General features: G+C 38.8%; 4 protein-coding genes across 9 annotated transcripts in view; 2 read left to right on the forward strand and 2 right to left on the reverse strand.

Moving 5' to 3' along the window:
- Positions 1-10,397, reverse strand: part of LOC117337425 (cyclin-dependent kinase 10-like) — an 18,101-nt gene extending 7,704 nt beyond the window's left edge. Inside the window, exons 1-15 of the mRNA XM_033898407.1 lie at positions 10,361-10,397; positions 8,997-9,227; positions 8,549-8,621; positions 8,106-8,177; positions 7,507-7,609; positions 6,181-6,262; positions 5,891-5,958; positions 5,370-5,422; positions 4,169-4,238; positions 3,196-3,255; positions 2,898-3,021; positions 2,700-2,749; positions 2,292-2,381; positions 1,685-1,737; positions 1,331-1,412 (exon numbers count right to left, since the gene is read on the reverse strand). Coding sequence (XP_033754298.1) covers positions 1,331-1,412; positions 1,685-1,737; positions 2,292-2,381; positions 2,700-2,749; positions 2,898-3,021; positions 3,196-3,255; positions 4,169-4,238; positions 5,370-5,422; positions 5,891-5,958; positions 6,181-6,262; positions 7,507-7,609; positions 8,106-8,177; positions 8,549-8,621; positions 8,997-9,089 — 1,073 coding nt within the window. The 5' untranslated portion in view covers positions 9,090-9,227; positions 10,361-10,397. The remainder of the gene's footprint in view (positions 1-1,330; positions 1,413-1,684; positions 1,738-2,291; positions 2,382-2,699; positions 2,750-2,897; positions 3,022-3,195; positions 3,256-4,168; positions 4,239-5,369; positions 5,423-5,890; positions 5,959-6,180; positions 6,263-7,506; positions 7,610-8,105; positions 8,178-8,548; positions 8,622-8,996; positions 9,228-10,360) is intronic.
- A 192-nt stretch (positions 10,398-10,589) lies between these two features.
- On the forward strand, positions 10,590-16,738 carry LOC117337426 (NADH dehydrogenase [ubiquinone] iron-sulfur protein 3, mitochondrial-like). Its single transcript, XM_033898408.1, has 6 exons — positions 10,590-10,679; positions 14,042-14,113; positions 14,790-15,040; positions 15,467-15,592; positions 16,095-16,214; positions 16,431-16,738. Exons 1-6 carry the CDS (start codon positions 10,616-10,618, stop codon positions 16,596-16,598), a joined length of 801 nt encoding a protein of 266 aa, XP_033754299.1. The 5' UTR covers positions 10,590-10,615; the 3' UTR covers positions 16,599-16,738.
- Positions 16,739-36,636: 19,898 nt separating this feature from the next.
- LOC117337639 (orexin receptor type 2-like) lies at positions 36,637-56,649 on the reverse strand. Of its 6 annotated transcripts, none has more exons than XM_033898721.1 (2): positions 56,301-56,649; positions 36,637-39,675 (listed from the first exon to the last, which is right to left on the reverse strand). In XM_033898721.1, the coding sequence occupies exon 2, from the start codon at positions 39,595-39,597 to the stop codon at positions 38,383-38,385; it is 1,215 nt and encodes a 404-aa protein (XP_033754612.1). In that variant the 5' UTR covers positions 39,598-39,675; positions 56,301-56,649; the 3' UTR covers positions 36,637-38,382. The 6 variants fall into 6 exon arrangements, with proteins under 6 accessions (XP_033754612.1, XP_033754611.1, XP_033754610.1 ...); XM_033898720.1 differs by lacking the exon at positions 56,301-56,649 and adding an exon at positions 55,428-55,595; XM_033898719.1 differs by lacking the exon at positions 56,301-56,649 and adding an exon at positions 53,786-54,349.
- Positions 56,650-61,842: 5,193 nt separating this feature from the next.
- Positions 61,843-62,850, forward strand: LOC117338493 (mucin-2-like). Its single transcript, XM_033899848.1, has one exon. It carries the CDS (start codon positions 61,843-61,845, stop codon positions 62,848-62,850), a length of 1,008 nt encoding a protein of 335 aa, XP_033755739.1.
- Positions 62,851-72,089: the final 9,239 nt, after the last annotated feature.

Genomic DNA, 72,089 nt, shown 5'->3' on the forward strand with positions numbered 1-72,089 from the left:
TTTACTCATTAAAATTCTTCCCCGCTAATCAGTGGTACTCCATGATAATCAGTTGTACCCCGTTTCATCCCTAACTAATCAGCTTTATATCCCTTACTTATCAGCATTACCTCTAACTAATCAGCTTTATATCCCTTACTTATCAGCATTACCCCATACTAATCAGCTTTACCCCTCACTAATCAGTTTTACCTCTCACTTATCAGTTTTACCTTTGACTAATTATCTTTACCTCTCACTAATCAGGTTTACCTTCACTAATCAGTTTTACCTCTCACTAATCAGCTTTACCTCTCACTAATCAGTTTTACCTCTCACTAATCAGCTTTACCTTCACTAATCAGCTTTACCTTCACTAATCAGCTTTACCTCTCACTAATCAGTTTTACCCCTCACTAATTATCTTTACCTCTCACTAATCAGCAGTAACCCTCACTAATCAGCAGTAACCTCACTAATCAGCTTTACCTCTCACTAATCAGTTTTACCTTTGACTAATTATCTTTACCTCTCACTAATCAGCTTTACCTCTCACTAATTATCTTTACCTCTCACTAATTATCTTTACCTCTCACTAATCAGCAGTAACCCTCACTAATCAGCAGTAACCCTCACTTATCAGCATTACCTCTCACTAATCAGCTTTACCTCTCACTAATCAGCATTACCTCTCTCTCTAATCAGCATTACCTCTCACTAATCAGCTTTACCTCCACTTATCAGCATTACCTCTCACTAATCAGCATTACCTCTCACTAATCAGCTTTGTCCACTAATCAGCAGTAACCCTCACTAATCAGCTTTACCTCTCACTAATTAGCTTTACCTCCACTAATCAGCATTACCTCCACTAATCAGCATTACCTCTCACTAATCAGCATTACCTCTCACTAATCAGCTTTACCTCTCACTAATCAGCATTACCTCTCTCTCTAATCAGCATTACCTCTCACTAATCAGCTTTACCTCCACTTATCAGCATTACCTCTCACTAATAAGCATTACCTCTCACTAATCAGCTTTGTCCACTAATCAGCAGTAACCCTCACTAATCAGCATTACCTCTCACTAATTAGCTTTACCTCTCACTAATTAGCTTTACCTCTCACTAATCAGCATTACCTCTCACTAATCAGCATTACTTTCACTAATCAGCAGTAACTTTCACTAATCAGTATTATCTCTCACTAATCAGCTTCCGCATTACCTCTCACTAAACAGCTGTACCCATTAGTGGTCAGCTTTACCTCTCACTAATCAGCTGTACCCCTCAGTGGTCAGCTTTACCCAGACTTCTTGAACAAACAGATGTCTGTAGAACAAATCTCACCTTTCCTCAGACTTTTCTTCTGGTGGGGCCTTCCTCTTCAGTCTGTGTTGTGGGAAGGTTGGCATCAGCTCAGGATCACAGGCTATAGGTCAAGTAGTGACAAACAATTAATTCACTAATGTAACAGGAGGAAAACATGAGGGGAAGGGGGCATAGAATATGGGGACAAAACAGTGAGTGCTAGAAGAAATGGGATTCTTGAAGGATAAGTTAAGGTATTTTTACCTTTAATATTCCTCCGCTTTGACCTTTGACCACAACAAATAATTTGTGATGACAATTCCTGACCTTATAGACTGTTTATATTGTAAACAAACGGCCCGGGTAACATAGTTCAGCTGACGTAACACTTACGATATGGTTGCTCCTTGAAGTACGAGCTGTCTAAGCTGTCTTCAGCCGAGGCTCTGTGAAATAAGATTTTATCATCAAATAAATTTTATGTTACACGATTAACGTGAATATATTTTTTTTTTATGTTATGGAGATAAAACACAAAAAAATTAAACAAGTATACTATCATCATGAACTGCTAATAGCTCCATAATATAATTATTTTTTTTTAAATTCATCCATTTGAGTCAATCTACTATACACAAACCCAATAGAAAATCTACTTTTATTGTCAAACTCTTTTCTCTTATAAATTATCCTGCTGCTGTATACCCACAGTCAGTTAAAAGTGATGTAACACAAATCACAATATAACTGCTGTGAATATTTCAGCGCAGAGGTGGAACCAATTAAGTAGGTGAATTCACAACAACTAGCTACATGTAGTATGCTAAGTTAACACAAAATTATTTTGTTCAACTCTTAACTTAGCCTTAATCTTTCTCCATTATTTATATGAAAATGAAATGAAAATAAAATAGTAAGTGATCAGAGAGACCAATGGACATCCAATCCATAACCATTAATATGTATACGAATATGTGTGACAGGCATTAAAATGTGATACCTTTTCATTGGGTCATACATGAAGAGGAAGTTGAGAAGTCTTATCCCAGCATCAGTAAGCCAGGAAAACATGTGCTTTAGATTGTTATATCTGTAACAGATATGGTCATTAGTTAAGACAAATTGGATAAAGACATAGTATGTATAGTATACTTACATTTCTCTGTTTTGTATACTGACATGTTTTCTATGTGTTCTAACTGGTACAACCATTATTACCAATCATCAGTACAATGACACATGACTTTTCCTTTACACAGTATCAGGACATGTACTTATAGTGCACTAAATCCACTGTTAACTTCAGTTAAGGAACATGGACAGTGTTGTATCAGATTTAGTGTCACTAACTTCAAATTCTATGTTTTGCTTTCATGCATGAATAAGGAAAACATATATCATTACTTACGGCTGTTTCTTCAAGTTGATACTTTCTAGCATGGGCAGTTGATTGAAACCCTGTAGAAAAACAAAACAGCAATCCATTATTCATTTTTTGAAAGTTAAATGAGTTAAACGTCCACTACAATGTTGAATCTCATTTAAAACAACAGCTTTAAGAAACATCATGCTACTTTATTTTTATTTTTTTTTCTATAATATTTACCGGCCAGATAGCTTCGCTGGGTGTTCCAAACATCTCAATGATGAGTTCTATCTGATGAACGTCCGATCGCCCTGGTAACAGAGGACGATGTGCCAGCAGTTCTCCGAAGATACACCCTACAGACCTGCAAATCATCAAAAATTCATCAGATCTACACTACAGACATTCATATCTATCACATTGTGTTCAGGTATTTTCTGACTTCAATATACTTTTTTTTGGAATATACACAATATTAAGTTGATTGGGTATAATGACAATGTTATTGTCTATTTGAATGTTGATGTTCTGTACTTACCACATATCTATGGCAACTGTCTGCTCCTTGGAGCCTAGTAGCAGTTCTGGTGCCCGGTACCTGATGATCACGAATATAAAGTTAACATACATATACTTGAAAGTATTGTAAATTTACTGTTTGAATGGGAGGAGTGTCGTGGTTTCATTTTTTTTAATAAAATCAACAATGCTTACTTGTTTGCTGGATTTTATCACCCCGTCAACAGTCAGGCTCATTTTGAAGATGGGTTGCCTTATAATGTAGTAGCTGATGGCTACTTTTATGAACAATTTAAAGAAGGCCTGTGGCAGGCTATTGATATCAGCTGGGGTAAAGTATTTTACCAAAGGACATAACCTAAACAGGACAGGATGGTCAATGATCTCAGCTTCCTTGCAAACACAAACTGCCCTGTGTGGGATTCGAGTCACACACCCCAGACCTTCACCCAAGGTAGAATTAGTTCCACTGACTGAGCTACAGGTAGCAACAATTATGGATGTCATTCAAACTATAAATAGCAGTCCCAAATGAAGCAATGCAAAATCTTATACAGTCAAATTTTGTTATCTCAAACTCTGAAACCTTGAAGACCTTTTAGCTTGCTTAACAGGAAGTGCAAATTCTGACAGTTAAAAGTTCTACATAAAATGTACTCTCAGACTATCTCAAAGGGTTTTCATAATCCCACTGACATTGAGGTGTTTAACTGTATCTGAATCTAGATGAAATTTTTTTTACATAACAGCATAAATGACTTAAATGAGAATTTATGAGAATTAAATGAAGTTGTTTAGTCAAGTTTTCCTCCACAGTGAGAACAGACAGATAGTTGGTAACACTGAACTCCTTTAACCATTTCATGTGTGATATAGAAGAAGGACAAACTAGGTCAATCAAATTTCCATTAAAAAATGTTTCTAGAACATTAAGAACTAATATAAAATATAACATATTAAATTAGTTCCGCTTCCCATCATGTGAGACTTACCACAAAGTAACAACTTTTGGTGTCATTGGCTTCAGAGGCAGACCATACTTCCTTGCAAGGCCAAAGTCAGCTTAACCAGAAAAAAAACACAGTTAATCATTTCAAAATTTCAAGTTATCCTCTCTATACAAAATCTCAATGTATCACAAAAACTCTATTGTCATATAATTCCTCAGATAAGCTGTTGTCCCACACTTTATATTTATATACCATAAACAATTATACTATACTCAGTCTAAACCAGATCAGGTGTTGTTCTACTATATTTATATCATACACAATTATAATCTGTCTAAACCAGATAAGATGTTGTCCTTAACTTTATATTTATTTACCATACACAATTATAATATACTCAGTCTAAAGTATACTCTGAACTAGATATGACTTGGACCAAAATAGCCAGTTTCTTCTAGTCAGAGATGTGACTACCAACATGTATAATGTCTATGCATTTTTTTTTAAAGTTTACTTTGAAATGAAGCACCAATTTAAGAAAACCATTAAGATTTAATACATGATTGTATAAAATATCACAAGTATGTTTGCATACAGTGGTAGTTTTTAAATGAGATAACTCATATTTACACATATAGTCAAACATTTATAAACCACAGTGAAGAGTACCTATTTCAATAAAATTTTAATTTGTAACCTGATTCTGTCCGCTGTACCCTCTAGAACTTGTTAACCACTATTTTAATACTCTCCAGAAAGTCTTTAGAGGGCTATTTCAGTAAAATATCTACTCAACAGGAGGACTCTAAAAGAGTAGATGCACTATGGCTCAAATTTCGCCCCAAAAATATTTTATTTTTAATTGTTAAAAATATGTTTACCAAGTAGCCATTAATGTTATTTGACAACTAGTCAGTTGAAAATCAAGAAAAAAGTATGTTTGAAATGCTCGCAATGACATCATAAATTTTGCAGGGAAAATATCATAAAAATGCAGATTTTTTACTAAACATGTATGTTTTGTAACTTTGACCTCCCCAAAGGTGTACCAATTTCATATCTAAGAATAAGAACAACAACAATCATAAAATACAGTAACTGGAAATATAGGCAATACCATATAATAAGGCATTTTGTTCATGTAGTCATGATGCATAGAATTTCATTATTTCTGAAGTTTTCCCATGAAACATACATACTTTACTGGTATAGCCCTAAATATGGGTCAATCAAGATAACTTACCTATTTTGACACTGCCTTTATCAGTCATCAGCAGATTGGACACTTTTAGATCTCTGAAAAAGCAATGTGTCCTTTTATTTATTTTTTGCTAGAAAACTATAAGTTATATCAAAACCAATGGATTCCACTGAACATACGAACCAATGAATTTCTTTAAACCACTATGTTACATTTTCAAGTCAATGCCAGAATATCAACTGTTTAGATGTTTTATTTAAAAGATCATAAATGACACCCACAATGGGCCTGTAATGATATCTCAACTGTAGCCATGGAGAGGGGACATTCTGTTGTCAAACTGGCTGTTCCCTCCAAATGTCCAAAAAAAACATGCAGTGTAGGAGATAGAGACTAGACAATATAGCAAATGGATGAACAAAGCAAAACTATGGTCCCAGTGGGGGACTAAATCTGCATACATTAGACAAAAACAAATGTGAAGGGAATGCAAAAACTATATTGAAAGCCATCAACTTCACACGACTTATAAATGACTTTACACCAACATATGTAGCACTTACCTATGAACAATGAAGTTTTCATGCATGTAGCGCAGACCTTTTAGTACCTGTATCATAATACACTTCACCTGAAAAAATATAGAATCATTTTGAAAAATTTCTCGCAATTACCTGTTATCTCCAAAACAATTTCAGTAGCCATTGCAAATTAATTTCAAGGAGGATTGAAAAGATCAGATTAAACCCTAATGTATATACAATACATATATCTTAAATAATGCTTGTTCAGATCAAGGAGATCCTTTAATGTTTCAAAAATTCAAACCATTATTATAAACATAATTAAATACCTGAGCTTCAGAAAAAGGTGCTGACATATTGTCAAGCAATGATGCTAAGTCCTGCTCACAATAGTCCATTACCAGGAAAATACTGTAAAATAAAAATGAGGTCAATGTGCTTAATTACACACTTCAATTAGTATACAATGATGTACATGTCTAATTACATATCTAAAATATATATCTAAACAATCACATCATTTTGTAATGAAAGTAGATAACACATACCGATCAGGCATGGTTGTGTATATTATTTACATGTGTTCATCCGGGTCATTAGCTATTCTCGTGCATTCTCCAGCATGCTTGATTATGTAATTCTACCCTTACATGTAAAATACTTGAATGACTCAGATGGTCTATATCGGAGGGTATAAAAGCCGGCTCTGACAGACGACAACACTCTGATTTCGGCACCCAAACTGTGCAGACAGAAGCGGAGAGACCCTAAGAAAGGCAGTTAGTTGTGGAAAGATAGATGTGACCACGGTCTTCTCCTTGATCCATCAACTAGTCATTTTAACACAGAGTGTTTGGCAGAGGCTGATAAGTTAGCGAATTCAAAGTAGTTGGCGACTACAAGCAGGTAGTCGACGGTCAAGTCAGCGACTACAAGGTAGTCGGCGGGCATGTCAGCGACCATACTATAAGTAGTGTTGGTGGTCAGCAGTAAACACCAGGGGTTAGGTGGCCGATGATAATAAATAGGAACAGTCAGAGCGTCATGTCATGTTTCGATTATACATATTGCTAGGTCACTGACTCCCCGTATAGTCAGCGGTCACATACAGACCGGCGACCAGTAACTAGCTGTTGTGAGTGGTGCGGGACGAGTCAGTCAAGTACTAGTTTTAGATGTAAGCAAACAGTGCTAATATAGTATTAAGATTATAGGAGTCAGCGGTCAGACAGTCCACTGTATATATAAAACTTATATTTTATGCGTTGTATGTTCTCGTTAAATGTTAAAGGCTACCAAATAGTAGTAATATTTGTATATATTTGCATCTGTAGACTAGTCACTAACCAGGATCTATTAGAGGTAGTGACAAACCCATTTGTAAACGTCACAATTTATATATATATAACTTCCATGCATCTGATTATACATGAATATCTAACTTCAATGATATCTTTGAATACATTATCTTTTTCATCTTTGTGTCTAGTTACATATACAAACTTATGCATGCCTATGCTTGGCAGACATGTATCACTATACCAGAGTGGGACGAAGGGAAGTAACTCTATGTGGTAGATCAGAATGATATCTGTCTACTTAGTAAACCTCTATGACCAGGTGTGTCAGTTCTTCATTTCACCATTTCTACTTACCTATCTAAACTTTTCCCCACCGCTACTTCTTGTAACTCCACAATATTGTCATGGCGAAGGTTTAACAATATATCTATCTCCCTCAAGCCGCTGATTGGAATACCTACAAAACAAACATGCAGGTCCAAATAAAACGCTTTCAAAGTTACAATGTGTGTCTGTGAGTGTTTCCTGATAACACAGAACAGTTGTAATGGAGAAAGCCAGATTATATCTACAGCTGTGCATGTCCAGATAGATAATTAAAATGTGTAGGAAGTTACTGAAATATGACTCTTCATATTCTTATCATAAGAATGATTTTTTTTCTATGTGTCACTAGAATAATATACCCTGGAGTGTTTTCGTTGAATCAGTAAGAAATTTGTTGTGATGTCACAATATAGACAATGCAAAATGTAAATTATGTCAATAACTGAAATTATAAGCCTGGCTTCATAAAATCTCTTAGGGAACATCAGTCTCTAAATAACCAATTAGAAATTATTTTTCAAAAACCTTTTTCTCTGACAGACAATGAATTAATTTGAATGAGAGATAAAATGACAATGGAGATATTAATATCTGATTGTGTGTTCGTGCTACCCATTCATTTTTACCATCTTTTTCTCTTTCCATCCTCATCTTCTTCAAAGCAACAATAGCATCAGACCTGATGTCTCTGGCTCTGTCTGTAAACAATCATCACATTCTCATGGGTGAAAGTGTCAGACTCAGAAAATACTGAAATAGCTGTGTTGATCAAAAGTGACCATGCACAGACAGGTATAGGACCTATAATAGGGTTCTTTTTTCAATACTGAATTTTGCTGCATTCTCTTGTAAATTAGAATGACAGGATGTTGCTATAGAGAAAGTACAGATATAAAATAACATAAAATTGCTGTTCTCTATACTTTATGATAAGTGAACCTGTAGTTACATACTGGCACTCCCATATAAGCAAACAATTTTAGCTGGAACATTTTTCATTGATACCTCAGAAAAAAATATTAAATTAAAAACTAAATAAGAGACCCAGGAAAAGATAAGTCTATCTTACAGACAATTCCGTAAGTTCCTTCTCCCACTCTGCTTAGCTTCTCAAAGTCGGTCACACTTCTGCATTTTCCTAACTGTGATGAAAAGAAATAGAAATGGAATGACCAGATACAGAAGACATGATCAATGTAATAATTGACTACTGCTGAGAAATTCTTGTACAAAGATAAAAGAATCATAAATAATGACAGATAACCTATTTTGACTTTTGAAATTGAATATTTGAATTCACAGAGATTTTGTTTGTACACCAGCTATATGGCAAAATTCTGAAGCTTATTAAGTTAAAGTCCAGTAAATTGTAGTTACTAGATTTCCTAAACTGACAGAACTGTCCAGACATTGATAATAAACATATAATCCACAGACAACTGCTAGTCATACCCTGATATGAATAGAAGAACCAACACATTTCTGTTATTTTACTGGGGTACAAAGGTTTATCTTACCCTGGCATGTTCAGGAACTTCCTGATATTCTCCAGACAGCATGGACACGAAGGCCAGCTTCTCTGTACTGCTCTGACGCTCCAACCCTGCCATGGCAGTACTGGTAGACCAATTTGATTTCTCAAAATGTTACTCTAACTCCAAATGATTGTCATATTTCTTCTTAGGTAGAGTTTATCTCAGTATAAAGCTCAACTACAATCAGTCATAAGGAGAAATGCAAATCTGAAATTGGAGGAAGACAATATTTTATTTAAACCAGAATGGGAACTACAAGATACATCATGTATCAGATACAGAATATCATAATATATTACATTAAATACATGTGTAACAGGAAAGGGAGTAGTGTGCCTCCACCAGGAATCAAACCCGCGACCCTCGGCTTACTGGTCCAGTACCGCTCTACCAACTGAGCTAAAGGGAAATTCCCCCTAGCGCGAAGCTAGAAGGCGACCTAGCACTATGTACAATTAAAACCTGCCACACTACTCCCCACTGTCAACTGTGTTTGCTCCTGAACACACAACCCAGGTTCTATCTCCAACGAAGCCTCTCATTGTCGAGCTCCTATACCTTACAATTGGAGTGGTCAACAGTACCAAATGTAACAGGAAAGAAAGTAGTGTGCCTCCACTGGGAATCGTACCTGCAACCCTCGGCTTACATGGTCTGCCACTCTTCGGACTGAGCTAAAGGGAAATTCCCCCAAGTAAGAAGCTAAAAGGCGACCATATCACCATACATTATGTATGTACAATTAAAACAGGCCACACATGTTAATGCAATCATGATTAACACACATCTTTACAAAGACTTAATTTAGACAGAATACTGGTTATAACTTATAATTATTACTGACATATCCAGATCTTCCTTCATTAACAATAACAGCCTCTTTCCTTTTACAGATAAATTTAAGCTAAAATGTATATGATATCATTGGACATGACATCATGTAGTTACAGTCTCAACACTGACAAGTGACAACAGGCTTGTTATCAGTGTTTTTCTTGTCTATGGGGAAAAGTCATTAAACAATAAAACAATCGTTAAAAAATAAAACAGAGATAGAACTACCAAATTACTGGATTTTTAAAAACTTTTTCAACGTTATCTTTTCTTTAAAAAATCACAAGGTGATCGAGTATATTAATCAAATAATCAGGTCAGCTGCTAAAAACAAAATATCCAGAATAAAAAAAAACATTTTGATTAGATTTCTAGTGATGAACTTATCCTATGACCTATCTGCTTGTATTATTGTGAATCTTTACTTACTGAAGAATGCATTGTTATAAATTTTGAAGCAATAGCAGTAGACTATGTTGCTTGAAATTAGTGAAATAATCAAGTAGACTTACAGAGTGAAGCACATGCACCTGTATTGAAACTCTTCTGTCACAGGAAGTAGAATTATGGGAGCCTTCATTGATTACGTTTGATATTCGATAATTTAATTTGCATTATATTACAAATACTGCATAAATTATAAATATAAATATTAAAAATATTTTTATACTCAAACTTTTGTATATGACAGATAATTCACATATAGTATAACGGTGTCCCCTTTTACATATTACCAATGACGGATCTCTGCGAAGGTCACCGGCAAGATGGCGTCAAGACTTTGCAGGTTAATTCGGCCTGCAGTTACAGGACTGTCACGATGCAGTCAATGTAAGATTTTCTAGATATGACTCCCTTTAATATGTATTATTGATTCATTGGCTGTAAAATGATTTAGTTGTCTTGGAAATTCCCCTCAATAATGCTGAGCATCCCTGCCCACAGTAACGTTACTCAACATGCAGTGTTCGGAGTCTACTGTCACGGAGGGTAACTTGTATATCAATGGAAGTACTCTGAACGCACCCTAGTGTCAGTACAGTTATTTGTTTTTAAAAGATTGGTATATTGTATCTTGTATGCATTATATTATTACTGAAGACCAGATTAACTTGTTTTAAAATATATATCATTCTTACTGTATCACATGTACAGTCTAACCAGTACAATACGCATTTGGACATTCCCAAGTGTGTATGTAACAGAGCGCATGATTAGGCCCTATTAAATTTTAAATCACTGCCTCCGTTAGGGATCGAACACGGGACCCCTGGCTTACTAGTCTTACGCTCAACTGATCAAGCTAAAGAGAAGATCTCTGTAGCCGAGCTGTATATTGCGGCTAGTATTTACCAGGGTTACATACTCCCCCTCCAGGAAAGAACTCGTCCTCGAGTCTCCAGGGGTAACAGCGATACTTTTGGAGCAATCCTGAGTATTTCCCCCGGGTCCCTATACATGGGCGCCAATGTAACATGTACAGAGCGCATAATTAATTAAATTTAAATCACTGCCTCCGCTAGGGATCGAACCCGGGACCTCTGGCTTACTAGTCTTACACTCAACCGATCGAGCTAAAGAGAAGATCTCTCTAGCTGAGCGGTATATTTTGGCTAGTATTTACCAGGGTTACATTTTAAGACGTTTAAGGAGGTTAGATTTTTATGCATTTGGTAAAAATGACACCCTCCATGTTCAATATTAATATTCATTTTACCATGCAATGCTGATGAAGCCCGCCCCCTGTCACACTTTTTCATATGGCGATCAAGTCCTTATGTGTAATACTACTAATACTAAAGGAGTAATGAAAAATACTCTACCTGGCCATGGGCAGGAGCTCGAACTAGCAACCTCTCGCTCTCAATACAAACATCTTACTGCTAGGCTAATGAGAAATTCCTGCTAGCCTGAGTTTGTAAGGTGATCATATACCCTCTACTTTTACATAACGCCGGTATTTGTTTCTGATTATCAAAAAAAAATCCAATAGTGACACATTTAAAGAGTCAAAATTTTGAAAATTTTCGATTACTTTCAATTATGTATGACGCACATACCAGAAACGCATACAAGAAAGTCAGCTATCCATTGCATATGAGATGCATTTTGTTTGTGCGTCCAGTGGCTGTGCATCAGAAGACTTATTTTTCTTCCTGCAAATACAATATATAGCTGTGTATTCCGGACTCATCCAAATTGCTGCCTGACTCATTTCTAACAAATTCTGATCGCAGGGCAAACTGAAATAATTTGTGCAATATGTCAGTTTTCAGCATCCGTTATATCTGTGATACACTGTGTATTTATAACTTATAATCTGTGTAACAGCATACACAGCATAGTTATATTTTTTTTATATGCATGCCAAAAACTATGATGTGGACTGGGCTTTACTGTGCAGATGCCAATTAACATACATAAAATTCATACCAAATGATTAAGATGCATATGAGCTATGAATTGTCTGTACAACTGCATGTGAAAAAGATGTCTTTGCTAAACTCATAAGGAATTGGAATAGAAGTGTGACAGTCACATAACCCCAAGAGTTTCAGTTCATAGCCCAGTGATGTTTGAAAGAAGAATGTTGTCACTATACATACCCATTAGAGTTATCCATCTGTTCAATGGCACATGTACAATGCCTTTGTTGGTGAACTTTCCCCCACCACCAAGAGATCCCCAGGGCATCCAGTAGACCATTGAGACTGTTTGTTGAATTGAAAGTAAATGGGCAGGTCTTTTGCTCCCTTTCCATTTTGCTCAAATTAATTAACATTTGGAGATTGATCTAAAATCACATTTATTGTGGTAAAAGTGGTCTTACTTGTTACAGCTCCAGCCTCAAGCCTAGCTTTCTTTTTAAAAATACCCAAACTCACTATGGTATCAGGGAATCCAGTAGGATTAAAATCTCAAGAGTCAGTGACCCTCAGCTTTGAAATCCTGAGAGTCAAATCAAAATCCTGAGAGTCAAAATATGAAATTCTCAAACTTGACGGTTAATCGTTTCCGAATGTAAGCTGATAAAAGTGTCTTTTTTTTAACATTATATTTAATTAAAAATTCAAAAGAACTTAGTTCATCTTAATTTATTATCCAATTGTTGTTTATATTAAATAAATAAAAGTGATTTAAAAAATTGAACTTTTCTTTTAATTATCTATTTTTGTTTGAATAAAGCAGAATTAAAACACAATTTTTTTTTTTTATTTAATTTAATCACTGAAATAAATTTCTTGTAAAGCTTTTAACAAATAAACTTGTATCACAGTTTTCTTGCTGAAATTATGTTTAAATGTGTTACAATGGTTAAGCATAATTTATAAAACCATCTTTTTTCTTTTTTTTTTTTAATCTGCTCAGCCTCTAGAGGTTATTTTTGTATGCAAATCATGTTTTCATATTTGCCGCCAAAATATAACAGGAATGATTTACGCTTCCCACCCTGTCAAATGCACTGCAGAGGTCATGTATATGTAAGGTTATTCAGGTTAACAACAAAATGGCTGCCGCCTGTGTTGGCATGATGCAAACTAGGCCTGCTTACGATCTCATTCTTGTTTTGATTGAAAGTTATCACAAACATATGTTACATTAATTTGTTGGGATGGAAATCTACTATAGCTTACTTATTTCAATTATTAAAATGTGATTGCTTAGAATAAAGTACAGATCGGCCTCTACAGGTAGGTACAGTGGATACTTCACCTGTGCAATCGGCAGCGACTGTTGGATTAGTCACAGTTGAGTGGCTCTTTTAATTGACTCCTAGGGGTATTCTACTAATTAGTGTCACTGACCATAGCAAATATACCCTTTGTTGAGCCTGGGTATTGGACAACACAGACTAATGACAGTGGTGGTCAAAATGTGAAGCGTCAGATTGACGCACGGCATGCAAAAGTCGTGCGTCAAATTAAATTTTGCTGCGTCATTGACCCGAGGTCTCGGGTTAATGGATGCCCTGGGTATATACTATCAAGTTTGATTACGTTGATACATTGGTTTGAAACATTGATCAATGACAGTAGTACACTATAAACAAATATTAATGATACTAAGTCAATAAAGGAGGCAAATATAAAAAGAAAATTAATACAAAAATTAAAAATTAAGTTGATACTGGTAGGTATATATTGTTGAGACAGCTAATGCTATATTTGTATTATAATATATGTTTATTACAGTGCCAAGACAAGCACCTGCTGCTTTACAACATGTGAGGTTTGACAGTACCACCACTCAAGAGTCACTGAAGCGTAAGATTGTTTTATCATTTATCAATCTGAGTGATATCAGATGATGGACTAGAACTATATCCAATCACCCTTTATCTTTACTGTATATCCAATTACCCTTTATCTTTACTGGTAATACTGATAAAACGGAAGGCACTTACCATTTGGGACACTCATCTTTTTGCAATTTTTTGGAGATTTAACTCTTTCAAGGGCCTGCAAATTCCTTTGTTTATTACTTGCATATAATCATTATGAGGGGACGCGGTGGCCTAGTGGTTAAGGTGTCCAGACACTTTGACACTAGCCCTCCACCTCTGGGTTGGGAGTTCGAAACCTATGTGGGGCAGTTGCCAGGTACTGACCGTAGGCCGGTGGTTTTTCTCTGCGTACTCCGGCTTTCCTCCTCCAAAACCTGGCACGTCCTTAAATGACCCTGGCTGACTGTTGATAGGACGTTAAACAAAAACAAACAAAAAGCATATATTCAAAGCTCATGTTTTGACTGTACATGTGTTTGTAAATTTTTCATATTGTAAAACAATGTAACAGTTTTTCTTGCACATTTATCAATGGAAGAAAACGAAAATACTTTGACAAGTCAAGACTATAAAGTTAAAGAAAATCCTCAAAAAAATCCATGTTGCTTTTATTTATTAAATTACAAAATAAAATTTTCACTGTCGCTTTTTTTCAGCCACAATAAAGAAAGTTGCAAATAAGGTGGAGACAAATCAGCTGAAGGAATTTGGACAATATGTGGCAGAAAATATTCCTAAATATGTACAGGAAGTCCGAATTTCTGCTGGAGATGAACTTGACATTCTTGTCCACCCTGAAGGAATCCTACCAGTGATTTCCTTCCTTAAAAATCATCACACAGCCCAATTCCTCAACATCATAGATGTGACTGCCCTGGATGTGCCGACACGCAAGTACAGGTTTGAGGTGTGTATTAGTTACAAATTATTTGTAATAATGGGTTGCTCTTTATGTAAAAATGCAGCTTTTACTCTCAGTTGAGTTTGCTGCTATTCAATATTGTTTGGTAAATAATATGATTTGCTATGGTTTCTGATTACTAGTGAGGAATGTCAAGAAAGTATGCTGATTTGTCAGACTGCTAAACCCTAAAAATTACCTGTGTTTCTGCTAAGCTATTTTGCTTTTTTCAAGGACAATCAAGATTTGTTGTCTAGATATTACCTTAGTAAATATGTATGTATTGTCCTACTTTGTACTTACCCAATGTTTTTTTCTGGCATGTTAACAGAAACAAATTTATTATTTTGTTAGGCCGGGGGCTAATAACACTGCCACATAATCCATTGAATCTGTAATAACTCTGATAAAATTGGTATGTTTATGTTACAGATGGTATACATGCTTATGTCTCTGCACTTCAACTCCCGAGTCAAAGTGAGATCCTACACAGATGAACTCTCACCTGTTAATTCCATTACCTCTGAGTTTCATGGAGCCAACTGGATGGAACGTGAAGTAAGATTTCCTTTCCTAGTGTCCTCCTCATGTCATGATTTGTCATATTAATGATATAACTTGTTTTTCTTTGTCCTTGTAATAATACATTTAACATAAAGAGTAAAGATAAGGTAAAAATGCTGTTGGACACAGAAAAGTAAATCAAGAAAGGACACTGAATGTTCTAAGTTACTTGCATTATAAGATAATAATTTAGAAAATAAATAACAATGTGTTATCGATACTGAGACCTGCTAGAAGTCTATAGAACAATAGTAAAATAAAGTTTCTCTTGGGTGTTAACGACATGAATGGAAATTTACTGTGGTATGGGGTCTGCAACTATAACTAAATTGAGATCATTAAACACAAATATGCATTCTGTACATTATAAAGGGAGACTTTGTATGCACGCAATGTGCAACTGCAAGGCTGAATTTACCTTTAACAGACTACTATAAAAGGACCAATTCTTTTCAATATTTAGATAATGAAGAATTAAATGTATGTTGTGTTACAGGTTTGGGATATGTATGGTGTGTTCTTTGCCAACCATCCTGATTTGAGAAGGATCCTTACAGATTATGGATTTGAAGGTCACCCATTCAGGAAAGACTTCCCACTGTCAGGTTATGTTGAGGTATGTTATTGGTCCTGTTGACTGCCACCATTGACAACATATGTCGTACATTTGTCTGTATGGAAGTGCTCTTTATTTTTGAAATAATTTACTCTTGTATATTTTTAAGCAAGAGTTATCTCCCCTAGTGCAATATTTTTGTCAGAAATTGGCTGGTTCATGTTCCAATGTGATCTTGAGGTCCTTATGGCTTTGTTATTACTGTTACTATTACAGGTTCGCTATGATGAGGAGGAACAACGTGTGGTGGTAGAGCCATTGGAGTTATCACAGGAGTTTAGGAAGTTTGAATATAGCAGTCCTTGGGAAACATTCCCCAAGTTCCGACTAACAGAGGGAGATCAAGCATCAGAAACCCCAAAGGAACCAGAAGCCAAGTCATGAGTTATAGGACCTTTGTTTATTATAGGAATACTGAAATATCAATTTAAACTGTTGACAGTGACGTACTGATAGTCAATTAACTTTATACATGAGGTGTGTGTTTGTTACTTCACCATGTAAATAAATTTGTGATGACAACACATTTTGTTAGTTTTCTTTGTATTGAACGATAACCTATAAAGGATAGAAGAACAAACAAATAGCTGTAATGTTCCTGGACTGATACCTTACGGTATCCAACAAAGATCTATACAAATAGCTCTAATGTTCCTGGACTGATAACTTACAGTCAACACATACCTATAAAAATAGCTCTAATGTTCCTGGACTGATACCTTACAGTATTCAACAAAGATCTATACAAATAGCTCTAATGTTCCTGGACTGATAACTTACAGTATTCAACACAGATCTATACAAATAGCTCTAATGTTCCTGGATTGATACCTTACAGTATTCAACAAAGATCTATACAAATAGCTGTAATGTTCCTGGTCTGAAACCTTACAGTATCTTACACAGATCTATACTAATTTGGTGAACGTAATCTTCCAAAATAAAAGCTCCTCGGTATCCAAAAACAGTCATCTTCCTTATTATGATCTAGATTTTCTTCTGCAATAGTTTTTTTGGGTAAGTTTTTTTAAACAGTTTATTAGTCCATAGATATACACACCACACCCTTTCAATTTAGTATATATAAATTCATTTGAGGTCCGAAAGTGATGTTACCGCAAAATAATGTGGAAATATTGTGTAATGTTATCAAATTTTACAAAGCTTTGGACTTAATTTTTTCGCATAAAAATTCAATTTACATCTACTTAAACGTTTTTCCAAAGTCCATAAGTAGGCATCCCAAACCCCTGCCATTTGGTACAATTGTATATAACATTATAGGTCTAGATATTATAAAATGACAATTTGGTGTTGGAAATATTTGGATTTGTTTAATTTTCACATACTTTGGATTAAATAGGTGGTATTGAGAATTTATATCCTAATAAGTTGATGAAATTGTACTTCATGTACAGGTATAAGCATTTTGTGATGGCTGCTGCCGGTGAGCTTCGCACTCATTACTATTCTTGTGAAGATAACATTTACATAACATTAAGCAGTCGCCATGGTGGAAATTGGAATTATAAAACACTTGAGTGATTCTGGGGGTATGACATTGATTCCGAACGAGACAGGAAACAATACACAATGCACATTAATATTGTGTACCTTTCAGAAGATAAAAGATGACCTTTGACATTTACACTTTAATCTTTGACCACTAGATTATGATCGGGTGTAGAACTTTGTTGGGATAGCATGTTGTAAATATCAACCAAATCTGGTTTCAAGATAGTTTGCCCCTTTATCCTTGACCGATGGTCACATGAATGCGATCAGATGTAGGACCTGGTGTTATGACTACATTTCAGGAGTTCTGGAGTAAGACAAGTTGATTCAGAACGGGACGGGGCGGACGGATATCGGTAATACTGTAAAATTACCACTAAAAACACGAACATTGTAGTTGTAAAGGCAGCTACTCGCCTGAAACGAAAACACATTAGCTCGATGCTTAATGCTCATTCAGTAACTCCCCTGAGCAAAACTACTTCCGCGGCAACTTCTCTGAGCTATCGCTCAAATCATATCTTAACTCAACACTAATAAGTCCTCAAAAACTTATCCTACCTTGAGCCAAAGGCTCACTCAATAACCTCGCCGAGCTTAAGACTCGTTCAACATTTTCCGTGAACTAAACTCAGAGCTTAAGGTCTACCAGACCAAAAGACTCATTAAAATCATTCCCGAGCTTAAGACTCACATAACAATATCTGCTAGCTAAAGACTCACTCAACTACTTCTCTGAGCGAAATGCTCGCATAACAATCTTAACGAGCAAATGACTCGCTTAACAGCCTCAGCGAGCAAATGACTCGCTTAACAACCTCAGCGAGCTAAGAATTCACTGAACAACCTCAACGAGCAAATGACTCTCTTAAAAACCCAACGAGCAAATGACTCACTTAACAGCCTCAGCGAGCTAAGAAGTCACTGAACAACCTCAACGAGCTTATGACTCGCTTAAAAACCCCAACGAGCTAATGACTCGCTTAAAAACCTCAACGAGCTAATGACTCGCTTAAAAACCTCAACGAGCTAATGACTCGCTTAATAGCCTCAACGAGCTAATGACTCGCTTAACAGCCTCAGCGAGCTAAGAAGTCACTGAACAACCTCAATGAGCTAATGACTCGCTTAACAGCCTCAACGAGCTAATGACTCGCTTAAAAACCCCAACGAGCTAATGACTCGCTTAAAAACCTCAACGAGCTAATGACCCGCTTAAAAACCTCAACGAGCTTATGGCTCGCTTAAAAACCTCAACGAACTAGTGACTCGCTTAAAAACCTCAACGAGCTAATGACTCGCTTAAAAACCTCAACGAGCTAATGACTTACTCAGCAACTTCCCCGAGCTAATGACCCGCTTAAAAACCTCAACGAGCTAATGACTCGCTTAAAAGCCTCAACGAGCTAATGAGTCGCTTAAAAACCTCAACGAGCTAATGACACACTGAACAACCTCGCCGAGCTAATGACTCGCTTAAAAACCTCAACGAGCTAATGACTCGCTTAAAAATCTCAACGAGCTAATGACTCGCTTAAAAACCTCAACGAGCTAATGACTCGCTTAAAAACCTCAACGAGCTAATGACTCGCTTAAAAACCGCAACGAGCTAATGACTCGCTTAAAAGCCTCGACGAGCTTATGACTCGCTTAAAAACCTCAACGAGCTAATGACTCGCTTAAAAACCTCAATGAGCTAATGGCTCGCTTAAAAACCTCAGCGAGCTGAAGACTCGCTTAAAAACCTCAACGAGCTAATGACTCGCTTAAAAACCTCAACGAGCTTATGACTCGCTTAAAAACCTCAATGAGCTTATGGCTCGCTTAAAAACATCAACGAGCTGAAGACTCGCTTAAAAACCTCAACGAGCTAATGACTCGCTTAAAAACCTCAACGAGCTAATGACTCGCTTAAAAACCTCAACGAGCTTATGAATCGCTTAAAAACCTCAACGAGCTGAAGACTCTTAAAAACCTCAACGAGCTAATGACTCGCTTTAAAACCTCAACGAGCTAATGACTCGCTTAATAGCCTCAACGAGCTTATGACTCGCTTAAAAATCTCAACGAGCTAAGGGCTCACTTAAAAACCTCAACGAGCTGAAGACTCTCTTAAAAACCTCAACGAGCTAATGACTCGCTTAAAAACCTCAATGAGCTTATGGCTCGCTTAAAAACCTCAACGAGCTGAAGACTCGCTTAAAAACCTCAACGAGCTAATGACTCGCTTAAAAACCTCAACGAGCTAATGACTCGCTTAAAAGCCTCAACGAGCTAATGACTCGCTTAAAAACCTCAACGAGCTAATGACTCGCTTAAAAACCTCAACGAGCTTATGAATCGCTTAAAAACCTCAACGAGCTAATGACTCGCTTAATAGCCTCAACGAGCTTATGGCTCGCTTAAAAATCTCAACGAGCTAAGGGCTCACTTAAAAACCTCAACGAGCTGAAGACTCTCTTAAAAACCTCAACGAGCTAATGACTCGCTTAAAAACCTCAACGAGCTGAAGACTCGCTTAAAAACCTCAACGAGCTAATGACTCACATAAAAATCTCAACGAGCTGAAGACTCTCTTAAAAACCTCAACGAGCTAATGACTCGCTTAAAAACCTCAACGAGCTGAAGACTCTCTTAAAAACCTCAACGAGCTAATGACTCGCTTAAAAACCGCAACGAGCTAATGACTCGCTTAAAAGCCTCGACGAGCTAATGACTCGCTTAAAAACCTCAACGAGCTAATGACTCGCTTAAAAACCTCAATGAGCTTATGGCTCGCTTAAAAACCTCAACGAGCTGAAGACTCGCTTAAAAACCTCAACGAGCTAATGACTCGCTTAAAAACCTCAACGAGCTAATGACTCGCTTAAAAACCTCAACGAGCTTATGAATCGCTTAAAAACCTCAACGAGCTGAAGACTCTTAAAAACCTCAACGAGCTAATGACTCGCTTTAAAACCTCAACGAGCTAATGACTCGCTTAATAGCCTCAACGAGCTTATGACTCGCTTAAAAATCTCAACGAGCTAAGGGCTCACTTAAAAACCTCAACGAGCTGAAGACTCTCTTAAAAACCTCAACGAGCTAATGACTCGCTTAAAAACCTCAATGAGCTTATGGCTCGCTTAAAAACCTCAACGAGCTGAAGACTCGCTTAAAAACCTCAACGAGCTAATGACTCGCTTAAAAACCTCAACGAGCTAATGACTCGCTTAAAAGCCTCAACGAGCTAATGACTCGCTTAAAAACCTCAACGAGCTAATGACTCGCTTAAAAACCTCAACGAGCTTATGAATCGCTTAAAAACCTCAACGAGCTAATGACTCGCTTAATAGCCTCAACGAGCTTATGACTCGCTTAAAAATCTCAACGAGCTAAGGGCTCACTTAAAAACCTCAACGAGCTGAAGACTCTCTTAAAAACCTCAACGAGCTAATGACTCGCTTAAAAACCTCAACGAGCTGAAGACTCGCTTAAAAACCTCAACGAGCTAATGACTCACACAAAAATCTCAACGAGCTGAAGACTCTCTTAAAAACCTCAACGAGCTAATGACTCGCTTAAAAACCTTAACGAGCTGAAGACTCTCTTAAAAACCTCAACGAGCTAATGACTCGCTTAAAAACCTCAACGAGCTGAAGACTCACTTAAAAACCTCAACGAGCTAATGACTCGCTTAAAAACCTCAACGAGCTGAAGACTCGCTTAAAAACCTCAACGAGCTAATGACTCACTTAAAAATCTCAACGAGCTGAAGACTCGCTTAAAAACCTCAACGAGCTAATGACTCGCTTAAAAACCTCAACGAGCTAATGACTCGCTTAAAAACCTCAACGAGCTGAAGACTCTCTTAAAAACCTCAACGAGCTAATGACTCGCTTAAAAACCTCAACGAGCTGAAGACTTTCTTAAAAACCTCAACGAGCTAATGACTCGCTTAAAAACCTCAACGAGCTGAAAACTCGCTTAAAAACCTCAACGAGCTAATGACTCGCTTAAAAACCTCAACGAGCTAATGACTCACTTAAAAACCTCAACGAGCTAAGGGCTCATTTAAAAACCTCAACGAGCTGAAGACTCGCTTAAAACCCTCAACGAGCTAATGACTCGCTTAAAAACCTCAACGAGCTAATGACTCGCTTTAAAACCTCAACGAGCTTATGACTCGCTTAAAAACCTCAACGAGCTAATGACTCGCTTAAAAACCTCAACGAGCTAATGACTCGCTTAAAAACCTCAACGAGCTAATGACTCACTTAAAAACCTCAACGAGCTAATGAATCACTTAAAAACCTCAACGAGCTAAGGGCTCACTTAAAAACCTCAACGAGCTGAAGACTCGCTTAAAACCCTCAACGAGCTAATGACTCGCTTAAAAACCTCAACGAGCTAATGACTCGCTTAAAAACCTCAACAAGCTAATGACTCGCTTAAAAACCTCAACGAGCTAATGACTCGCTTAACAACCTCATCGAGCTGATTGCTTACTCAACAACTTTCCCAAACTAAAGTATATATAGGTTTCTCCCAGAGCCAAAAGCTCACCCAATCGTTTCTCTTAGCTTAAGACTCACTTAACAATTTTCCCGAGCTAAAGTCTAAGGTTCTGCCAGAGCTAAAGGTCTACCAGTACTTAAGACTCACTTACTACCTCACCTTGAGAGTCGTTTTCCTGAAAAATGGCCATGTATTTTTCACACGAATATGGAGGAGCCTATGACTTGAATGTTTCTCTTAACAATGGGACATGATTCCTTACCTATAAATATGCCCGCGTGGGAACGTTCCGACACGACACTCACGATTTATGTTCATATTCATGATCGAGGAATTACTAGTGTTGATGTAATAAAGGGCGATAAGCCGCGCCTCTGTGTTGTATCTTATTGCTCATCATTATCCTTAATGTTTAATAAGATAGAAAAAAAAAGTCAATAAAGATCCAGTTTTTGAAGTTTCAAGTTGTAGATTTTTTGTCGTTTTATGTTTGTGAAGCTTTAAATCATTAACCAATAAGATTAACTTCCTGTAAGGAGACACGTCAGCTTAATTTCAAGTTTACTCGAATTTATTCCGGGTGTTTGTCAAAGATGCACATTTTTTTATACGGAAACGACATTAAGATGTAAATATAAAGATATGCTTATTATTCTAAATATTTTAGTGTGGTAAAGTTAGAGCAAAAGGAAGCTTTTTAACACACAATAAACTGAACAAATGCATTTGTTTCTGAAGACCTGATATTGTTAACAGATTTCAATGCACGCGGAGTACATGTCTTGCTTATGTAGATTTTTCAGAAGATATAAGTAAACTTGATTCGGTGCTGTGACTATGTACCCGACTGATGAATGAGAACTATATAAACTTCGTAGATATTGAGATAAGGCCCCATCCATTGATCTGTAAAAAGCTATGATTCAACTTTTTGTATCCACCTAATATTATTACTACAATATCGGGAAATCCACGCCCTGTAAACGTATTTCATCAATAAGTGATGCCCATGGACCGTAACATGATTACAGATTATCGCGTGACGTCACGTGTACAAACATCTGCATGAAGCATCAGAGGATGACGTTAACGGGTCGCGCACTATTGACGTCCTCTTCATCAAGATTACAATTCATTTGTCCAAAACAGGTAATTTTACATGCAGCATAATTTCGTACAAAAAATATAACAACTCTGAATTACGAGTGAATCTTTCCTTCCAAAGATTGTACTAAGCGTACTGGTAGTAAACAGAATTTAAGTCTGTTTCAAAACAAAACTCAATAAATACATATTAAGCCTACCTAAGGTCATGGTATCCAGTTACGAATTGGAGAAAGGGGAGCAGGGTGTGTTTGATCTATCAATAACTTCAGACTTGCAGTACAAAAAGATAGATTTATGTACATGTAACTTAAATTTTGTGAAAACGCTTAGTCACTGTAACGATACTTCCTCTTTTGAAAAATGTCTTTTTATTTTTTACTCAAGTTACTGATCCAGGAAGTCAATATTCCACGTTTCATTTTCCTCCTTTATAAGTTTGTAATTATTAACATAACACAATATCTATTTCCAGTTTGATAACACTGTAAAGTTGGGTGATTATGCATGACGAGGCTGTTTCTTAATAACTGTTGACTCGGAGTTTGATATAACCTAATTGAGCGTAATTCACCGTACCTTAACTTACCTCAGTAATATACGCCCACCTGTACCTATCAACGGACTATATATACAGACTTTTATCATTGGTCCAAGTATAATTTGAAATCACTTTGTTAAAATAAATTTATTAATTAGTTTATTTCTTAGTACGTCAAGCTACGGGGGCTGATTGATATGTTGTGAGCCTCATATTGAAGAATTTGAATTTTGCCGGACATATTGTATTCTTTTTCAACATAACCCCTTCAGTATCTATACACTTTTGCCAGCGGTATTTAAGGGCCTCAATGCCACTTGTATAGAGCTCCTCTTCTTGGCTGTTCAGAAAGTCAACCACTGAATGTATGACGCCATCATCGGACTGAAAATGGGGTGGCTGAAATAGCTGCTTTCAGTTTTGAAAATAGATGAAAGTCTGATGGAGCGAATCAGGTGAATAAAGCGAATGCTCAATCAATTTAAAGCCACAATTGTGAATGGCAGCCATGGCAATGACAGACTTGTGAACAGGAGCATTGCCCTGATTGAATGATACACCTTTAGTGAGCTTTCCACGGCGCTTAAGTTTAATATTTCCCTGTAACTGCCTCAGAAGTGAAGCATAGTATGTGTCATTGATTGTTTGTCCCATTTGGAGATGATCGATCTGCAAAATACCATTTGCATCTCAGAAAACCGAGGCCATAACCTTCCCTGCTGATGGAACACTCTTTGCCTTCTTTGGCGGGGGAGAGCCAGAGTGCTTCCATTATTTCGATTGTTGTTTGGCCTCTAGTGTAAAATGATGGACCCATGTTTCTTCCATAGTGACAAATCACAGAAGAAAGTGGGCAGGATCTTCCTCAAAAAGGTGGTTAAGATTAGCACGCGATAATGTGCGCCTGGTGTGCTTCTGATCAACTGTCAGAAGTCTTAGTACCCAACGGGCCGAAAGATTTCTCCTTGCAAGATCCTCGGTCAGAACGGAATGTACTCTTTCCTGTGAAATGCCTACTCCACTGGCTATATATCTTTCTGTGACTCGTCTGTCGGTCATAACAATATCATGAACTTTATGAACCATTTCTGTGGTTGCAACATTGACAGGCCTTCCAGGACGATGGGGGGGGGGGGGGGGGGGGGGGGGGGCATCCTCAAGGTTCTGTCGGCGCGCTTAAATTCCGCCACCCACCTTTCACTGTAGCATATGAAGGGGCATCTTTCCCTAGTGTTGCTACCATATCATTATGGATATCCTTTGGTGTTAAACCATTTTAATGAAAATATTGGATCACTGCTCTTTCACCGATTTTGTCCATTTTGCAAAAGCCGCTTGTCTTGTTTACTTTAGAGTGCTACCTCGTCGATATAAACTACCCAAATTAGACCAGTCCTTGGGTTCACGGCCCTATATAGTCAGAGATAGTAGGACTTAAAAAGTACATCTTTGAGTACCTCCTTCAATACGAGGCTCACAACATATTAATCATCCCTCGTACGTTATTTAACGCATGTGTGACCTAGACTTAACAGACACCAAGCGTATGCCCACCGTCCAAACACATCTTACCTTTAACCTTGTTCAACTTTCAGTCCTTAGTTCCTAGTATATCTTCGTTTAAAACTGTGTTGTTGTCCAAAGTTCCGGTTATTGGTATGATATCAAACTTTGTTGTTGTCCATAGTTCCGGTTATTGGTTTGATATCAAACTTTGTTGTTGTCCAAAGTTCCGGTTATTGGTTTGATATCAAACTTTGTTGTTGTCCAAAGTTCCGGTTATTGGTATGATATCAAACTTTGTTGTTGTCTGAAGTTCCGGTTATTGGTATGATATCAAACTTTGTTGTTGTCCAAAGTTCCGGTTATTGGTTTGATATCAAACTTTGTTGTTGTCCAAAGTTCCGGTTATTGGTTTGATATCAAACTTTGTTGTTGTCCAAAGTTCCGGTTATTGGTATGATATCAAACTTTGTTGTTGTCTGAAGTTCCGGTTATTGGTTTGATATCAAACTTTGTTGTTGTCCAAAGTTCCGGTTATTGGTATGATATCAAACTTTGTTGTTGTCCAAAGTTTCGGTTATTGGTTTGATATCAAACTTTGTTGTTGTCCAAAGTTCCGGTTATTGGTTTGATATCAAACTTTGTTGTTGTCCAAAGTTCCGGTTATTGGTATGATATCAAACTTTGTTGTTGTCCAAAGTTTCGGTTATTGGTTTGATATCAAACTTTGTTGTTGTCCAAAGTTCCGGTTATTGGTTTGATATCAAACTTTGTTGTTGTCCAAAGTTCGGTTATTGGTTTGATATCAAACTTTGTTGTTGTCCAAAGTTTCGGTTATTGGTTTGATATCAAACTTTGTTGTTGTCCAAAGTTCCGGTTATTGGTTTGATATCAAACTTTGTTGTTGTCCAAAGTTCCGGTTATTGGTTTGATATCAAACTTTGTTGTTGTCCAAAGTTCCGGTTATTGGTATGATATCAAACTTTGTTGTTGTCCAAAGTTCCGGTTATTGGTTTGATATCAAACTTTGTTGTTGTCCAAAGTTTCGGTTATTGGTATGATATCAAACTTTGTTGTTGTCCAAAGTTCCGGTTATTGGTTGATATCAAACTTTGTTGTTGTCCAAAGTTCCGGTTATTGGTTGATATCAAACTTTGTTGTTGTCCAAAGTTCCGGTTATTGGTATGATATCAAACTTTGTTGTTGTCCAAAGTTTCGGTTATTGGTTTGATATCAAACTTTGTTGTTGTCCAAAGTTCCGGTTATTGGTTTGATATCAAACTTTGTTGTTGTCTGAAGTTCCGGTTATTGGTATGATATCAAACTTTGTTGTTGTCTGAAGTTCCGGTTATTGGTTTGATATCAAACTTTGTTGTTGTCCAAAGTTCCGGTTATTGGTATGATATCAAACTTTGTTGTTGTCCAAAGTTCCGGTTATTGGTTTGACATCAAACTTTGTTGTTGTCCAAAGTTCCGGTTATTGGTTTGATATCAAACTTTGTTGTTGTCCAAAGTTCCGGTTATTGGTTTGATATCAAACTTTGTCGTTGTCCAAAGTTCCGGTTATTGGTTTGATATCATATTTTGTTGTTGTTCAAAGTTCTGGTTTTTGGTTTGACATCGAACTTCGTATTGTTGTCCAAAGTTAATATAAGTTGATATCAAACTTTGTTCCGAAGTTGTTGGTTTAATACATGTATCGTGTTCTTTTAAACAAAAGAATAAATTTTCGCTGTTTAACTCGACTATAAACACCTAGTCGCTGACGTGTCCTGCCGGACGAAACAGCTGTATGATGCAGTTAAATTCATTTTGGCTCTGCTGTTTTTAACTCTTAATTCGCTTTGAAGGTGTTAATATCTTGTGTGTTTTTTGTACAATTAGTTCGCCATCTTCCTCGGACTTGGTTGCAGACGTTTCGAGTTACATGAACGATGCCAACGACAGCTTTACGGGTACCGACACTGCCACATAAAACTCCATTGAGCATTGGTGTGCGGTGATCACTCCGGCTTATTTTACGGAGAGTCAAGTTTTATGAGTGGAAAAGAAAGTCGGTCCACGGTATTGGTCGATAGATTTATCAGGTCGGGTACGATTTCGGAAATTTATCATCTCCATCAGGCCATTGTTATTAAGATTATAAATCTAAAAACCGTCCGGTGAGTGATCCAATGACTTGTTTATAGGAAACAAATTACTCTCTAAAATCTTATAATTTGTCAAATATTTTGTTTTAAAAGGCAAATGTGTTATTCTTACAATTCCTTTTTGCAATGTTTCAGAATTTGCAGTTTCAAAGTCTTGAGTATTTGATATCAAATAACTATTTCCAGACACTGGCGTATTCGATTTCATCATAATTCTACAAATCGTCGTGTCATCCACGTTTTTTATTGCCAGTAGTTTTCTTTCGATGATTTACTGTACAAATGTAGCTTCTAAATCAAAACTCCCGCGGATATTTCGGAAAATCAATTTCCTGAAGGGAAAATGTGTTCAGGTTATACATTGTCTGCCTTACGTAATAAATACACAAAACGAAGAGACACGTGGAGGACATTTTTTACGTGTACGTATAATGTAACCCATGTCGGAGTGAGAAATTAGCATGCTGTCTCTTTCTCTCTGCAGACACAGGAAAACAGCGGATGTTGGTGTCGCCTGGACATCAGATCTCTCATGACCATGTCTGGTGGTGTCATTTTGACATCTGGGGGCCGCGGTGGCGGAATTTCGCCTTCCACGTGAGGTAGTTTCCTCCACTCCAGAAACATGACCCGTCTTTTAATGACCCTGGCTGTTATAGGACGTTAAACAATGTAAACCAAACTAAACCAAATAACATGAGGCCCCACATGACCGTAGTTATCGATGTGGCCAGGACAACAGACCTCACATGACCATGACTGTTGGTGTCACCTTGGCATCAGACCTCACATAACTGTGACTGTTGATGTCCATGGACAACATACCTCACATGACCGTGGCAGATGTTGTCACCAGGACAACATACCTCACATGAGCGTGGCAGATGTTGTCACCTGGGCAACAAACCTCACATGACCGTAACTGATGGTGTCACCTGGACAACAGACCTCACATGGCCGTGGCAGATGTTGTCACCTGGACAACAAACCTCACATGACCGTGGCTGTTGGTGTCACCTAGGCATCATATTTCACATGACTTTGACTGTTGCGGGGACGTTACACGTGTATTCGGTCACATTTACTTACAGACATCCGTTTCATTGTCACACACATTTCGCCTTCAACCGGTACAGATGTATATCCGTGTTATAAATAACAAATTGACCCAGTCAAAAGTTTAACTATGTATTATAGATATCTGAAATGTTTACGAGATTTTGTGTGTCAATAAGCTATTTACTTTGTTTTTAAGATATCTTATTTGAAGTTGATGCAATACCTTTTATTCGGTATCTTATTTAAAAAGTACATGGTATCAATATCTCATATAAATTGATGACATGCTGAACCAGTATTGCCTCAGGAATGAGTATTGCTTGCCATAGTTTGGCTTGGTTTTGCACTGTTTAACGTCCTATCAACAGCTATGGCCTCCCCTGTGTACGGGATGCGTGTGTGGTGAGTGTGTGTGATTTCGGAGGCTGTGGTATGTTCGTTTTTGTCTCCTTGTGTTATTGAGAAACTAATGCCGACTTTATGGTGCTACCTCCCTGAAACATTCTGCTGAAACACCCAGCAGGACACCCCACTGGTCACATTGTTCTGACAACGGGCGAACTAGTCTTCCCATTCACAAAAATGCCGATCGATATGCAGGAATAGCAACAACCATTTTTACAGAGTCGGGTATGTCATGGCCAGGGCACGATTCCATAGCCTTCCCCCACAAGGAAGAGCGCTCAACTAAAGGCCACAAGTGAGGCACTGTCGTCAAAATGAGACAGAAAGAATAAAGTTTCCAGAGAGAAGAGAAAAGACAAGATTCCACATTCCGTCGCCTCTAAAAATGACTTACGCTCGACCTGAAGAGCCGTACTACCTAAGCAATCATCACTTAACACCACTACAAAGTAAATTGTAACTACTATGGGAAATATTGGACGCAGTCATGTATTAAGGAAGGTTTTACCATGCATTTTTATTATTTAACATTTCAGTAGATTTCAACACTTGGAAAACTAAACAATACTTTTTATTTTAAACTTTCGGGTACTCCTGTCAAGAGTGTATGGACATCTAGATGTCTGGGTCAGTATCACACAGTAAAACTGTCACACTGACGTTGTCTGGGTCAGTATATCACAGTAAAACTGTCAGACAGACGTTGTCTGGGTCAGTATCACACAGTAAAACTGTCAGACTGAAATTGTCTGGGTCAGTATCACACAGTAAAACTATCAGACGGACATTGTCTGGGTCAGTATCACACAGTAAAACTGTCAGACTGACATTGTCTGGGTCAGTATCACACAGTAAAACTATCAGACGGACATTGTCTGGGTCAGTATCACACAGTAAAACTGTCAGACTGACATTGTCTGGGTCAGTATCACACAGTAAAACTGTCAGACTGACATTGTCTTGGTCAGTATCACTCAGTAAAACTGTCAGACTGACATTGTCTGAGTCAGTATCACACAGTAAAACTGTCAGACTGACATTGTCTGGGTCAGTATCACACAGTAAAACTGTCAGACTGACATTGTCTGGGTCAGTATCAAAGAGTAAAACTGTCAGACTGACATTGTCTGGGTCAGTATCACACAGTAAAACTGTCAGACTGACATTGTCTGGGTCAGTATCACACAGTAAAACTGTCACACTGACATTGTCTGGGTCAGTATCACACAGTAAAACTGTCAGACTGACATTGTCTGGGTCAGTATCACACAGTAAAACTGTCAGACTGACATTGTCTCGGTCAGTATCACAGTAAAACTGTCAGACTGACATTGTCTTCGTCAGTATCACACAGTAAAACTGTCAGACGGACATTGTCTGGGTCAGTATCACACAATAAAACTGTCAGACGGACATTGTCTGGGTCAGTATCACACAGTAAAACTGTCAGACGGACATTGTCTGGGTCAGTATCACACAGTAAAACTGTCAGACTGACATTGTCTGGATCAGTATCACTCAGTAAAACTGTCAGACGGACATTGTCTGGGTCAGTATCACACAGTAAAACTGTCAGACGGACATTGTCTGGGTCAGTATCACACAGTAAAACTGTCAGACGGACATTGTCTGGGTCAGTATCACACAGTAAAACTGTCAGACTGACATTGTCTGGATCAGTATCACACAGTAAAACTGTCAGACGGACATTGTCTGGGTCAGTATCACACAGTAAAACTGACAGACTGACGTTTTCTGGGTCAGTATCACACAGTAAATCTGTCAGACTGACGTCGTCTGGGTCAGTATCACACAGTAAAACTGTCAGACTGACATTATCTGGATCAGTATCACACAGTAAAACTGTCAGACTGACATTGTCTGGGTCAGTATCACACAGTAAAACTGTCAGACTGACATTGTCTGAGTCAGTATCACACAGTAAAACTGTCAGACTGACATTGTCTGAGTCAGTATCACACAGTAAAACTGTCAGACTGACATTGTCTGGGTCAGTATCACACAGTAAAACTGTCAGACTGACATTGTCTGAGTCAGTATCACACAGTAAAACTGTCAGACAGACATTGTCTGGGTCAGTATCACACAGTAAAACTATCAGACTGGCATTGTCTGGGTCAGTATCACACAGTAAAACTGTCAGACTGACAGTTGCCTGGGTCAGTATCACACAGTAAAACTGTCAGACTGACGTTGTCTGGGTCAGTATCACACAGTAAAACTGTCAGACTGACATTGTCTGGGTCAGTATCACACAGTAAAACTGTCATACTGACATTGTCTGGGTCAGTATCACACAGTAAAACTGTCAGACTGACATTGTCTGGGTCAGTATCACACAGTAAAACTGTCAGACTGACATTGTCTGGGTCAGTATCACACAGTAAAACTGTCACACTGACATTGTCTGGGTCAGTATCACACAGTAAAACTGTCAGACTGACGTTGTCTGGGTCAGTATCACACAGTAAAACTGTCAGACTGACATTGTCTGGGTCAGTATCACACAGTAAAACTGTCAGACTGACATTGTCTGGGTCATTATCACATAGTAAAACTGTCAGACAGACATTGTCTGAGGTAGCAGTGTACAGTAAAAATGCCAAATTCTGAAAAATATGGCACATGCTTTAGATATGTAAACATTGCCAGTTAACCTTACATATAACCTCTAATAAAGTATATATATTTGAAATCTGTACAACATTTGCAATTTTAATAGAGCTCTGAAGGATAAGTAAACTGATATTTTCTGTGATTTTTAGAGCTGTGAATACCATGGTAACAGCTTAAAAAATTCTCAAAAATTGCAAAATATTATGATATTTGACCCAAAATGGCACAATTCTCTACACAATTTTTTTTCTGAGACCTATTTAAAATTAAATATCTCTATCCCAAAGACAGAATTAATCTTGTTTGGACATATGTTGTAAATTAAGTTTTTCCGCTATCTTACCTTTTCTGTGGGCTTCCATTTTGCGCTGTAGGCCAAACTAAATTTCCTGTGTAAACACACGTTCGGAAAATCCGGATATTTAAAATCCGGAACCAATTTATTGATTTTTGTTATCACACAGTAAAACTGTCACACTGACATTGTCTGGGTCAGTATCACAGTAAAACTGTCAGACTGACATTGTCTGGGTCAGTATCACACAGTAAAACTGTCAGACTGGCATTGTCTGGGTCAGTATCACACAGTAAAAACTGTCAGACTGACATTGTCTGGGTCAGTATCACACAGTAAAACTGTCAGACGGATATTGTCTGGGTCAGTATCACACAGTAAAACTGTCAGACTGACATTGTCTGGGTCAGTATCACACAGTAAAACTGTCAGACTGACATTGTCTGGGTCAGTATCACACAGTAAAACTGTCAGACTGACATTGTCTGGGTCAGTATCACACAGTAAAACTGTCAGACAGACATTGTCTGGGTCAGGATTACACAGTAAACTGTCAGACTGACATTGTCTGGGGTCAGTATCACACAGTAAAACTGTCAGACTGACATTGTCTGGGTCAGTATCACACAGTAAAACTGTCAGACTGACTTGTCTGGGGTCAGTATCACACAGTAAAACTGTCACACTGACGTTGTCTGGGCCAGTATCACACAGTAAAAACTGTCAGACTGACATTGTCTGGGTCAGTATCACACAGTAAAACTGTCAGACGGACATTGTCTGGTCAGTATCACACAGTAAAACTGTCAGACTGACATTGTCTGGGTCAGTATCACACAGTAAAACTGTCAGACTGACATTGTCTGGGTCAGTATCACACAGTAAAACTGTCAGACTGACATTGTCTGGGTCAGTATCACACAGTAAACTGTCAGACTGATATTGTCTGGGTCAGTATCACACAGTAAAACTGTCAGACTGACATTGTCTGGGTCAGTATCACACAGTAAAACTGTCAGACTGACATTGTCTGGGTCAGTATCACACAGTAAAACTGTCAGACTGACATTGTCTGGGTCAGTATCACACAGTAAAACTGTCAGACTGACATTGTCTGGGTCAGTATCACACAGTAAAACTGTCAGACTGACATTGTCTGGGTCAGTATCACACAGTAAAACTGTCAGACTGACATTGTCTGGGTCAGTATCACACAGTAAAACTGTCAGACTGACATTGTCTGGGTCAGTATCACACAGTAAAACTGTCAGACTGACATTGTCTGGGTCAGTATCACACAGTAAAACTGTCAGACTGACATTGTCTGGGTCAGTATCACACAGTAAAACTGTCAGACTGACATTGTCTGGGTCAGTATCACACAGTAAAACTGTCAGACTGACATTGTCTGGGTCAGTATCACACAGTAAAACTGTCAGACTGACATTGTCTGGGTCAGTATCACACAGTAAAACTGTCAGACTGACATTGTCTGGGTCAGTATCACACAGTAAAACTGTCAGACTGACATTGTCTGGGTCAGTATCACACAGTAAAACTGTCAGACTGACATTGTCTGGGTCAGTATCACACAGTAAAACTGTCAGACTGACATTGTCTGGGTCAGTATCACACAGTAAAACTGTCAGACTGACATTGTCTGGGTCAGTATCACACAGTAAAACTGTCAGACTGACATTGTCTGGGTCAGTATCACACAGTAAAACTGTCAGACTGACATTGTCTGGGTCAGTATCACACAGTAAAACTGTCAGACTGACATTGTCTGGGTTAGTATCACATATTTTTCCATTAGAAAATATCGTAATGAACGAACAACCCTGCCATATGTGTATCTGTGTTTTGGGTTTTTTTTTAACCCGTTGCCGACGGTTAAAGGAGTTAAAATCTGCACACACAAAGTGGAAGATAATTTTTTGACATCCATGTAGGCATGTATTCGCGTGGTTTAAGACTAGATTTGCATATCTTAGAATATGTATAGAATTGTTCTTTGTTAAAATTTCAATGACATCGGACTTAATGTCCCGAAGCGTTTCAATCGAGCACTAATGATGCCAATGAGTAGTTCCTTGCACGATCACCATAGCAGCTGCAATAACATTTGAAACGTTTCCTATTTGGGTGCCGACACATTTAAGCTCCGTGCGACTTTTTCACACTTAAATCCATTAAAGTGGGTATTGTGTCATCACCGCTCGCATGCTTCCCGTCTTTAGGAAGTTTTTATATTCGACATTTCGCCAGTTACTGCCCCTTTGCGTGCATAAAATGGCTGTGCAGCCTGTCAGGATGGGTGTGGCTCAAACCATTACAATGTCTGTCAAAATGTCGTCTGCTTCTTTACCTCCCATGTGTTCCTGGAAATCTCCAATAACGTTTCAGGAGCAAAGTTCTGAATTTGATTTTTTCTCAATGACCATAAATACGGGCCGGTCATATACACCACTAAAAATCGGCACCTACGGAATTCCGGAATTTAATTATAACCCGGATGTCTCGTTAAAGACACGTTGAACACGTGATGACGGGGTTTGCTCGTGTGAGAATTCCCATCATGGAGAGGACATACCATATGGTACTGCGATGCGCATGTCACTGATGTATGCGGCCCCTATTGGCAGACCCCTGGGTCCAATATTTTAACGACGCGAGGTTTGGTTTCGGAGCATAAATCAAAAGTTAAACGATGACGCACCCTGAAGTCATCCCTGGTCATCGATCAGTAAAATTGCCCTAAGTCATTAGAAGTTTTAAATAAATAATGCAATCGATAACGACCTTTGGACTCCGTGTTCGATGTATACAGAGGGCATTCAAAAACCAACATCCATTTCACTTGGAGAAATCAAGATAATTTGATTTCATTACAGTGAGCACATTCCATTAAAATCTCTATGTGACTAAAATTGTTTGCCGTATCCTTGGTAACAATTTGCTCTTTCACCCTATCAGACGTGCGCTATTTGTTATCCTCGGAGTGGATGTTCGCTTGCTGTCATAGCCACCGAGTTGTATCGAGAACTGCGCTGCGTTAATTGAGTGTTCGATACACTAATTGTATAACTCACACGACACTCTATGGATCATATGTAGAGGTCTCCCGTAGTGCGTTGTTTGCCTTCAGTTTACCCAAATGGAATCTATATTATCAATGTACGGTGTTGTTGGAGCTCCGTCCACATGTACCCCAAGGCTGTATGGATAGCATAGACGGGAGGCATTAATCAGTAAATTATAGGACGTTAAAGCAGACTTGTTGACTCATTACACTTTTTGCGATCCTTAATTGAATAATTGCTAATGTACGTCTCCAGTCACGCGCAACATTGATTGGGTAGATATAACAGACTGGGTACAATTTTGATTGATTAAAGTGACACATTGACTGTGTTTTAATAGACTATACTCTAATGTTACTGGGAAATCCCCGAGTCACACCTGTCTTGAGCGTGATAAAATATATTTGGAATTTATTTGAAGAACTTGCCAATTCATCAAACAGTCATTAAAACTGAGTGGAGTGGACTTGTATCCATTATAATGTAATACTTTACTTATATCAATGAACCGTTATGTATGTTTTATATGTCTCTTCTGTAATTAAAACTGTACAAAACACTCTTGATTTTATTAGAATTGAATCGATCTTAAGCATATCGAGACTGTCTAGAAAAATTCTGAATGTTATGGTGCATATGCTCACAATTGATGTTGCAAAGTCGACCATTTATAAAACGTTCAGAAGAAGTAAAAACGTGGAGCCTCTTACAGAATTATGACATTTCTTTTGTGACATCTACTGGAGACAGGAAGATTAATAAAAATAGATATACTGCACCTAAGTCAACAAAATGTTCCTTCCCTTCCGTTTGTCTGGTGACCCTAACTGGACCGAAAGGGTCGCTAGTTCGAGACCCAGCAAGGCAATTATGTTGTATGAAAATGTCATGTGTGCTTTAAGTCTAGACTACAAATGCGTTAAGTGGCGTAGCTTAACGTACTCAGAAATAGCCACGGTAAACACAATTAAACTACGTAAAAGTAAATTACAGAAGGCTAAACTAGGACCAATAATGATATATGTGTGTGTTTAAGTCTGTTGATTGGTATCGGTAGAAGTAGGTTAAAGTATGTTACTGAAATACAGTCAAGTACTCCAAATACTTCAAACATTTTGTTCATGTCGTAGTTATCTTTGAAGGTGGTCAAAAGATCATTTGTCATTCTCCAAAGGATTTTACAAATTATGCTGAAGTTCAGCATGTTATTTCTAAGTATGCTGCGATATTTAACGCGTGTGTGACCTAGGTTTAGTCGTTTGCGCTGAAATGGCAGCTCCGACTGCATGTTCCCCTGGGAGATGAAAAAGACATTGACTGATGCTAAAATCCCGATAACCACATTTATCTTGCTGTGATATAACGGTATATAAGATCTTGTTACAATTACTAGAGCCTTATTTAATTTTACTGTACATATTTGGTAATTATCTTTATAGTCAGCAGAAGTGAGCAAAAGTCATCTAGTTCAATCCTTAAACATACAGAATGCTATATTCCCAGGATTCATTCCACCCTGTAGGGTTATTTCTGTCAATTTCCCGGTCTTGAGCTCTTCTTGTCCACCAACTAAACACAAATAAAATTTACGGAATTATGATTTCGATATTAGAAATCAAGATAAACACGTAAAAATGGTTTACGAAATATTTTAATGAAATGTGTATGAATACGAAAAAAAGTACCAAATGACATACATGAAGTTTAAAACAATACACTTTAAACCGAGACGTCGGGGTTGCAAACTGATCTGTTACTTTTAATGGCTAACCTGAAAGTGTTCACTTTACAGAGCCATATCACAAAAAACCGGATCACTCATGGTTCCATAACGTAAAAAGTTAATTCGTATAACCAAGCTACATTTATATGACATGAGGTTATTACTGTCTTTGGCGAACTCTTTCCTCTGATAAATCATTACGCAACGCTTTTAGCCAATCAAAAGCATCGTTACAAACAGCGACGTCATTTTTTTAATGTTATGGGAAGATAACAAATCTTTAATACAATAAATTGCTAATTTTAAGTATTATTTTAATAGATACATAAACACAATTTAATTCAGTGTATCGAAATAACACGTTCGTCAATTTTCAGTTTGGTTTTGAAATATCTTTGAAAGCAATCAAACCAGTCAGGCAATGCACACTCCCGATATTTACTGCAAGACAAAATACATACAATGTACATAAATATATAAAATCTACGCTGTATATCCATAACAAACACATTGTGATAAATTCTATTAGCAAATTACGACGAACAGAGAGTAACAGATTATTATTTAACTGAATAGGTAAATTCTTTAAAAAGAAACAGACAATACAAAAAATACAACAATGTTCAAAAATTAAGTTACTCATAAATATGAATAATTATGGAAATTAAGCAAAGATATTCTGGTCCCAGGTAACTCTTCCAAGCAAGTTACGTTCATATTTTGTGACGAATTCTCCAGTACACAAGACTTGATAGAAGCAACCTCTTCCAGGAGGTTCCTTTCTAGATTCCTTGTTGTAGACCGTGATGCACTATGAGGAAGCTTGTACCAGAAGTTTTAACAGGAATATAAATATATATCATCCTTTACATCAGTGTAAAACATCTTCAATTCATTTATAATTTAGTAAAATATGTTTGTTTGAATTCGTGAGATGTATTTACGCCGTTGGTATAACTCTTATAACAGCTCTCGAATAATTATTTAGCTTTTTAACATTGTAACCATACTGAATAACCTCTCCTACATGGGATTTGTCAGTGATATACACGCAGCACTATGGTTTTTTTATAGTGAAACATAATAATGAAATTCACGGAAGATAAGTAAATAACAAATTGTATTATTGTCACTCAAAGACAAATTTGATATTTATTACTGAGGATAATTTGGTACACGACCACGTTATTTATAAAACAGGACAACGGTACAAATGAGTAAGTTTAAAGCGATGGCTGTGATGATATGAACGATGAATAATACATATGTGCTAATCCGATGACGACGATGATAGCATAATGGTGATGACATTGATAATAAAATGATCGATGGCAATATCAGTACTTATTTGAGTTTGAGTGTCCAGCACCTTTTAAACAATTAAGTTCAATTAATGCCATGCTTAATGCACATGCGCATTGGTGTCACTGCCACGTGATGTACCAGCACCAGGTTCCAGCACCAAATAGCCCCATTCAGTGATCAGCGTCCAGGAAAAACACTCGTTAATGGAATTCTATGGAATCAGTGCAGATTAATTCCTGGATTTCGAACACATTCATATGCATATATATGTATGGATTTTCTTTTTGAGTCAAACTATTGTAAGATCATAAATATCAAAATACAAACGTAATAAATAAAAGTGTTAAATCTTCATACATCTCTGTTACGACAACAACAACATGCGAGGCACTTCTTAAAAAGCGCCTTCGTGTCCTTTCGGAAGTTTACATTGAGAAAACTATAGATGACTGGATTTATTGCGTTATTGATGAAGTACGACTTGGAACCGAATTTATAGGCCACTTCTCCGGCTGGGTCCAGACCAGACTCAAAGTCTCTCTTTATACTGCGGACGACCATGAAGATCAGGAATGGAAGAAAACTGACAACGTAAGCAACCGTGACGGCAAATAGAACGACAGTGGTTCTTGTCACGCGGATTTGGTGCTTTTGTCCACGCTTTTTGAAAACATTCCGTGACGCCGTGGAATTCCTGCGCGTGTCGTCCCAATTAGCTTCCTGATCTGACGACATTTCGGTGCTGATAGGGTCAGAAGAAACACGGTCCGAGGCCGTGCTGTCGTTGAATGTCCTATCTTTACTTGGAGGCATTTCTGGTGCCTTTTCACCGATCTTGATTTTCTTTCTTGTCCATATGACAGCGCCTATTTTAGAATAAATGACGGTAAAGAAGATGACACAAGCGATGAAGAGAAGAAACAACACTCCATAGTATAGTGTTGGGTACAAGGTATGTCGCATTGAGTCATCAGTAGAGCAATCAACGCCCACAATACCCTCGATGCCTACGTCGACCGTCTTCTCGCCGAAGATGATACATGCGGGCCATGACGTCAAAACTCCTATAATTATAGCTATAACGCAGATAACCTTAGCGGTTTTTACCGAGATCTGTTTTCCCAGTCTACATATCCTGTAGTATCTGTCGAACGCCACAGCGATGAGGGTGATTGACGACCCAATAGTCGATACCGATTCGCTAAAGCGCAAAAGTTTACACGCCGCTGGGGCATAAAACATATACGGGTATCTGAGATCTGCCACTTCTGTTGGCATGCCAACTAAACATGTCAAAAGGTCAAGGACAGCGAGGTTAAGAATGAAGAAATGCGAAGATGATTTTGTTTTCTTGTTCCAGTAGACGAAAAACACAACAATATTTCCGATAGTTCCAACTAGAAGAAGCACCATCATGTATATAATCACTGGTAAATATTGCACAGCCTTCTCGTCGTTCAACCTCCGGAGAATCACTTCCACTTCCTCTGCACTTAGCGACGTGGATATGTTAGTAGAAGGAATCATAGTGGTATTGTTCGTGTAAGATGTCGGAGTAAAGGCCATAGTCAATAAATCCCAAATGTTCAGCTCTGCTGGTAAATCACCCAGGTATCAGTAGATCACTTCTCCGATATTCAGCATCTATCAAAAGAAAAAATAATAATAAGATTTATTCATGCTCGGTATAAAAGTTTTATCCATCAATGAAAAGTGACAAACGGGACCGATCACTAAAGAATGTATCAAGTATCGTGACTGACCTTCTTACCCCAAGTGATATATCGGAAACTCTTATAGTAAAAGGTCGCCGATTGTTGTTAATATCGAGTCTGATCAAAATTCGAGCTCCGATTTCTGATTTTGTCGATAGGTCTTACAAAATATCTAGTAGTCCGCTAACAAGCTCAAGGTTAGCTAACGTTCGTGCTTAACACATCGTCCTGAAGTAGAGCTTCTTGCCTTTAACATTTTATATAGAGAGAGATAGATTGTTTGAACCGAAAGTGACCATATTGATATAACAATGCCCATGGTAGAGTGGCGGTCAAATAACTATACTATGACCAATCATACAAATGTCGTGGTCTGTGGAGTTTCACGAAACCCTCCTAACAATGTGCTCCCGTGGAACACGAGTACGTTTTATAATCCTAAACAGCATCATACAGTCGTCCACCATCCCACCGATACAAAATCGATTTTTTTAGCAAACATCAACTATCACACTATTTAGACAGATGGTCAAGTGTCCGAAGCCTTTCAGAGAGTGGACATTCTGAGAGGGACTTTGGTCCAGGAGTCACGTTAAAATCCCTCCCTGACACTCACCGGACCACAGTAGTCCAACACACGACAGATATAGAAACGCGGTGTAGCTATTACCATGACCTTTAAGTTATGTATTATATACCGAACTGCCTGTCTGTCCCGTGTCAGACCAAACATAGGCAACATTTTGACATTCGTATTTTTAATGACACGTCAAATTAACACTGACAGACTGTTTATACGTACATTTCCACGTGAATAACAGACAGTGTTCCGGTCACATTGTTACTGTGAGATAAGTATTAAATAGTTTGAGTACTTACAACAATAGTAATGATGGGGTTTCGTTGTAATGGTAAAGTTGAATATCCTTGTAAGAGTTATGAATATTGTAAAACCATATATAAGTATGATATTATTGTAAGTATATATTGGTATAAACTATTGTAAATATATATTAGCACTGAGTGTTGTCTAATCGTTCTAAATTTGAATTAGTAATGATTATTGTAAATGTGAATTAGTATTAATTATTGTAAATGTGAATTAGTATTAATTATTGTAAATGTATGTTAGTACATAATATTTTAAATTTGAATCAGTATTGATTATTATTAGTACTTAGTGTATTGCATTTTGATAAGTGTTAATTGCTATAAATGTACATCAGTACAAATCTACTTATTATATTGAATTTGAATTAGTATTAATTGTAATGTATTACTATCAAACTGATCCGGATATGTTGTTTTTAATATTAGTTGTGACTATTTTCCGGACTAGGTGTTCCGGGATGGTTTTATGTATTAGCAATACATAATTATTGCAAATGTACATTGGTACATAATATTAGTTTACGTCCGACACGGTGCCACTAACTACATGAGGTTAAACGAAGTTGGACACAACATAACAACCTCTAAAGAACCAGAAACATGTATTAGGGTTGTATAAGTGTTACGTTTTTCAGACAGAGCGGGAATATCAAGGCTACCTCAAGTCTGGTGATGTATGGGGTATGACGCCGTATAGATGTATCCTCGACGAGAAATGGACACATAAATAAACGAGACGCTTCATTTTAATACCAAGTACTCCATAATCACCATATGATGTATGGGAAACCTTTGTCCGACACGGAGATAAAGGGCTTTGTCCTCGTGGTCAAGGATAAGTGACCGCTATGGACATGGTCAAGGGATAAAGAAGGATATCTCAGCAGGTGTTATAATGGACAGCATCAGTGGTCAAGACTTATTTGTTATATTGGTCAGTAATGTCCGTAGCGCCACCCTCCGATCGTTACGGACACATAGTTATTCAACCTATAAACTACGCTCGGAGTGTTAAGTTTGGACTCGCGTCCTATACATCATCACAGCTAGGGGTCGGGATCATCCTCGTGGTGGACAATTAAATATATCCCCGTATACATGGACAATGTATCACACAATCACACTACAATATTGTATACTAGTACTAGTTTACGTGGCCTAAAGACAACAAGACTCCCAGCTGAAGTAGTCCATGATCTAGTTTATCAGCGAAAATCCAACGATATCAACACAACAACCACGGGTACTTGGCGTAAGTACCCCATCCAGGGTCCATACCCGTCCGTATATACCTACACTTGGAATGTATCGAGACAGATCGAAGGTTTGATGTTCACGCCGTTTCCGGTAAAGGTTCAGTGTGAACATACCTTATTGCAATAAAGCGAACGAATTGGTGAAAACGTAGACGTAATGTCTCTTCTATGATAAATGGACAGATCAGCGTCAGGCATGTTATTAGATTTGTACATATTCAATATATATTACATTTTATTACATCTAACGATAATTATAATTTTATATCAATAAATACATGTATCTAATTATACCTACAGAAATCTAAGTGCGATGCAAACCAGTTGTAATGTTAACATGTACTCAAATTAGCACGGAACTCGATATCCCCGTATAATCCTCGTGTTATTTAAAACACACGAAAAAAAACTTAAAACCAGAAACAAACCTGCTTACTTAAACATTTTCCTGTCACGCATCCGTACAGTATAATGTCCCAGGGTTCCTGACTGAGATGTTACCCTAACACAGACGTACAGTACAAGGTCCCAGGGTTCCTGACTGAGATGTTACCCTAACACAGACGTACAGTACAAGGTCCCATGCAGAGTTCCTGACTGAGATGTTACCCTAACACAGACGTACAGTACAAGGTCCCAGGGTTCCTGACTGAGATGTTACCCTAACACAGACGTACAGTACAAGGTCCCAGGGTTCCTGACTGAGATGTTACCCTAACACAGACGTACAGTATAATGTCCCAGGGTTCCTGACTGAGATGTTACCCTAACACAGACGTACAGTACAAGGTCCCAGGGTTCCTGACTGAGATGTTACCCTAACACAGACGTACAGTACAAGGTCCCAGGGTTCCTGACCGAGATGTTACCCTAACACAGACGTACAGTACAAGGTCCCAGGGTTCCTGACTGAGATGTTACCCTAACACAGACGTACAGTACAAGGTCCGAGGGTTCCTGACTGAGATGTTACCCTAACACAGACGTACAGTACAATGTCCCAGGGTTCCTGACTGAGATGTTGTCCCTAACACAGACGTACAGTACAAGGTCCGAGGGTTCCTGACTGAGATGTTACCCTAACACAGACGTACAGTACAATGGCCCAGGGTTCCTGACCGAGATGTTACCCTAACACAGACGTACAGTACAATGTCCTAGGGTTCCTGGCCGAGATGTTACCCTAACACAGACGTACAGTACAATGTCCCAGGGTTCCTGACCGAGATGTTACCCTAACACAGACGTACAGTACAAGGTCCCAGGGTTTCCTGACTGAGATGTTACCCTAACACAGACGTACAGTACAAGGTCCCAGGGTTTCCTGACTGAGATGTTACCCTAACACAGACGTACAGTACAAGGTCCCAGGGTTCCTGACTGAGATGTTACCCTAACACAGACGTACAGTATAATGTCCCAGGGTTCCTGACTGAGATGTTACCCTAACACAGACGTACAGTACAAGGCCCCAGGGTTCCTGACCGAGATGTTACCCTAACACAGACGTACAGTACAAGGTCCCAGGGTTCCTGACTGAGATGTTACCCTAACACAGTACAAGGTACCGGGGTTCCTGACTGAGATATGTTACCCTAACACAGACTACAGTACAAGGTCCCAGGGTTCCTGACTGAGATGCTACCCTAACACAGACGTACAGTACAAGGTCCCAGGGTTCCTGACCGAGATGTTACCCTAACACAGACGTACAGTACAAGGTCCCAGGGTTTCCTGACTGAGATGCTACCCTAACACAGACGTACAGTACAAGGTCCCAGGGTTCCTGACTGAGATGTTACCCTAACACAGACGTACAGTATAATGTCCCAGGGTTCCTGACCGAGCTGTTACCCTAACACAGACGTACAGTACAAGGTCCCAGGGTTCCTGACTGAGATGTTACCCTAACACAGACGTACAGTACAAGGTACCAGGGTTCGTGACTGAGATGTTACCCTAACACAGACGTACAGTACAAGGTCCCAGGGTTCCTGACTGAGATGTTACCCTAACACAGACGTACAGTACAAGGTCCCAGGGTTTCCTGACTGAGATGTTACCCTAACACAGACGTACAGTACAAGGTCCCAGGGTTCCTGACTGAGATGTTACCCTAACACAGACGTACAGTACAAGGTCCCAGGGTTTCCTGACTGAGATGTTACCCTAACACAGACGTACAGTACAATGTCCCAGGGTTCCTGACCGAGATGTTACCCTAACACAGACGTACAGTACAAGGTCCCAGGGTTCCTGACTGAGATGTTACCCTAACACAGACGTACAGTACAAGGTCCCAGGGTTTCCTGACTGAGATGTTACCCTAACACAGACGTACAGTACAATGTCCCAGGGTTCCTGACCGAGATGTTACCCTAACACAGACGTACAGTACAAGGTCCCAGGGTTTCCTGACTGAGATGTTACCCTAACACAGACGTACAGTACAAGGTCCCAGGGTTTCCTGACTGAGATGTTACCCTAACACAGACGTACAGTACAAGGTCCCAGGGTTCCTGACTGAGATGTTACCCTAACACAGACGTACAGTATAATGTCCCAGGGTTCCTGTCTGAGATGTTATCCTAACACAGACGTACAGTACAAGGTCCCAGGGTTCCTGACTGAGATGTTACCCTAACACAGACGTACAGTACAAGGTCCCATGGTTCCTGTCCGAGCTGTATCTAACATGTTCTATAAGACGCGAGTAAGTGGTCGTTTCACTTTACTAGTACTTCAATGTAAGACAGAATCACGTGTTGGTTTTAGATCTTACACGAGTTCAATGGACGACACCCTTATAAGAATGATTCTTGTGTTTGGTAAGTGAGAATACTTTAGCAGAAGTGAGTTATTGATTTTACAGATTTGAAATGGAATTAACGACCAGCCAACGTTTTGATATGCATTAGCTTGCAATTGAAGTGAAAAGATTTTATCCATTAGGAATTGATCGCCATCTAAATTTGTCGACGCATTCTTTATTTTATTTTTACACGTCGACTACATTACAGAAAATGTTGCTACTGGATTGATCATGGTCTGATGAACACGTGTTAATGATGTTTAAACCACAGACGTTAGTGTGTCTGATTACCTGGAACTATCACATCATTTCATAGGAGGATGCGGTTTCTTTATATTGATGTATTGGTTTAAAGTCACATCACGATATATGATGTAGACAATTATATAATCAGAAAAATACAGATATTGCATGATGTATAAGTACACCAACCAGATATGATATATAGACCAACCAGATATCAACAAGATATGATGTATAAATACACCAAACAGATATGTTGTATATATTGACCAATCAAATGTGTTGCACTGAATGAAAATCATTTGTTTATTTGTGACGTTTCATAGCGGTTAGTTTTAAATACCCGAGAAACAGCTTCAAAACGTTATCAATTAGATGTTTGAACCACTAATGGTAAACAAATTGTATATAAACCTATTATCGCCTCTGAATCATAAGATACGCGAATGGTACATTTTTATTGATGACACATCGTTATTTTTCATCTTCGTTCATCTGATAATAGATTATGTTCATATTAAATTGAAGTACTTTTAGATGATAAATGGTTGATAAATATAAAGTTTCGTAAGTCCATATATAGATGTTTTATAACGTTTACTGATCACAGATGTATTTATCTCGCAGTACAATTATCCTCCAATGTGTATCAGGTCTGTGTGTTGATAGCTTTTCTTTATTTAAATGGAATGTATGGAAATAATTATCACCCCATCAGCCTCACTATAAAAACCTGATACCACAAGTTACCAAATAAAAACCTCTCCAATCAACTTTAACAGAATTCTGAAATGCCTTAGTACAGTATATGCTACGAGCCCTTTATACAGGATAGAAATACAAAGCATACCTGATGGAATCCCGGGGGTCAGATTGTGACGATATAGATACCACACCCACCACCATATCATATCAAGTCAGGGACATTTGATACCCCCGATATTCCCATAATGGTACAGCCTATAATGGGAACAAGCCATGACGATATAGATAGAAGGGGTGTCTGTTCCTACTATATCTGTGGTGTTTACTGCCTTGTAGATCTGCACTTGTTGGTATCTGATGGGAGAATCTATATATTCGACAGAGGCATTAAATTTAACCTCAACTCTGTTTTACTTGGTAAATTAGACAGGCCACCAACCCTAAGTTTGTTGTTAAGAATTGCTAATATCAATTTTGATACTAGGTTATCTCCCCCTAGTTTGAAACTTTGGTCTCCAGAATCACAGGGACTTGAGAATTTGTTACAGTCTACATGTATTTGGACCCCCCCCCCCCCCCCCCCCCCCCCCCAAAAAAAACGTCTCAAAATGTGCTATACACACAAGGGAAGGTCCAAATACATGTAGACTGTTACTAATTCTCAAGTCCCTGTGTCCAGAATCAGACATATACAGACAAGAATCATAAAGCTCAATTTAATTAAAAATTTGATATTCTAGAGCCAGAGGTCCAGTCTATTGGTAAGTATACAATATCACTACTTCAAAACGAAACAAAACACAAATAAACCGTTATACCGAAACGGTATAAGTAACTAATTTAAGCATCAACGAAGGAATAAACCGCCTCGGTGATGACAATTTTCTGGTTATAGCCTACCTCAGTAATGATATTCTGGGTATATATTACCTCGGTAACTCTGCAACAGTCAATAATCATCATTTACAGAAAATGTTATAATCACATATACTAATATCATCATACGACATTTCTCCCATTTACTTAATGTATGTGACGTCTTCTAACACACCAACTGTGTCAGAGTGATTGGATAAAACCTTAAAACCTTTTACAAAAAGATGATGATGATGATGACGATTTTTTTAATCCTACCTCGAAAATGATGATATATCATCTCGGAAACGAAAAAGATGATGATGACGATATTCTGGGTGTATCCTACCTCCGTAACGAAACAGACGACGATGTCAGTATTGTCGATTTCCTCGCCTTGGTAACGAAATATACATGTTCTGTCGGACAGTCCAGTGATACCCCGGGCCCAGCGTGACTCCAGCATGTCCTACTATCGTACATCATACACATCGTACAGCTACAGTGTACGATACGATACTCACGGGGCACAGTCACTGGCCAACCTCTGTCGCAAATAATACTTTTAGTGTCGACGGGGATCGCGGTTTATCTCGGTAAAATATTTCAAGTGTATGGATTTCCTTTTTAAACAAAGCCATTCCTCTTCACTAAAGTGTACTCTATACTATACAGATATCATCATTAGTTACAGGGCAACGCCTTACACGAAGTCTTCTACAGTAGTTAAGCATGGCGTTCATGGGATTATGAACAAACACAATGAACATCTCAATCCCATGAACCAAGTCTTCATGCAGAGAACCGTGCTATGTTTTAATACAAAATGTATATAAATTGATATGCAAACTGTTACTTTCCTTTGGGTAGAGATGTAGGTCCACGGTGGTCAGAACGGTACTACAGGTACTCGCCTGGTCGGTCAATACAGCCAATACATTGTAAACGTACATGTTTTAGCGGGCATCTTAATTTAGCGTTTTTCGCGCTAGAAGCATTGTGCTAAATTATAATTGTGCTAATTGCACTTTCTATATACTGTTTCTATATAAAATAATGTTGGTGCGCAAATTTATCAATTCGCAAACCTGTTAAAATTCGGAAATGCGCTTAAATTCGAGTTCGCGAAATGAATTACGTTTACAGTATATCGCAAAAAGGCCACGCATACTTATCTTTACGGGACATAAAAAGCGATTAAATATTAGTATACAATATACATGTATGTCTATAGTAGTAAAATTCCTTGATATGTTCCTCTCTACTTTGATTCACATGCTTGGTAACACAGGCAGACAATACAAATTGTTGGAAACTTTGATTTCGCTTAAAATTATCTATTTTGGTTATAAATATTGTTATGTAGTTCATAACATTAATAGTTACCATAAATTAAACCTCCTGGATGTATAGTTAGAACGAGTAAGTAGCACAAAACCCATTACCGGGGTAGATTATCTGAATCAGAGACGAAGTGGGGATCAATCAGTCCTCGTCGTCAATTCCAGTTGCTTTATGTCGCGTGCGCTCTGAAATGAGTGAGTGAAATTACCTTTCGCGGCATCGTAAAAGTGTATTGTCTACCAGGAAGTGGTTAAAAGTGTCCAGACCACTTACGACGCTTGAATGACATTAATTTTAACATTGTCAATTAGGAAAAAGAATTACAAAAATGGTTGTACAATTCGACTAGAAGACAATGAACCAGCAAGCGGAAACGCTGTGTTTTAATTCAGCGAGTTCAAGCATGAATTTTCGTGACACAACTTGAATGTGTTTGTATATGCATTCTCGACAGTTCAATGTTTATGAGAAATAAAACAATTGAATTTTATGGGGAGACCTGCCCCATGCCATCCAGAGCAATTAAGGTTGTCTCTCCCAAGGACACAACCATGACAGCACAGACCGTTGGTTTCTCAGGTTTACCCCACCTGCAACGTCGGTCTGTACATTTAACCCTTTGGAATTGTCCGAATTATTATGCACAGGGAAACTTTAAAAGTTGTAATTAAAATCACGTGGATGGTGTTTACCATCTACAATCCATGTGTTCTGAAATTCAGTCGCCTGTCAATGTGTGCAAAGACGGAAAGCTTCAAATGGGAAGCAATTCTTATCAAAGCGTATAAATCACCGTTAATTAGGACAACGCAGAACACATACGCGCTTTCATTTTTGAAGTTTTACTATTTGTAACTGTGCATGTGATGTCTATGTTATGGATGTTTTTAACGGTTTATCAGCCGGTGTAATTACATCAGACTCGGTGAGATACGGATCTGTAGGGTCACGTGTGATAACATCTGACAGAAATAGTAGGCACGCTCCAGTTCAACAAGCTGTAGTAGATTTACATCAAATACTAGCTTCTGATCATGACAACCCTAGTGAGTCGACTGGTGGAGATGTTTAATTACGAGGACATTACATCTCTCAAAATCACGAAACATTTTGATTATCACGAAAACTACAGCCAATGTATTAAGGCAAACAATGTGATTGACGATATAATTTCAAAATAATGGGACACAACTATTAAGTATACTAGGTAAATCGACAACGAGTGATTGGTAAAAACTGCAGAACTGTTGTCTCATACAGACCAACTTTACTGCAACGTTCTAGACACACTGCATAGCCTATGACGTCACGACGTCAACAAGTGCTCGCCTGGAGGGATGAGAGCGAACGATATATCACGAGCTAGTATTCACTTTATACATCCTCTACGGGTCCTAGTAGATATGTTTACTCTGTCTAGTAATCAGACGAGGATTAATTGACAGGTACATATTGAAAATGAAGTGGATGTGAGTACTCGTATAATTGGAATAACCAATTACGTGAAAAGATGAGAAACATCGATATGGTATTAATTGGAAATAGCTAGTGTGTAGTGACAGTACAAATGTACCGTGACATGTAAACACGGGACACTTTGAAAGAGAACAAAGTGGTCATGGTATGTTCTTTCCTCAGCCCTCTCCTCTCTCTCACTACGATATGTTCTTTCCTCAGCCCTCTCCTCTCTCTCACTACGATATGTTCTTTCCTCAGCCCTCTCCTCTCTCTCACTACGATATGTTCTTTCCTCAGCCCTCTCCTCTCTCTCACTACGATATGTTCTTTCCTCAGCCCTCTCCTCTCTCTCACTACGATATGTTCTTTCCTCAGCCCTCTCCTCTCTCTCACTACGATATGTTCTTTCTTCAGCCCTCTCCTCTCTCTCACTACGATATGTTCTTTCCTCAGCCCTCTCCTCTCTCTCACTACGATATGTTCTTTCTTCAGCCCTCTCCTTTCCCTCATCCTTGTATGCTCTTTCCTTTGCTTTCTCACCCCTCACCCTTGCATGCTCTTTCCTTCGCCCTCTCGTCCGCTCATTCTTGTATGCTCTTTCTTTTGCCCTCTCATACTCTCATCCTTGCTCTTTCCTCTGCCCTCTCATCCACTCACCCTAGTATGAATCACTCAGTTAACATGGAATAGAGAAATGGAGACCCGTTTGAGACGGCGATGTCGGAATAATAAACTTGCTGTAAAATTGTGTCGCCCAATCACTTCCTCTCTTCAAAATAGCATTAACAACGAGATATTAAATCCGCAGTCTGCCATTTTAGTTGCCCCTTCGGCATCATGTTTTTCTTTGGCAAATCAAAGACATAAAAAATCCCCCGTCGAAATTTCCAAACAGAAAAAGCAGGAAGGGCGCACAGCGCTGACACAGATGGGACAAAGGTGGTGTGAGGTTTAGCGTGAAATATAGACGTGATTTTTCACCCCATAAAGTTGACGTTTTAGGGCCTAAAGATCATAAAATAATCATTTTATGCAATGTTTGGTTTGTCATAAAACTGCTAGCTTGTTACAGCTCCGTGCTGTGACGTCTTTACAGCGGTAACATTACATTGCAGATGACAAGTCAACAAAAATCTTCTTTGTGTGTTTTATGTAGAAGCCAATATGGTCTTCATTCTGATTCTCCAAAGTAAATCAATTATTATGGCAATTCTTCAGATGTATATATTAATTTTACGTTTTCACTGCACTAGTACATGGCTATATTACATATTTTAGGAAGCATGATAATATATTATACCAGACAATTATATATTCTTCGTTACGTATCTGACATTATAACCCTTCAACCACACCATAAAATGGCTAAGCTACATATTTTACACAGTACAGCTGCATAACCATTTTGACTATTACAGTATATCCTTTACATCAGTCTAGAATACGGCTAAGTTACATAACCTTTGGCTACCTAATAAGAATTAGCCTTAAGTTCAAATAATTTTATTACATTGAGCTTTACAGCTCATCTGCATACAAAAGCATATTATACATGTGCTACACGGATATACGTGCCGGGGGAGCAGTTGTACCTTCCTGGCAACACAGGTATGTCTGACGACCTTAATGTCTGATTCAATTACAATATCTTACATGATACCAGTACAAATGTAACCTTGTAAGGTAGTGACACATCTTTAGAGACATCAGCGATTTACACCGCCCGAGGCCGTACCGATCGTGTACGTTCGACAAAATATCAACATTTGTACATGTCTAACGTCTGGTGATTTCAAAAATAGAACTAATATAAGTTAACATGCATACAGCCCGCCCTGCTGTCACTCGATAGAAATAACATTCAAATACTTAATATCCAATTCATGTTCCAAGTTGCACCCAGCTCAATACATCGCTACTGAACATCAGCCTTGATAAGAAGGATACGTGCAAGCATACGACACGCCAAATTAACGTTTTCAATTAGAGCGGTCCCAGTGTAGTAACACCTTGTTGTCGGTCGGATGTGAACACAAACTATACAACTGAAAGTCTAAAATCAATGCAGATTATATAACACATGTTACTGAAAGCTGTCGTTGCTTTAGTAAAAAGGATGATGTCACGTCTACTGGAGATCGCGCAGCTTCTGTCCGAGAACAGGTTCATTTCCCTTCCCGTCATCAGCGAGTATAATGGACCGCAGAAATGAAAGTTACGCCCTACAACGTCTTTATGAAATTTTATTAGCTTCTCCATGCCTCATTACCCAAACTAAAATTCTATGATTTAGAAAATATTACAGCTGAACGTCCGGATATGAACATGTACTCGTTAGAAGAGGACCTAGTTCCTATCATCACACAGGATCTTGGCGCGAATTCCAAACCTACTTTTCATATTATAATAAGTGTATAATACATACATGTAATATTACGTGGAAAATGGGATGAGAAATCTTGTCAAGTCCCTCTACTGCATTCAATAAAGTCAGTTTTTAGGGGTTTAACGTCCTCGCCTCAGCCAGAGTAATATAAGGACAAGTGCCAAAGAGACACCTAGATAAAAAGAAAAATTATGCCAAAATGCCGATATGAAAATTGAAATAAGAAGCCGCAGAAATATACGCTATACGAACTAAGGAAGGTCCAAATACACATCAACTGTAACAAATCCTCAGGTCCCTGTGGGGTCCACAACACAGCAATTAGAAACACGCAACTTAAGGAGGTGTAAATACAAACTATACAAATCATTAAAATCATTAAAATCCTCAGAGATCAATAAAACTTACCTAACTAAAAACCGATATGTACAGGTATATAGTGACGTCCTTCATCGATACAGGTAAGTATATAGTGACGTCATTCATCGATACAGGTATATATAACGACGTCCTTCATAGTCAGCCTCCTCTCTATTAAATACACTTCACTGGTGTTGAACAACTTACAAATGCTGAGAAGTTTTTCACACTATTGTTTCCTTTATTGGGGCAAAGGCCGTTTCACAGGGACCAGAAAGTGTAGAAACGGAAAGGAGCACACTCAAGGCCGTCGCTTTGAAGCAGCTATAGAACTCGATAAGGTTGACGAGAGTTTTCCGCTAATTACAGCTGTGTTCTATTTCATGGAGGCCGACAGGTTTTCACATAGTGTAAGCGAATTGATTGGGTAATTGGATGAAATGCGATCGGCTAATGGCTTATGATGGCTTCTGGAACTGAGTTTGATGGGGATATTTAACAAAGTGCTGAAACAAATGATTAACTAATACTGTTCGTAATTTTGAAAGCTTCTCCGGTTTTGTTACGTAGAAATGTGTAACGACGATGACGGGCGGTGTCTGCGTAAGACAGCAGTATGAATATAAATGGGGTCCGTGTCACTAAAATGTTTGAATGTGTTATTGGCTGCATCAGATGTAGCTGATCTGATTCACTGACAACCCGACTGAGAGACAATATCGCAACAGTACTACTACTGCAGCGACAATATGGCGCAGAGAAATGCATTGCGTATCGTCAAATCTCGACTACAGACGTTTTTGTATAACGTAGATTTAGATAGGAAGTAACTTATACCATACTGGACGTAGAGATGACGACGGATATCGAATGTTTGGAGCCTTATATAATTACTACCGCACCAAAGATCCAATATGAAATAAAGCTCTATGTATAATAATATCACAATCATGAACACGTTGTCTGTTATTAAAACTAACAGATGATCAAAGCAAAGTAATAGTAATTGGGTTCATCCTTAAAATCTCCATATAAATGGCTGCTTCTTTCCTTAAGGAAGATATAATTTAGTTAATTGTGGTAAATGTTCAGATGAATTCTCCAGTTAAATGAGTCATTATGGAAGACATTATATTTGAGCTGCTTATCAATAATTGTACTGCTTGTATTGCAGACTCATCGGGAAAGCGTGTCATATGGCCCGCACGTGACGTTTTTGACCAAAGGCTATTTGGTGCCTAGTCCGTTTCTTTGCACACTTCCGGCTTGGGGTCAACTTCGAGGTTAACCAGCCCTACAAACGCCCAGCTACAGTACCTAAAGGGTCGATACTCCCCTCATAGGGGTCGCGATCCCATCAAAACACCTTTGTTGTTCGAAACCCCGATTGGAGAGAGATATGCATCATTAATGAGAGCAGATGTCGCTAGAACCTGCTCGCGTTGTGTTGGCCATGTCATCTTCCCATCTATTCTCTCGGTAACTTTTTATAGCAAAAACTACTTGTTTAGTATTTCCAAATTAAATCAGTGTGGATCATTAATCTCTTAAAGATCGTAATAGTCGGAGCGTTTTCATCGAGATGAGATCATGTTAAATAAAGGTTCGTCATCATTCAGAATACTATGCACAAACTGTTTGTCAATTTTGGTAGCAATCAAGATGTTTTGCCTAATGAAACATTTCGGACATGAATTCGTTTACCAAGAGCATTTCAGAATATACTTACCAATAATCTGTTCTTGATGCCATAGGTGATGAACACTGTATTCAACATCTCTAGAAAGTTATTCCTTATCAATCCAGGTAAGAACGAATCAAATAGCATTCATAGTCTCCAAAGCAAAACGTTTAAATGTCAAACTTGTCTGATTTGATTCTGGTATGATACGTATGTAACATCGTCAATAATCCCCATACTCCAGTATAGGTACGTATAGGTACATCCACCTGTAACCACAGGTGTAACAGTTGTCCAGACTTGTATGCTTCCTGATGCAGTAAGAATCATCTGTTTATCGTTAGGTAAGATATGTATCTGGTTGTTAAGTTACCACAGGTAGCATACCTGTACTGAGATAAGCATTAGAGCCGCAGGTAAACGAGAAAGTGCGAAAGTAAGCGAGCACCAAATCCGGTGTCAATTACCGAACGCCTGAGGACCCGCTGCCGTTTTGACCTATGTATACATGTATATACCTACTACAAACATTCTCAGGTACGCCGAGATTGAGATCGATCTTCAAAGAATAGGCAAACCCGTTTTCACGTCAAATAAACAAATTACATACAATATTGAAGACGACATCCTTAAAAGTTTAAAGCTCTACTTTCCCAATGAGAATTCATACAGAGAACCATATGAAAACCACTCAGGCGTAACGAATCATTTTTGTTAGCGTGTGTCTGTATGATTCATGTTCACGGATCAGTGAACACAACCGTAACATACACGATGTTTGTTGGTTGCTTTAACACTTCATGTCAATATCTACACATCCGCAGCTTAGTTTTCCCCATAAACCCCGGAAATAAGCATCACTACCATATCCAACTAGGTACTGTACATTTTAGTCTAGGAGGTGTAGTCCCAAAGATGTACCTGTTCAAAACCTATTTATGGTAACGCTGGTAAAATAACCAATTCTTATTAACCCTATTGATATTACTGGGACAACAGATCAAACAGTCTATATGTACTCCAGCTGGTTATAAGTAGAAAAGAATACGTGTATTCGATAGAGGGAAGTCTGTGGCCCATACAAACCAAAATTAACAAATTCGGCGTATAGTAAATGTCTGTTAGTAAACTGATTCTACATAACTAAATACTCCTATCTCGAAAACCCGGAGACAAATAGATCCGGTTATGTTACGGACAGCATGACCCCGGCGTCGTAGTACTATACGTAATACACCAAACAACAGTAAAGGAGATGAAATCACACGTTCATAAAATACTCATGTTTAAAGTGTTGAGTATCAATCGTTACATAAACCCAAATCGGCCAATACTTTAAGGTTAACAACCCATCCACGGGGCTGAAGAAAATGCCGTTTCACCCTCAAAGAATGTTTAGACCATGAACAATCAAAGAGATCTCGGATAGCTACCGAGTATAAAGTATCCCTGGAAAAACGATAACAACGTTTTGACATTTTCGTTCAATCTTCACCCTCGAAGATATAACATGGCTTATCCTGGTCATCATAAACATTTATTCATATGACATACCCAGGCCAGTTACTGCTAACGTTCCTGAAATTATCGCCGGAATGTATAGCCGATTCAAAACTTTCTCAAACATATGATGTATATGTTACCGCGTTAACGAAGACGTAATTCGTTATCAAGGATACGATAAACTCACCTTACCAAACCAGTCACGGTTCCTGGCAGTCGACAGCCACCGCCTATTGGTGTTTTTGAAATTCCTCAAAACATTATAGAGACACGCCTTCGAATCAAACATCCCATGAGGTGTGAAACGGAACCCATGGTAGCTAAAATCTTCACCGCGGTATCATGTCGGGTAAATATGTCTCTTTGAAATGAAATGTTTATAACGTTTAAATGCCTTAACAGATATATGTTATCGGGCTACGTCATACACTTCTAATTACTTATAGGATAGGTTTGTAGACTTATATCAATATCAATGTCGGCTTTAAACCTAATGGAAAGTCAATATTAGTAGGTGTTGAAAGGAGAAGAAAATATATAAAACTGTACTCGAGTTCCTTTGTATTCCGTATTGTGTATACTTTGTTATTTTCCTTAACAATCGAAACACGTGACTCGTTTCTGATGGCCCCTATCGCATTAGCGTGTTGGCGATATATTAAACTACCAGAGATTAGAACACTGTCCTGGTACAACAAAAAGTATTACCATTCATGAAACCAATGCTATGTAGACAAAACAGTAGCTTTTGAACCTGAACGCGAGATATTTAGATACGGTAGAGTATTTGTTTGTTATTTCTATGTTCTCACGCGTTTATATAACATAACATTATTTTTAAACTGAAAATAAAGCAGTGCACCATATTAACGTGGATCTCGAGGATCATTATAGAGTAGGAAATTGTTTTCGCAGATAAAATAATGGTGACAGATAAAATAATGGTGACAGATAAAATAAATAAGTTGATATACATGTACATACCTAGCATTTTCACATAAATTAACATGAAAAAATACAATTTTCAGTTGATTACAATATCTATACAGGTATGTCTTACCTTGATTAGCACTGACGTGTAAATGGCGTGTATATTTCCACTAACACTCTATGTGGTAGTCATGCACGAGCGGCTCTCACCGATCACTGTGTTGCTGCTACGCTTGCTGCTGCTGCTGATAGCCAATTCTTGAGTCACGTGACATATCTCTTTCCGTCGCCGTGAATCACCCGTGCCTGTCCTTGGATGCGCGAACGACGACATCGTCAGAAATGTGATGTCACCAACCTCCAGATCTTGTTCCCGAGAGAGTTTGAACACAATGCTACATCGTACACTGCACGGATAAAAGTGCATGGGAATTCGATCATCCGTCACGCATGCACGTGCTTGTGTAATTGATAATAATGGGCAGCCACAGCGATGCATTGTGTTTATAAATCATTTGTCAGTGGACAATAGGGTAGGAGGGTGATCAGTAGCGTGCGGACGGTACATACACCTCTTCTAATTCGTATAATCATTTTATAAATTAATATGATGTTAATTCAGATAAAACATCATTAATTCTTTGCATCAGTTTGGGTAAGCCTGATCTGAAAGACATTGCCATCTCGTTGACCTCTAATCCATCATCTTCCGATCAGCTGTCTATCGTAACAGACTAAGACAATCTTGTATCGTTATTATATAACCAAATGTACTTTCCAGCTTTATCATCACCATATCGACTTAGCCTAGAAAAGTTTACTGTTATGAGATTTCTTGGTGAAAACAAGAATTAAGTCCCTCAGAACCACTGCCACACGCAATACGCGTAAGTTACTGACTCAACTGTTTCTAGGATGACTTCCGTTGTTTGAAAACCGTATAATCAGTTTGCCTTGTAATGTCCATAAATCAACTTATTGCTTATCAGGGTCATAAGTCGTCAACAATATCCGGAAGTGAAAGAGAGTAACCGATACCAGTCTGCGATGACGTCATCGATATCGATACCAGCTGTTGAAACATCCATGGTCTATTTCTATCGACCTCTAAGTGATAAAAGTTACTATGTAGCAGCAGGATTAACGATCAATCTTTTCACTGACTCATATCGGAACAAACTTAAACAGGTTGATCGCGTCCAGAGTATCGAACGGCAGGATCATAGTCATTTGTGAGTTTGATAGAAATTAACCGGGTACACAGTATAGTCCTACATTGAGTAACCGGAGTGTGTTTTAAAATGTTAACTGCTAGTTCAATTTTGTATGAAATACCTTTGTTAGAAAAATACACATTGGCACCAAGAGTACGCAATAAAGCTATTGAATAATGTCAAAACAGGTTTTACTGAATCAGTCTTAATTTCTTCAAACATGAGCTTGGTCGAATAAAAGCTACAAACAGTGTATTTCTCAACGTTTCAAGAGTCTCCATACGAATCTCGATGTTTTTGTTCATTAAGATTCCCCTTGTTCTATAGATTTTGAATAAGTGTTTTGTTATTATATCGGTATTCTTTGTTGATTTTGAAGAAGATTTACGGTTTCGTTGTTATGTCGATATTCTCTGCTAATTTTGAGTAAGAATTACAGTTTCGTTATTATGTCGGTATTCTCTGTTGTTTTTGAGTTAGAATAACTGTTTCGTTATTATGTCGGTATTCTCTGTTGATTTTGAGTTAGAATTACGGTTTCGTTATTATTTCGGTATTCCCTGTTGATTTTGAGTTAGAATAACGGTTTCGTTATTATGTCGGTATTCTCTGTTGATTTTGAGTTAGAATTACGGTTTCGTTATTATGTCGGTATTCTTTGTTGATTTTGATTTAGAATTACGGTTTCGTTATTATGTCGGTATTCTCTGTTGATTTTGATTTAGAATTACGGTTTCGTTATTATTTCGGTATTCTCTGTTGATTTTTAGTGAGAATTACGGTTTCGTTATTATGTCGGTATTCTTTGTTGATTTTGATTTAGAATAACGGTTTCGTTATTATGTCGGTATTCTCTGTTGATTTTGAGTTAGAATTACGGTTTCGTTATTATGTCGGTATTCTCTGTTGATTTTTAGTGAGAATTGCGGTTTCGTTATTATGTCGGTATTCTCTGTTGTTTTTGAGTTAGAATTACGGTTTCGTTATTATGTCGGTATTCTCTGTTGATTTTTAGTGAGAATTACGGTTTCGTTATTATGTCGATATTCTTTGTTGATTTTGAGTTGGAATTACGGTTTCGTTATTATGTTGGTATTCTCTGTTGATTTTGAGTTAGAATTACGGTTTCGTTATTATGTCGGTATTCTCTGTTGTTTTTGAGTTAGAATAACTGTTTCGTTATTATGTCGGTATTCTCTGTTGATTTTGAGTTAGAATTACGGTTTCGTTATTATTTCGGTATTCCCTGTTGATTTTGAGTTAGAATAACGGTTTCGTTATTATGTCGGTATTCTCTGTTGATTTTGAGTTAGAATTACGGTTTCGTTATTATGTCGGTATTCTTTGTTGATTTTGATTTAGAATTACGGTTTCGTTATTATGTCGGTATTCTCTGTTGATTTTTAGTGAGAATTACGGTTTTGTTATTATGTCGGTTTTCTTTGTTGATTTTGAGTTAGAATTACGGTTTCGTTATTATGTCGGTATTCTTTGTTGATTTTGATTTAGAATAACCGTTTCGTTATTATGTCGGTATTCTCTGTTGATTTTGATTTAGAATTACGGTTTCGTTATTATTTCGGTATTCTCTGTTGATTTTTAGTGAGAATTACAGTTTCGTTATTATGTCGGTATTCTCTGTTGATTTTTAGTTAGAATAACTGTTTCGTTATTATGTCGGTATTCTCTGTTGATTTTGAGTTAGAATTACGGTTTCGTTATTATGTCGGTATTCTCTGTTGATTTTGAGTTAGAATTACGGTTTCGTTATTATGTCGGTATTCTCTGTTGATTTTGAGTTAGAATTACGGTTTCGTTATTATGTCGGTATTCTCTGTTGATTTTGAGTTAGAATTACGGTTTCGTTATTATGTCGGTATTCTCTGTTGATTTTTAGTGAGAATTACGGTTTCTTTATTATGTCGGTATTCTCTGTTGATTTTTAGTGAGAATTACGGTTTCGTTATTATGTCGGTATTCTTTGTTGATTTTGAGTTGGAATAACGGTTTCGTTATTATGTTGGTATTCTCTGTTGATTTTGAGTTAGAATTACGGTTTTGTTATTATGTCGGTATTCTCTGTTGATTTTGAGTTAGAATTACGGTTTTGTTATTATGTCGGTATTCTCTGTTGATTTTTAGTTAGAATAACTGTTTCGTTATTATGTCGGTATTCTCTGTTGATTTTGAGTTAGAATTACAGTTTCGTTATTATGTCGGTATTCTCTGTTGATTTTGAGTTAGAATTACGGTTTCGTTATTATGTCGGTATTCTCTGTTGATTTTGAGTTAGAATTACGGTTTCGTTATTATGTCGGTATTCTCTGTTGATTTTTAGTGAGAATTACGGTTTCGTTATTATGTCGGTATTCCCTGTTGTCGTACAGTGATTGGGTACAGATGTACTACTAAAAACTGACAATGACAGAATATATAGGAAAATTACACACGCTATATAAAGTTTGATACATATAAAGCACATGTCAATTCCCAGACTTCTCGATAAAAATCAGGTTTAAACAGAATGGGAATGGAATAGGCTTTTGTATGCTTAATTTTCTTCGTTGATTCCTTTGTGCTTATATTATTATGATACAATCTAAATGCACGTAATACACGTGCTCCATAGCCCACCAAATCATGCACGAGACATGGACGTACAGTGTAGATAAGAGTGGAGCGTGGCACCTGTTCGGGTCCCGAGGCTGTGGTGCCTATCTTTTGTACTGTAAAATCTTACCATCTCCTCGCTTTATCTCTGGAAAAACGGCTGCTTATTTCGAAATTTAAAATATTTAAAAAAAAAAAGTCATAGTAAAAATACACAATAGTATTTTTAACCGTATTACATTAGCGAATCGAGTATAAATCTCCCGTGTACACAGGCAATATTCCTTCACGTGAAATTCACATGAATTTTTCACGTGAATTTCAAGTGAAAAGGGCAAAAAAGTGAAATTCACATGAAAAAATTCATGTGAAAATTTCACGTGAAATTCACGTGAAGGAATATTGCCTGTGTATATAGACTATTTACTGTGTATCAACTTACAAAGGTTACGGCGAGAACGACAAGTTTTCGATTCTCATCTATCACGTGTGCTGTTTTTTCAATCTAATCTAAATAATTTTAATAATTTAATTGATTTATATTAATTTAAGACATCCATTAATAATTTCCGGACTCGTAAAAGTTAAAACTTTACAATGAAGTGTGAGTTGATTAGTAGTATGTTTGTTTATGTACGGCTTTTCAAGTGGACACCGGAGGCTCGGCGGCTGTGGACACCGGAGACTTTAATTAAAATTCTAGCAATTGAATAAGATAGAACAAAAATACATTTGTAGTTTTTTGGACTATTTCTGTTGTTTTTAAAATGCATGAATATAAGTGTAGAAATGAAAGTTGATTTTGGTGCTTTCGTTTAAGCCATAAGGTGGACCTCTTCCTGGCCATTTCCTTCTGAAAACAACAACGATGGAATATGATAAATCGCTCACAATAATGGGGCAGTGTAAACTGGTCACGCTACAAACTAAGGCCTTTGTATTATTTAAGAATATTAACATTTAAAACACCAGTCTCCCGTTGCCTCAATGATTTTGGTTCTTTTGTTGACTGATGACTGGCAAAGTAAATGATCTGTGTACGGGAGGCGCTTCTCTTCATCAGTCCACGAAAGCACCAAAATCAACCTTCAATTCCTACAGTTACACATATACACATTAAAAACAACTCACAGTTCACACGTCCTTCTACTATCTGGGTAATGGACCGACATGTCCTTATCGCCATCTGTGTCTGTATCCAGGAACAACCATTGTCATTTGCTGGAGTTGTATATGACCGCAGTTTCTTCAGCAGCTCCAGTCCAAACCACAAACTCTATAGGAGGTACCTGAGGCATTGTCATTCAGTTATTTCGACCGTGTCTTTTAATTAATAGTATTATAAGGTTATATAAAAAAAGTTCAGATTTCCAGGGTATTATTGAATGTCTCACGGGGCGCAGACAACAGGATATTTAAGTTACAAAAGTAGACCATTGGTATATATCATGGTAGATGCGAAGTAACCTTGTCATATATTTCGGTTATGTTAATTGTTTATGCATGTTGAATTGTTGATTACTGGCCTACAAATGTAGTTTTGCTCCATTTCATTTCGTTGGAAGTAGTTAACTTGGGGTCCCTGTGCCTACAGCCTTAGACCCCACGGTGACCACAGTCGTCGAGCCCCTGGTGACCACAGTCGTCGATAACCCGGTGGCCACAGTCGTCGATAACCCGGTGGCCACACTCGTCGAGCCCCCGGTGTCCACAGTCGTCGAGCCCCTGGTGACCACAGTCGTCGATAACCCGGTGGCCACACTCGTCGAGCCCCCGGTGTCCACAGTCGTCGAGCCCCCGGTGACCACAGTCGTCGAGCCCCCGGTGCCCTGAGTCGTCGAGCCCCCGATGTCTACACTCGTCAAGTCCCCGATGTCCACACTCGTCGAGCCCCCGATGTCCACAGTCGTCGAGCCCCCGGTGGCCACACTCGTCGAGCCCCCGATGTCCACAGTCGTCGAGCCCCCGATGTCTACACTCGTCAAGTCCCCGATGTCCACACTCGTCGAGCCCCCGATGTCTACAGTCGCCGATCCCTCAGTGTCTACAGTCGTCAAGCCCCCGGTGTCCACAGTCGTCCAGCCCCCGGTGTCTACAGTCGTCGAGCCCCTGGTGACCACAGTCGTCGAGCCCCCGGTGACCACAGTCGTCGAGCCCCCGGTGTCCACAGTCGTCGAGCCCCCGATGTCTACACTCGTCAAGTCCCCGGTGTCCACAGTCGTCGAGCCCCCGATGTCTACACTCGTCGAGCCCCCGGTTTCTAGTCATCGAGCCCCCGGTGTTCACAGTCGTCGAGCCCCCGGTGTCCACAGTCGTCGAGCCCCCGATATCTTCACTCGTCAAGTCCCCGGTGTCCACAGTCGTCCAGCCCCCGGTGTCCACAGTCGTCGAGCCCCGATGTCTACAGTCGTCGAGCCCCCGATGTCTACACTCGTCAAGCCCCCGGTGTTCACAGTCGTCCAGCCCCTGGTGACCACAGTCGTCGAGCCCCCGATGTCTACACTCGTCAAGTCCCCGATGTCCACACTCGTCGAGCCCCCGATGTCTACAGTCGCCGATCCCTCAGTGTCTACAGTCGTCAAGCCCCCGGTGACCACAGTCGTCGAACCCCCGATGTCTACAGTCGTCGAGCCCCCGGTGTCCACAGTCGTCGAGCCCCCGATGTTCACAGTCGTCGAACCCCCGTTGTCCACAGTCGTCGAGCCCCCGGTGTCTACAGTCGTCGAGCCCCCGGTGACCACAGTCGTCGAGCCCCCGGTGTCTAGTCGTCGAGCCCCCGGTGTTCACAGTCGCCCAGGCCCCGGTGACCACAGTCGTCCAGCCCCCCGGTGTCTACAGTCGTCCAGCCCCCGGTGACCACAGTCGTCCAGCCCCCCGGTGTCTACAGTCGTCCAGCCCCCGGTGTACACAGTCGTCCAGCCCCCGGTGACCACAGTCGTCCAGCCCCCGGTGTCTACAGTCGTCCAGCCCCCGGTGCCCTGAGTCGTCGAGCCCCCGGTGTCCACAGTCGTCCAGCCCCCGGTGTCCACAGTCGTCCAGCCCCCGGTATCCACAGTCGTCCAGCCCCCGGTGACCACAGTCGTCCAGCCCCCGGTGACCACAGTCGTCGAATCCCCGGTGTCTACAGTCGTCGAGCCCCCGTTTACCACAGTCGTCGAGCCCCCGGTGTCCACAGCCGTCGAGTCCACTTTTTCCACATGGAAAACCGGTAATGGTACATGGCATTGCTTTCAGAAAAATACACATTTAAAAACTGAAATGGCAGAATCAGATCCGACTGGCGAAACATGCAGTATTCAGCCACGCCGTGCGCTACACGAAAAGTGACACTGACTACAGGAAAATGTTTCTTACTAAACCTTATTTTCAAGCGCTTCAAGGTGGAGTCCCCGATGCTTATTATTTCGCAACACCGGGGTAGGGGTTGTACACGGTGAGTATATTATGAAGTCAGGAAATATGCCACAATACTACTGGTGACTTACTCTACTGTCATACTCGTGACATAGGCCGTCATAGATGTAACATATAGATGTGGGTACTGGTTGGTATGTGTTAAAGGAAAGAGAAAATTTGAGATTGGAAACAAGTTTGCTCTCGAGTAGGTACTCAAGTGCATTCGAGGGTTCTTCAAATTACTGGTCCCTTCAAATGAGGGGCTTGGTTAGAACAACTAAGGATCAAGCTGTCACAGATTGGAAGCGTGGTTAGTTAAATAATGTATCAACATTGATAACTCGGGTGTGAATAGCAATCAATCAACACGGGAATTAAAAAAACTGACATAATCACACAAGTCCATCGGACAGCCATGACGCAGACTAAAACACAAACCGTCGCCGGTCAATGATATCCGGCTGAAACATTTGTGAGACAGTTGGTCCCGATGTGGAGATACGGGGTTTACAAGTGGTAGTCAATGACTGTCACCATCGTTAAGTTCAATTAGTGCAGCAATGCACACTACATTCCCGCCTTGAACTTTTACTACGGTTTTATTTTCGGTATGGAACATATCTGCTGGTGAAATACTCGGTATCCATAGCGATTTCTATTTGACAATGGTGAAGTAAAATTCTCGTCGACAAATCAATTAATTGGATCAGACGCTGCACGTGCACTGTGAGAATATGTGTTACGAGACCGTGAAAAAGCAAAGAAACTCAAACGGAGACGACCGAACATCTTTATGGCTGAAATCATTGTAATGGTTTAATATATTCATCGTGGGGAGGGTGTAATTACGGCGGGATTGATGCGCAGCCCCCAGCCCTTTGACCGTACTTAGTAATTATCTGTCCGAGGAGGATCCTACAGGGGAAATTGAATTGTTAGCCCTCCCGGGAGGATATAATTTGGAGATATAAATTGATATATTCAAAGAAGCTAGGGACATGTGTCTGTACCATGGCTGATAACAAACAAACCAAAAAGTCGCTTCGATTTCGGAAACAATTTCATTCGTAAGCCAAAGAGCACCGTGAACAGACATCTGACATTTACATGTTAATATATTTATCTATATCACAGACTTGTTTAGAATTACTAATGCTATATATGGTATTTCTATTTTTAATCCATGTTTTACTTATTAATAACACTTGTAATGTTTGTTTCAAAGAAATTTTAGAATAAATAAGAAGATACATTAAAAAAAACATATTTCGATTTACAGATCAAGTTGGTTTGATTTGTTTAGACAGGAGGAGATCAAAGCTCATCTGTTTACGTCCTGATTTTTAGATGTAGACGTCGGGTATATCTAATTCCCTATTTGCTGGGTTGATGTATATTTTATATGTTCTGTACATTGTGTAGCTCTTGAAATATTATAATATCCTATAAGATGAGTAATTACTAATCAGAGTAACTTTGTAGATTACATAGAACGTTGTAAATTATTTATTTTTATATAAAAACATAACTCGTTCGACTCCTACCTCATTTTTATTGAAATAATTATTTAGTAATTCAACCGAGCTGTCTAAATCATTGTCATAGATGGGTTTCATTTTCGAACTAGGCAGCAATACGATGTCTAGAACACACCAGAGCAGCGCGGTGATCACTTTATAAGATTTTCACTTCATATGAATCCAATTTAAAACAAACACCAAATGTAAGTCAGACATTCTGCCTAATTGATGTACCTCCTCCATGGCAACATAACCTAATCATCACGTGGAACTGCTTTAATTGCATTAATTTTTGAAGGACACTGGCCCTATTTTTGGGAATATAATTTGACAAGCTATGCCGAAGAAATAGGAGTGACTTGTATATGGTTATAAACTAGTGTTTTATTTCATCAAATGTATATTCAATCTACAAGCTTATGAATGATACATAAAACACTTGATACGGCGAAACTGCAGTACGAATCGTAGTGAAATCGTGAGGATGACAAGACCTCTGATAGTTTGTCCATTAAATTAACATCAATTCCTGTATTTCTCATACATCGCTTTGTTTTTTATATGAAATGACACCACTGAAAACCAAGGAAGAGACAACTGAAAAGATATCACTAAAACGATGCCACTGAAAGGACAACTAAAACGATACCACTGAAACTAAAATGATACCACTGAAAGGACAACTAAAACGATACCACTGAAAGGACAACTAAAACGATACCACTGAAAGGACAACTAAAACGATACCACTGAAAGGACAACTAAAACGATACCACTGAAAGAACAACTAAAACGATGCCACTGAAAGGACAACTAAAACGATACCACTGAAAGGACAACTAAAACGATACCACTGAAAGGACAACTAAAACGATACCATTGACAGAGGACAAGTAAAACGATACCACTGAAAGGACAACTAAAACGATACCACTGAAACTAAAACGATACCACTGAAAGGACAACTAAAACGATATCACTGAAAAAACAACTGAAACAACACAATTTAAAGGACAACTAAAAGATATTTATAAAAGAGCAACTAAAACGACACCACTGAAATGACAACTAAAACGACACCACTGAAATGACAACTAGAACGATACCACTGAAATACCTCAAACAACACCCCTGAAAGTTAAACTAAAGCGACATCATTGAAATAGTTAAAGCGATACAACTGAACTTTATAAAACGATATCTCTGAAAAAAAAACTGAACGATGCTACTGAAAGGACAACTAAAATGCTACCACAATGTGAAATTATTCTGCATATAAATCTTTCATCATGTTACTTTTTGGAAAAATAAAAAGATACAAAATAGTTTATTTTAAACAGTAAACTAAAATACTATAGTTGTGTGGTCGATCCCAATCTAAAGAGAAGCCTGTAATTGGTGACGTCATCACAACACGTTCTGTCTGCGATACCGCCCAACATCGTTGTCTCCACCATCACTACGAGACTCGCTGCCTTGTTCACCGTCCTATTTTCGACTTCCTGTTGTCTCGACTCCACACCCTATGTCCGCCGTAATTGACCATCATTGTCTGACATGGCACGAGATAAGCGCGTGCTGACACCACATCTACAAAGGCTTAGATACACATCGTCGTGTAAATATCATCAACTGGAACAAAGAGGTGCGCTAAACCGATAACACCAATACAGAACTATAGGCACGGATTCGCTGGAAACCAAACATTTGATAGACACAGATTATGCGGTTCATTACTATGTTTGACGGGTTGCACACTGACTCTCTTTGATATGGTTGTCACGAGCCAATAAACAGATTGTTCAAAATTCAAAAACGAAAAAATTGCAAGCAATTATGAAGCTGCATTGGGGAATTTTAGTTTTAGTCTAGAGAACAAATCAAACGAAGGCTTCAGACTCTATCAAACATTTTGGTATTTAATTTCAACATTTATTAATCAGATGTTATGTTGACATTTTATTTATGATATTAGATTCAATTATACTTATGTTTACAAAATGAAATTAGACACAAGAATGTTTGATTACAAAGAAGATTGTTCGATCTTGGGAACAAAGAAATCCATTATCTTGATGGAAAAGGTTGTAGTATTTCACAATGGAAATTATAAAAACGAGCTTCATGTCAAGGCGGAGATAAATCACACCAGTTCACCAAGGAGGCATTGCATCAAACCGATTTAAAGTGGTTCCTGGAGGTACCGCAATGTACTCTGGGATATATTCACAATTCCTGGTAATGCTGCGCCAGTATAATGAACGTGTGGGAGGTGGAGGGAACTGTGACGAGTTCTAAAACCTGTGATGGCTTTGTTTACTTTTCCAAGAGTCAGAGTCGTAGAGTCGTATCATAGACATAGAAATCGTACAACGTACACTAAATAGTATGTCTGAAAAAAATCCTTGGAACTTTGTTTGAACAATAAGTTGTTCACCACTATTGCGTGAGAAAAACCTAAGGAGTTCAGCCTACAGAAACATACCACTACAAACCTAAGGGTTTCAGCCTACAGAAACATACCACTACAAACCTAAGGGTTTCAGCCTACAGAAACATACCACTACAAACCTAAGGGTTTCAGCCTACAGAAACATACCACTACAAACCTAAGGGTTTCAGCCTACAGAAACATACCACTACAAACCTAAGGGTTTCAGCCTACAGAAACACACCACTACAAACCTAAGGGTTTCAGCCTACAGAAACACACCACTACAAACCTAAGGAGTTCGGCCTACAGAAACATACCACTACAAACCTAAGGGTTTCAGCCTACAGAAACACACCACTACAAACCTAAGGAGTTCGGCCTACAGAAACATACCACTACAAACCTAAGGGTTTCAGCCTACAGAAACATACCACTACAAACCTAAGGGTTTCAGCCTACAGAAACATACCACTACAAACCTAAGGGTTTCAGCCTACAGAAACATACCACTACAAACCTAAGGGTTTCAGCCTACAGAAACATACCACTACAAACCTAAGGGTTTCAGCCTACAGAAACACACCACTACAAACCTAAGGGTTTCAGCCTACAGAAACACACCACTACAAACCTAAGGAGTTCGGCCTACAGAAACATACCACTACAAACCTAAGGGTTTCAGCCTACAGAAACACACCACTACAAACCTAAGGAGTTCGGCCTACAGAAACATACCACTACAAACCTAAGGGTTTCAGCCTACAGAAACATACCACTACAAACCTAAGGGTTTCAGCCTACAGAAACATACCACTACAAACCTAAGGATTTCGGCCTACAGAAACATACCACTACAAACCTAAGGGTTTCAGCCTACAGAAACATACCACTACAAACCTAAGGGTTTCAGCCTACAGAAACATACCACTACAAACCTAAGGGTTTCAGCCTACAGAAACATACCACTACAAACCTAAGGGTTTCAGCCTACAGAAACACACCACTACAAACCTAAGGAGTTCGGCCTACAGAAACATACCACTACAAACCTAAGGGTTTCAGCCTACAGAAACACACCACTACAAACCTAAGGAGTTCGGCCTACAGAAACACACCACTACAAACCTAAGGGTTTCAGCCTACAGAAACATACCACTACAAACCTAAGGGTTTCAGCCTACAGAAACATACCACTACAAACCTAAGGGTTTCAGCCTACAGACACATACCACAACAAACCTAAGGGTTTCAGCCTACAGAAACATACCACTACAAATGTAAGGGTTTCAGCCTACAGAAACATACCACTACAAACCTAAGAGTTTCAGCCTACAGACACATACCACTACAAACCTAAGGGTTTCAGCCTACAGAAACACACCACTACAAACCTAAGGGTTTCAGCCTACAGAAACATACCACTACAAACCTAAGGAGTTCGGCCTACAGAAACATACCACTACAAACCTAAGGAGTTCAGCATACAGAGACATACCACTACAAACATAAGGGTTTCAGCCTACAGACACATACCAATACAAACCTAAGGGTTTCAGCCTACAGAAACACACCACTACAAACCTAAGGGTTTCAGCCTACAGAAACACACCACTACAAACCTAAGGGTTTCAGCCTACAGAAACATACCACTACAAACCTAAGGGTTTCGGCCTACAGAAACATACCACTACAAACCTAAGGGTTTCAGTCTACAGAAACATACCACTACAAACCTAAGGGTTTCGGCCTACAGAAACATACCACTACAAACCTAAGGAGTTCGGCCTACAGAAACATACCACTACACACCTAAGGAGTTCGGCCTACAGAAACATACCACTACAAACCTAAGGGTTTCAGTCTACAGACACATACCACTACAAACCTAAGGGTTTCAGCCTACAGAAACATACCACTACACACCTAAGGAGTTCGGCCTACAGAAACATACCACTACAAACCTAAGGGTTTCAGTCTACAGACACATACCACTACAAACCTAAGGGTTTCAGCCTACAGAAACATACCACTACAAACCTAAGGGTTTCAGCCTACAGAAACATACCACTACAAACCTAAGGGTTTCAGTCTACAGACACATACCACTACAAACCTAAGGGTTTCAGCCTACAGAAACATACCACTACAAACCTAAGGGTTTCAGTCTACAGACACATACCACTACAAATCTAAGGGTTTCGGCCTACAGAAACATACCACTACAAACCTAAGGGTTTCAGCCTACAGAAACATACCACTACAAATCTAAGGGTTTCGGCCTACAGAAACATACCACTACAAACCTAAGGGTTTCAGCCTACAGAAACATACCACTACAAATCTAAGGGTTTCAGCCTACAGAAACATACCACTACAAACCTAAGGGTTTCAGTCTACAGAAACATACCACTACAAACCTAAGGGTTTCAGCCTACAGAAACATACCACTACAAACCTAAGGGTTTCAGTCTACAGAAACATACCACTACAAATCTAAGGGTTTCAGCCTACAGAAACATACCACTACAAATCTAAGGGTTTCAGTCTACAGAAACATACCACTACAAACCTAAGGGTTTCAGTCTACAGACACATACCACTACAAACCTAAGGGTTTCAGCCTACAGAAACATACCACTACAAACATAAGGGTTTCAGCCTACAGAAACATACCACTACAAACCTAAGGGTTTCAGCCTACAGACACATACCACTACAAATCTAAGGGTTTCAGCCTACAGAAACATACCACTACAAACCTAAGGGTTTCAGCCTACAGAAACATACCACTACAAACCTAAGGGTTTCAGCCTACAGACACATACCACTACAAACCTAAGGATTTCAGCCTACAGACACATACCACTACAAACCTAAGGGTTTCAGCCTACAGAAACATACCACTACAAACCTAAGGGTTTCAGCCTACAGAAACATACCACTACAAACCTAAGGGTTTCAGCCTACAGAAACATACCACTACAAACCTAAGGGTTTCAGCCTACAGACACATACCACTACAAACCTAAGGGTTTCAGCCTACAGACACATACCACTACAAACCTAAGGAGTTCAGCCTACAGACACATACCACTACAAACCTAAGGGTTTCAGCCTACAGAAACATACCACTACAAACCTAAGGGTTTCAGCCTACAGAAACATACCACTACAAACCTAAGGGTTTCAGCCTACAGACACATACCACTACAAACCTAAGGGTTTCAGCCTACAGAAATATACCACTACAAACCTAAGGGTTTCAGCCTACAGAAACATACCACTACGAACCTAAGGGTTTCAGCCTACAGAAACATACCACTACGAACCTAAGGGTTTCAGTCTACAGAAACACACCACTACAAACCTAAGGGTTTCAGCCTACAGAAACATACCACTACAAACCTAAGGAGTTCGGCCTACAGAAACATACCACTACAAACCTAAGGGTTTCAGCCTACAGACACATACCACTACAAACCTAAGGAGTTCGGCCTACAGAAACATACCACTACAAACCTAAAGGTTTCAGCCTACAGAAACATACCACTACAAACCTAAGGGTTTCAGCCTACAGAAACATACCACTACAAACCTAAGGGTTTCAGCCTACAGACACATACCACTACAAACCTAAGGAGTTCGGCCTACAGAAACATACCACTACAAACCTAAAGGTTTCAGCCTACAGAAACATACCACTACAAACCTAAGGGTTTCAGCCTACAGAAACATACCACTACAAACCTAAGGGTTTCAGCCTACAGAAACATACCACTACAAACCTAAGGGTTTCAGCCTACAGAAACATACCACTACAAACCTAAGGAGTTCGGCCTACAGAAACATACCACTACAAACCTAAGGGTTTCAGCCTACAGAAACATACCACTACAAACCTAAGGGTTTCAGCCTACAGAAACATACCACTACAAACCTAAGGGTTTCAGCCTACAGAAACACACCACTACAAACCTAAGGGTTTCAGCCTACAGAAACATACCACTACAAACCTAAGGGTTTCAGCCTACAGAAACATACCACTACAAACCTAAGGGTTTCAGCCTACAGAAACATACCACTACAAACCTAAGGGTTTCAGCCTACAGAAACACACCACTACAAACCTAAGGGTTTCAGCCTACAGAAACATACCACTACAAACCTAAGGGTTTCAGCCTACAGAAACATACCACTACAAACCTAAGGAGTTCGGCCTACAGAAACATACCACTACAAACCTAAGGGTTTCAGCCTACAGAAACATACCACTACAAACCTAAGGGTTTCAGCCTACAGAAACACACCACTACAAACCTAAGGGTTTCAGCCTACAGAAACATACCACTACAAACCTAAGGGTTTCAGCCTACAGAAACATACCACTACAAACCTAAGGGTTTCAGCCTACAGACACATACCACTACAAACCTAAGGAGTTCGGCCTACAGACACATACCACTACAAACCTAAGGGTTTCAGCCTACGGAAACATACCACTACAAACCTAAGGATTCCGAACTACAAAAACATATCACCACAAACCGAAGGATTTCTTGATAAAACAAACCACCACAGCCTGGCGAATTCTCATTCTCACACCCGTTTTTCTTTGACTTGGACCAGCTGAAGCAACTTATTAATTAAAAACAAGAACAATTATGAAAATGTCATGAATAATTACTAATATCTGTTTACGGAGGATGCCTGGAGGTAATAATCTGTGACAATCTGCCATTTCTCAG

Source organism: Pecten maximus, chromosome 11 (genome assembly GCF_902652985.1).
Source record: "Pecten maximus chromosome 11, xPecMax1.1, whole genome shotgun sequence".
NCBI classification, from domain to species: Eukaryota; Metazoa; Mollusca; class Bivalvia; order Pectinida; family Pectinidae; genus Pecten; species Pecten maximus.

Excerpts from the sequence above, each read along its gene's own strand:
- LOC117337426 (XM_033898408.1), top strand. The coding sequence starts at position 10,616 with ATGGCGTCAAGACTTTGCAGGTTAATTCGGCCTGCAGTTACAGGACTG. Across the intron at positions 10,680-14,041 it reads ACTGTCACGATGCAGTCAAT|TGCCAAGACAAGCACCTGCT; the intron begins GTAAGATTTTCT and ends TGTTTATTACAG. Across the intron at positions 15,041-15,466 it reads CACGCAAGTACAGGTTTGAG|ATGGTATACATGCTTATGTC; the intron begins GTGTGTATTAGT and ends TTTATGTTACAG.
- LOC117337639 (XM_033898721.1), bottom strand. The coding sequence starts at position 39,597 with ATGGCCTTTACTCCGACATCTTACACGAACAATACCACTATGATTCCT.
- LOC117338493 (XM_033899848.1), top strand. The coding sequence starts at position 61,843 with ATGTCTACACTCGTCAAGTCCCCGATGTCCACACTCGTCGAGCCCCCG.